Here is a 62,919-nt window from a genome sequence, read left to right as displayed (position 1 = left end):
TCTAATCTACACACTTTATTTAGATTTTGGCAATTCTCTCAGTTCCTTTCATAGCAAAAGAAAATCCAAGATCACCCGTTGCATTCAGTTGTCATGACTATAGCCTCCTTTAAGCTGGAAAATAGTTGCTTACTATTAGGTTTCATGGCATTAATATTTTTGAAGACTACAAACCATTTATTTTATGGGATATCCCTCAATTTAAGTTTGTATGATATTTTTTCATGATAGGATCCAGGTGATACATTTTTGGCAGGAATGCCACAAAAGTAACCTTGCATTTGTATTAGAGCATTATATTAGGAGGCACATGATGCCAATTTGTTCCATTACTGATGTTAACTTTGATCACTTGCTTAAGATTTATCCACCATAAAGTTTCTATTTTGCCCTTTGTAATTAATAAATATCTTGTGAAGAAATACTTTTGACACTATCCTTGTAAATATCCTGCTACTTCTCAATCTTTCACCCACTGATTATAGTATCTGCTGATTCATATTTGAATGGATTATTTTTATGATGCTTGCCAAATGGCGATTTTCTAATTCCATCATCCTTCCACATATATTATTACTTTTCCACTGTCAGGTCATCAGCAGTTTTTTAAACAGGGGAATTATATGATCTAATTTAAGTTATTAAGTGATCTCTCTGGCTTCAGTGTGAAGACTGATAGATAAGGGAAAGTAGAAGCATGGAGACTAGTTGGAAAACTATTGTAGTTCTGTGGGCAAGAAGTAACAAGAATGATTTGGACTAGACAGTGGCGGTGGAAGTGGAAATGTGCAGATGGATTTTAGATATGTAGGGCTTGCTGAAATATTGGATGTAGAAAAAAAGGGAGAATGAGGAATTTCAGTTGCTTCTCCCGCTAATGAAGCATTATAATGAATGGTTAGTTTTTATACTTGAACAAATGGATAAAAGATTTGAATTTATTTGGAAGACAAGCCATTGAATTTACTTAACCCTCATTGAAACATTCTAGTTGCAATTTTTTCATGAGGAGTTTTAAAGAGAGTATTTTGACCAGGGTAGGCCAATAAAATGCTGAAGAAAGCTTGAAGGTAAAATAAATACTCCAAACTTGGTTAGGGGTTCAGTTAAACTTTTAACTAACTTCACTATTTGTGTATGATAAATGTGATTTGAGTGCCCAGTGACTACTATATATTCATTAATTAAGAATTTGGAGCTCTGGGGCGCCTGAGTGGCTTAGTCAGTTAAGCCCATGGCTTTGGCTCAGGTCAGGATCCCAGGGTCCTGGGATGGGGCCCCAGGGCGTCGGGCTCCCTCCTCAGCAGAGGAATTTACTTCTCCCCCTTCCCCTGCTCATGTGATCTCACTCACTCTCTCTCTCTCTCTTTCAAATAAATAAATAAAATCTTAAAAAAAAAAAAAAGAATTTGGAGCTCTTTCTGAACTTACCACATGAATTGCCTATTTGGGACCTGGACTGTTGGTGTATCTTGTATCTTGGAAGAATGCATTGAATTGTGGTCTCAGGTTCTTGATTTGCCTGATTCATTGGGAAACTTAAAAGGTGTGGGTATGGATTTGTTTGTTTTAATTAAGTTACTCCAAATTACTTTTGGAAGTAGTGCATATAAAATTGGTATGTAATTTGCACATATCTTTCTTATAGGATGGTAAGCTTTTTAAGAATCTGTTTTATATTTCTATCAGAATACATAACACAGTGCTTTGTATATGGTAAGTACTTAATAAATGTGTTGAAAATATAAATTAATATCCCAGGTACATTCTGCCAACTTATAAAAATAAACCAGAGTTTGCAAATGCAAGAAAAAAACTGTTAATGAATAATTGTATTTTAATACTTTAATAAATCTTGAATTTTTAAATATTCTACTTAAATCCTAGGCATACCTTAAGTAATTTAAATGTATAATATTATTTTATGCCATACCTTAATATTTTTTTCAATTAAGTAGCTTAGAAAATGTGACGATCAATGTGTTTAATTTCTAAATACTGAACTTTAAGAATTCTTTGTTATTCTTTGTTACATACAATGAGGCTTTAGATTGCCCCCATCACAGAGATTTGCAGAGTTCCTTGTCTAAAGTTCACTAGTATCTCAGAATATGTATATTTCCATAGGAGATTATTCCATTGTCTCAGCTTGACAAAATTTGATCAAAATCAGTTCTTCTCTCTTTTCCTCTTAGAAATAATATTCTTTACCATAGGATTCAGTGATTCTATAACCCTTTCATCCCAGCCTCTGCCATTTGAAGTGGGTGGTACTAACAACCTCTGAGAGTCTTGACTCCATTGTCAGGCAGTTACTGGAAAGAGATCTTATTTTAATTGAACCAGAATCCGCTTCCTCAATTTAACTCTCCTTGGCTAGATCTTATTAAAGGAAAAATAGCTAAGCGCTACTGTTCTTCAGTGAAACTAACATCACAGAGGTTGGACTTTGTTTTCTAATGTTGCCCCCCAAATTGTAGGAATCCAATTTGCCTTTTGGTAGAAAGTCGATAGCCTTAATAAGTGTTTCTGCGAAGAATATAACACATTTGGCAGTAAATATTTTAAAACACTTAAAAAAGATTCATTGACTCTGTAATAATATAGACTTGCATAAGTTTTAAGTGATCTTGGGATACACATGCAATAAAAATTATTAAATCTAAAAAAAATTTTTTAAATATTAAACCTAAGAACAATTAAAGAAATGTTTTAAAAGATTCTTAAAAATAATTCGGAAGTGCTTATGTAATAAGTTACAAAATTCTTTTATGAATAAAAATGGTGGAGAAAAAGCAAATGTACTTGAATACTCCAAGAGACAGAAAAACGCGTGTGCTTTTCAGGCGCCCGGCTAGCTCAGTCGGTAGAGCATGGGACTCTTAATCCCAGGGTCGTGGGTTCGAGCCCCACGTTGGGCGAGTGTTTTGGAGTTGGATAGTTTTTATATTCACTTAAACATTTTGGGGTTTCTCCAAAGTATTATAACTAAGGAGAGGTCTTTACACCAAATTAATGCAAATACATTCAACATTAGCCAAATCTATGGAAAAAAGACTTCATTTTGCAAACAAAACAGGTCTCACGCTTGCGCACTTGAAAGTAAACGTTTCTCCTCCGCGACGCCTCCCCGAACCGCCACCTTAAGGGTTTAAAGTCGAGACTGGTTTTCTGTGTTACTATGCATACTTGCATAGCTGTTGGTAGAGGGCGATTTTTCCTTTTGTCAGAACAAAATGATGAGCGCCAATTTTGGCAGCTTTCCAAGAACTTTCCAACACCCTGTGTAAAAGCTGTCTTCCTTTCACGTCTATTTTACGTTTTCTTCCTCTCAATATAGGGCGTATCCTAAGGAAAGGGACGGGAGGCGGGCGAGGAATACCCCCTGGAGGAATAAAGAAGTAACACCGTGAGAAAAGTTTCTTTCTGTGGTCGGCTCTACGTAGACCGTGCATGCATCAAGTTTTCTTCCATTGTTCCTGGGACTGTACTTGGGATCCATCCATCCAATTGGGTGGAAATTGGGAGGTTAGTATTAAAGGTGAGGCTCTTTGACACAGAGGCACAAGAGAACGGAGGTGGTGAAAATTCGGAGAGGCGGGGCACCTGGGTGGCTCAGTTGGTTGGGCGACTGCCTTCGGCTCAGGTCATGATCCTGGAGTCCCTGAATCGAGTCCCGCATCGGGCTCCCTGCTCGGCAGGGAGTCTGCTTCTCCCTCTGACCCTCCCCCCTCTCATGTGCTCTCTCTCTCTCTCTCTCATTCTCTCTGTCTCAAATAAATAAAATTTAAAAATAAAAAATAAAAAAAAAATTCGGAGAGGCGATTAGGTGTTTGAGGAGGCAGGACTTCCGCCTTCCCCGCTAAGTTTGAAGTGATCTGAAAGAGAAAGCACGCCGCCCGAAGGCGGGTCCCAGGAGCTCACTGACCCCGCCAAGACGGGCACGACCCGGGCTCCCAACCCAAGCCAACCGCACCTAAAGCACCAGTGCCTATACCTCCGCATGTTATCCACCGGCTTTCCTCCTACTAAACGACCCTTTTTTCCTCTCCCTTCCTTCAACAAACAAACATGCTTTTATTTCTTTATCTTAAAACAGAACAAAACCTTTGACCTAATTTTCCCGCAGGCGGTTACCATTCTATTTCTCTGCAGTGTCTATGCTCACCATTCGTCTCCCATCCCCTTCAAAAAAGACCAAAAAACCACACCTGTAGTTGAACCCGTTTGGTTTATTATACATCGCATAGAGGGATGTGGGGTGTCTGTTATGAGGGTGTTAGAAAGAACCTATTATAGGGGCGCCTGGGTGGCTCAGTCGTTAGGCGTCTGCCTTCGGCTTGGGTCATGGTCCCAGGGTCCTGGGATCGGGCCCCGCATCGGGCTCCCCGCTCCCCGCTCCGCGGGAAGCCTGCTTCTCCCTCTCTCGCTGTGTCTCTCTGTCAAATAAATGGATGAAATCTTAAAAAAAAAAAAAAAAAAAAAAGGACCTATTATAGGATCTGGGCTTTCCTCGGGTCATTTTGCGGGGGTGGGGATCCCTAACAAGTGAGGGCCCCTTCTGGTTTCGGTGTTCTCAAAAGCAAGGGCAATTCTACCATCTCCGTAAAACTTAATAGGAAGAATACACTAAAATAGGGATAAAGCTGAGATTGGTAAAGTCACTCATTTAGCAAGATGTTTGCTGTTTCCAGTTGGACAGTGACCGATTTGTCTCAAGTGGATTTTCTGTGAGTCTGCAATGCGATCCCAGGCCTCCTGCACTTCTGACCAATTGGCTAAAAATGAGGGATTCCCATAATCCTCTCCTCCAGGTTGATAATTTCCTAGAATGGCTCACAGAACTCGGAAAAAGTTTACTTATTCCTGGTTTATTATGGCTACAACGCAGACCCGCGGCATGGAAGAGGTGCCTTCCTTACCGAGGCAAGGCTTCCATGCTGTCTTCTGGCACATGCCCCTCCCAGTGCCTGGGATGTGTTCACCATCCTGGGAGCTCTCTGAACCCTGCAGGTTAGGGATTTTTAATGGAGGCTTCAACAGGTAGGCATGATTATTAACTCAATTTCCCATCCCTCTCCTCTCCCTAGAAGACAGGGTGTTGTGTGCATGTGCAAAAGTTCTAAGCTTTTGTGGCTTGGGTCTTTCTGGTGAACAGCCCCTCATCCTGAAGTGATCCAGGAACCCATCAAGAATTGTCTCATTAGAAAAAAGACACTCCTCTATTACCCAAGAAATTCCAAGGGATTTAGGATTTCTGAGATGCTCCTAACACCCCCATCACACAGGAAATTACGAGGGTTTTAGGGAGCTCTGTGTCAGGAACCAGGGGCAGAGACCAAATATGTATTTACATCACACTTGCCTAACTTCTCTTTGTTCAAGTCATAAATGAGCCCAACCCTAACCACTGTTCTAACCAGCAACTACCCCACCATCTATTTTACCCTACACTGTTTTTCCCGAAAGTTATTTTCTAAGTTACTATGTTTCTTCACTTTCTCCACCCCTTCCAGGGGGAGATTTTTGTCTTGGCTCATTAATGTATCGCAAGCACCTAAATTAGTATCTGGCAGATGTTCAATAAATACATGCTGAACTGGTGAATTAAGTAGGGTGTATTAGTTCCCCTGGGCTGCTCTAACAAAGTACTACAAACTGGGTGGCTTAAAACAATGGAAATTTATTGTCTCACAGTTCTGGGAGCTAGAAGCTTAAAATCGAGGTGTACACTGAGTCAAGCTCTGACAGGCTCTCTTGAACATTTTATGCTTGTTTCTGGTGTCACCAGCAATCCTTGGTGTTCCCTGGCTCGCAGCTGCAGAACTCCCATTTCCGCCTTGGTTATTACCTGTTTTCTCCCTGTGTACCTGTCTCACATGGCATTCCCCTCACCTTATAAGGATACTGGCATATTAGGTTAGGGTCTACCATGATGACCTCATGTTAATTTGATTATATCTGCAAAGACTCTATTTCCAAATAAGGCCATATTCACAGGTACTGGAGGTTAGGACTTCAACGTATCTTTCTGCAGCACACAATTCAACCCCTAACAGAGGGCTCCATTCCTTAACCTCAACCAATAGGTATGTGTCACTTTATAGCTACCTACCTATAAGTCTGTATTTTAGTCAGAGATCTTTTCCATACTCTTCAGTGATGAAAAACCTCTTCATTCAACAGAATTTCAAAAAATCACGTTACTAGTGAATCCATACTCCTGACAACTAAGGGTGCACCTACTTCTGGCAATCCCACTGAGAGCTTTCAAAGTTAAGAAGTAAAGGGGCTTTGTTCTTACGGAGCTTACATCCCAGAAAAGATAAAACCTGTGTAGAGACAATTACAAGGTGAAAGTTGTAAGTGCATCAGTTATAGATATGTGCCTAGGGGGAAAATGACAACTTTGGGGGAAGGGTGCTATCGAAGAGTGACAGGTCCAAAGGATAAAAGAACCTCACTTTTCAGAATGAATATATTAGGAAACTGGATGGCAAAAGTGATCTTTCATAGTTTTAGTCACTGCTTTTAATATAGTTTTCAAGTTCTTCATGACCCAACCCTAAATTATAATTAGCAATGCTTCATCCCAACGCCAAATGTTTTAAGATTTTGTAGAGAGAATTCAGTTCACATAGACTGGAGTAACGCCAATTATTAAAATTCTACTCATCCTTCGGGAACAAGGGTGCAAGTATATAGCTTTCTTCAACTCCCTGCTCAGAATTAACTACATCCGGAGATGGGTTGAGGGATGGGGTAACCGGGTGGTGGGTGTTAAGGGGGGCACGTGATGTGATCAGTACTGGGTGTTATATACAACTCATGAATTATTGAACCCTACATCTGAAACTGATAATGTACTATATGTTGACTTATTGAATTAAAAAAAAACCCAAATATTATTTACATGGAAAAAAAAAAGTTAACTACATCAATAACAAGCAGATGGTATCCTTAAGGCTGCTACCACATTCTGTCTGTATCATCAGTTGTGTACCAGCCACTTCTGTTAATCTGAAAACCTCCTAAGGGTAATAAAGGTCCATGTCTTACTGTTGTAGCACTTACAGTGTCTGAAACTATACTATACACACAGCAGACAGTCAATAAATACTGAATGAATCTTAGTCTTGTGCTATCGTAGTAGTACATGGTGACCAAGTACAGCTAGTGTTTTTAAATGCACACACACACACACATACACACCAGTTCTTTCCTTTTTTTTTTTCCCCCTTAAATTCTTTCCTATCCTTAATGCCAGGAACCAGCTCTTTCAAGTGTTAGTTGGTGCTGGTATCTTCACACATAAAGTATATGGCAAAACTAGGAAGGACACAAAAAGGACAATCAAAAATGATTAAACTATAAGTAAGAATGGACATGGGTTATACAGTCCAGAAAATGTATCAATTCCTACTCTGTCTTCAGGAATATGAGTACATTCTTCAGGAATAGGTGTATGTACTTTCACAGGCACCTGGAAAGAATAAAACCAGCAAAATTTCAGTAAGAGGTAGTTTGTTAAAAACAAATCAAGAACAAATAAAAATTAAAATTAAACAGTGACTGAGTACACATTTCCAAGAACCCCTATCCTGAGAAGATAAAAAGTACAAAAGAGATTAAAAACATTATGAATACATGTTTATAAAGCAGTTTCATAAAAATACATAAAATGAAATATCTTCGCATAAAAATGAAGTATCTTTCCTCTTAGAAATGTAGAATTATTCATAAAGAAACTGTAAAGTTAAAAAGGAAACATTTCCATACTTTGCTTAACAAATGTCTACCTAATCTACTAAACATTCTCAGTCCAAAGGGTCAAATATATTCCTGGAAAAGTAGCATTCTAACATGGACAGATAAATACCAAAACAAAAGGATTTGAAGAAAGAGACCCATGTTAATATTTGAAATACCTGGTAATAATAACATTATTTCTTCTTTAAATGAAACAACTGCTAAAAATAATGAGACTGATGGATTCTCCAATGCGCAGGGCAGATTATGTGAACTGTGGAGGGACAACGTTATTATTCTTTTTGTAAACTAAACTATATAACAAACTTACAAAATTAAACTGCTTTACTATATTTTATTGATATAAATACCACAAATTTCATAAGCATCAGCTACTGTTTTACTACAACAGTCAAAAGAATTAAATATTAATGCAAAGAGTAACTACAGAAATGCTTTCACTTCCATAAAATCATCTCTAACAGCACCCTGTATACTTTGTACAATTTGCTTATAATTGATTACTTGATACAAAGCAAAGCTGAATTTCAATCAAATTTTATTTCTCAGTGGAAAAGGCTCTCTTCATCAGTGGTGGCTGAGCTTTCCCGACATCAAACATCATTTCCAAAGGTGGGTTATTAAGAGAACACCAATCAGGTATACGGCCTGTCTGATTATAATACTCCTTTGAGACTGAACGGCTCCCAAGTATGTCCTGCAGTGCCCCAAAAATAGCTCCTGTGTGGTAAAAAAATATTTTTATAGTTAAGATGAAAACTTTTACCAGAAAATTTTATGTACACATACAACCACTTCATTATATGACAAGAGAGAACAGGTGACATTCAGTAATGCATATTCACACTCTTCAAAGTAATTGCAGTTCTTTTATATCATATATTTTGAGTAACAGGGTAAGCCACAACTCCTATGATGAAAGTAACTTAAATGGCCTATAGCAGATTATAGTGAAAATGCTAAAAAGCATTACTGTGTCTAAAAGCAGGTGAGGTAGAGAGGGGTGGAAACTATTTTCAATCCTGTGTAAATACAGTAAATAATGCCTTTAGTTTTCTTTGCCACAACTCTAAGATTGTATGTCAATAAATAAAACAGCACTGTAAAACCCAGTAAGCATCATTATAATGCCACCCAAGTCTATGCTGAAGACTTTATAAAGACCCACATGGCAGTCTTTAAAAAATAATTTGGTAACTAAATCCATTTGCCCTAGATCAAAATTACATTTTTACCAAATTCCACAAGAAATATAATATTCATTTAAAATCTCAATACTTTTTCTAATGATCAAGATACATATTAGCTGCAGATGCATTATAAAACACGTATCAGAACATATATAAATATACACATCCATGACTGTTTTTCTCTTCAAAGCAGTGTCTCTCTCTCTCCCTATATATATGTATCTTCAAAGTAGTCTCTCTCTCTCTACATATATATAGTCTCTTTCTCTCTCTATATATAGTCTCTTTACATGTATATAGGCTATTTCCTTATTTCAATGAAACTATCATTTCTTATCAACTATCATTCAATGAACTCAGTCACAAAATAAAGTATAATTATAAAATAAAGAGATCAATTCTCACATACGGCTCACAAATTGGCTTTAGGAGGAATTAAAACAAATGTTATGAGCAATGGTAGTACCACTGGAATAAATGCACAGCTATCCATCACTGTTACGAGAAATGACTCTAATTGGATGAAGTTTACTTAAAAAATTAAAGTGCAAATGCCAAGAGAAATAGATATATGACTCTGACAATAACTTAAGGAAAAGTCAGTGTTCAAAGAAAATTATTTAATAGTTCTATTAGTTTGTTAAGTGAGCAATTTTTAAGACTGAATCATCTATTCTAATATATCCATTAATAATACCATTCAGGAACCAATTACTACATAATCATTATATCTTAAAAACTAAATTCTTACCTCCCAACCAGGCCACACAATTAGCCTTTGCAGGTGGAGTATGAATTCGGAATGTCTTGGTGCCAAGTGCTTTTTTATATTTTGGTTTTTCTACCAAATACCTTATTTCTGCAAGCAATCTGTGGAGAAATCCTGGCAACATAGATGTGCCACCTATGACTACCAAATTCTCTGCTAGTTGCTTTCTGGTGTCTATTGGGCACTGTTATTGAAGAGAAAGAAAAAAAGAAAAGAATTTATTCTTAACTGTATAAATAATGCCTGATTGGATTCAAGAAAATATACAGATTATGTATTACAAAGTACTATTACAAAAAAAAAAAAGGCACAGCAAGGTTTCTTTAACAAGAGAGTTTTTCATGTAGCAAATATAACCATGATAATACTGCCATATACTTAATATAGAACTTTAAAGATCTCAAAATCTAACAGTACAGAATTTAAAATTCCACAGAGTATATGGTAGTTATATGTGAGTATTCCCATTTTCAGGATAGAATGACTCAGTTGAGCAAAGAACATGAGAAGAAATAAAACAACTTTCTTTTTTAGTAAGGAAAGCATGTGGAAACTTAATTTTTCTAAGGTAGTAACTTCACAGTTATTATATCCAGAGCCACTTGTCAAGTGGGAAGGTAACATTCTTGGAAAAATTGTTTCTACATCAGTTTTAAAAATCAGAATGTTAAAGTCTTTCACTGATGCTATGTTTTTTCTAAGAGTCTCTGAGTGGAACTGCCAGAGGTAGACAGTATCTTCCAATGTGCTGGCATTTCACATGGAGTTCTATGATTCCATAGTCATTAAACAAAAGAAACATACTATCATACACCCTGTGGAATTTAAAATTCAGTACTACACAAACCTGCATTTAAAGAAACTACAAGCTGTACTAGGTACAAAATAAAAATCTGATATTGTTGCTACAGAAATAATACATGATAGCACTACTTATCCCTGAGTCTGACATGTTGTAAATACCCTATCTCAGTGCCAAAGTAAAACTCGGTAACTGTAAAATTTAACATAAAAGCTAAAAATTGTAACTAGTGGCTAAAATATAAATACAGGGGCGCCTGGCTAAAATATAAATACAGGGGCGCCTGGGTGGCTCAGTCGGTTAAGCGTCTGCCTTCAGCTCAGGTCATGATCTCAGGGTCCTGGGATCGAGCCCCACATCGGGCTCCTGCTCGGTGGGGAAACTGCTTCTCCCTCTCCCTCTGCCTGCCGCTCCCCCTACTTGTGCTCTGTCAAATAAATAAAATCTTTAAAAATAAATAAATAAAATATAAATATAGAATAACATTTAAAAAATTTTCTCAGGTCGCCTGGCTGACTCAGTCAGTAGAGCATAAGACTCTTGATTATGGAGTTGTGAATTCAAGCCCCACATGGGATGTAGAGATTACTTAAAAATTTTTTTTCTCGGAGCCTGGGTGGGACAGTCAGTTAAGCATCCAACTTTTCGTTTGGGCTCAGGTTGTGATATCAGGGTCGTGAGACTGGGCCTGGCATCAGGCTCCCCACTCAGCGTGGAGTCTGCTTAGAACTCTTTCCCTCTCCCTCTGCCCCTCCCCCATGCGCTCTCTCTCTCTCTCTCTCTAATAAATAAATCTTTAAAAAATTTTTTTTTCTCTAAGGGGCTATAGTCATAAATTGAAACATTTACGAAATCAAAATACCTGTATAAGGGAATCCAGTATTAAAGTGGCAACTGATTTCTCTTCATTATCTTGTTCAAAAAGAATCTCCACAACTGAATCTCTAATGAGATTAAAAACAGAGTGCTTTGTCGGCATCATATAGTATGATACAGAATATACCATTAGTTCTATTTTTTTAAGTAACAATACTATGTACTATGTTAACATAATTATTAAACACAAGGTGTTTGCATTTGTGAACGAGAGGAATAAAAGCACTTGCCTCACAGGTATTGAGGTGAGGATTCAATGAGTCAATCGAACACTGCCTGGTACAAAGGAGGCACTCCCTAAGTATTAGCTACAACTATTATTATATACAGATTAACATACATTTTGTCCAGGTATACTTCCTTAAGCCTAATAAAAAAGAGTGAAATTCTATAAAAATAAGAGTCAAGAAGCAGATCCACAGTGATACAAAAGATTTAAAAAACAATCCTCTCCCCAAGCATTTCTGTGTTTTTTAAAAGTAACATATGGCAAAGATTGTTAGTTGCCTAATAAAATATCCATTTTCCATTTTCCTGTTCATTCTCAAATTAAAAGAACCCTATTTTGAGGAAGATCTTTGTAGTGATGGAATAGCTCTATATCTTGATGGTGGTGGTGGATTACAAAAATCTGTGTGTGATAAAATTACACAGAACTATACATACACATGTCACACCGATGCCAATTTACTGGTTTTACTATTGTACTACAGTTAAGTAAGATGTAACCACTGGGAGAAACTGGGTGAAGAGTACAGGAGCCTCCCGATATTATCCATGCAATTTCCTGTGAATCTGTAATTACTTGGAAGGAAAAAAAAAAAGATAGAACTCCATTTTTAAGGTGGATACAATGCCTCTCCCGAGCTAAACCCTGTTATTTACCTGCCTCCCTTGTAGCTAGATGTGTAGCTACGTAACAATGAGAGGGAGGTAGAAACGATATGTGGGACTTCTAGAAAGTCTCCTTAAAAAGGAGTGGAAGCAGGGGCTGCTGGGTGGCACAGCTGGTTAAGTGGCCAACTCTTGGTTTCAGCTCAGGTTGTAACCTCTGAGTCATGGGATCGAGCCCCGAGTGGGGCTCTGCACTCAGCACAGGGTCTGCTTGAGATTCTCTCTCCCTCTCCTTCTGCCCCTCCCCCCTACATAGATTCAATCTCTCTCTCTCCAAATAAATAAATTAAACAAAACAAAAACAGAAAGGAAGCACTTTTTTCTTTTCCTTCCTAGGGGTTCTTACTTTAAACACAGATATAGTAGCTCCAGCAACCACCCTGGTCCCTAAGGACAAGGTTACCCCCAAAGGATGAGAGATGGAAGGATATTTACTCCCTGCTGGGAGTTGTCATAGCATCCCTGGACTATCTACCCGTGACAATTTCTTTTAAAAGAGAGACAAACTTTTTTTTTTAGGATTATTTATTTATTTGAGAGAGAGAGCACAAACAGGGGGAGGGATAGACGGAGAGGGAGAAGCAGACTCCCTGCTGAGTGGGGCGCCTGATACGGGGCTCGATCCCAGGACCCTAGGATCATGGCCTGAGCCAAAGGCAGACACTTAACTGACTGAGCCACCCAGGCGCCCCGAGAGAGAAAAACTTCTATCTTGGTGAAGCCACTACTGTCACGTTTGTGTAATTGTTGGCCAAAGTGAATCCTAAGTGATGCAATATAAACTGAATCCTAAGTGATGCAATATAAAACTATTTATATATATGCATACATAAACTCTATTTCTTAAAAATAAAATTTAGATCATACTATGCATAGAATTTTGAAACTTTCTTGAATCTTTTTCAAAACATAAAATTCTCAACCAGGAAAGTATACTGAGGCTTGCAGAATGCTCAACACTCAGTAGGCCACTTGAAGCTACGCCTGCATACCTCCATTCTTACCAGTTGAGATGAATGCTTACAGAGCATCAGTTTTCTTTTTCCAAGTCTTTTATTGTCAATAGATTTGATATTGAAATTACATAATTTTACAATTATTACTTAACCAACGAATACTAGGGTAGAAAATAAGTTGTTTTTCTATGTGAACTATGCTGAATGCTTTGAAAAGACAATTATTTTTTAAATCTTTTTTTTTTAAAGATTTTATTTATTAGAGAGAGAGAAAGCATACAGGGAGGGGTAGAGGAAGAGGGAGAGAGAATCTCAAGCAGAATCCACACTGAGCATGGAGCTCCACACAGGGCTCGATCCCAGGACCCCAAGATCATGACCTGAGCCAAAATCAAAAGTCAGATGCTCAACCAAGTGAGCCACCCAAAGATTTTGGTGCCCTGAAAATCTTTTTAATATGGGTAATACAACTGTAAAAGTCTAGAAGAAAATGTCTATAAGAATTCTGTACCAAGACTGATTCACAAATAAGTTTTCACCGCACTTAAAACAAAAACAGAAACAAAAAACTTGGAAATAATAAACCATGAATTTCCTGGTTTATGTACACTTCACTCCAAACTCTAGAAGCAGACTTACCCTTGAAGAAAAGGTTCTAGAAAAAAGTTTGGCAAATAATTACATATTTATATACTTTAATATGCTTAATGTTTAATAAATGGTTTTTTAAAATGGTCTTTTTTATTTTTTTTAAAGATTTTACTTATTTATTTGAGAGAGAGAGAATGAGAGATAGAGAGCACGAGAGGGAAGAGGGTCAGAGAGAGAAGCAGACTCCCTGCCGAGCAGGGAGCCCGATGTGGGACTCGATCCCAGGACTCCAGGATCATGACCTGAGCCGAAGGCAGTCGCTTAACCAACTGAGCCACCCAGGCGCCCTAAAATGGTCTTTTATTTTAAATGACCCTTCAGATTTACCAACAAACTACTGGTCTGAACTATGTCTATTAGGTTTCAATGGAACTAGATTTTCGGTAGGAAAAACATGTTAGCAAACAATCGTAAATTAATTGGGTTTAAAATGTGAGGCACGGGGGCACCTGGGTGGCTCAGTTGGTTAAGCAACTGCCTTCGGCTCAGGTCATGATCCTGGAGTCCCGCGATCGAGTCCCGCATCGGGCTCCCTGCTTGGCGAGGGGCCTGCTTCTCCCTCTGACCCTCCCTGCTCTCATGTACTCTCTCTCTCTCATTCTCACTCTCTCAAAATAAATAAATAAATCTTTAAAAATAAATAAATAAATAAATAAATAAATAAATAAATAAATAAATAAAATGTGAGACACGGTGGCTTTTTTATTCCCAACCTATTTTCCTACTATTATGTAACCAAAAAGCTCCATATTAATTTCCTTCAACATCTATCTTCTCTTATTTTGGGCTCCACTCAACAACCTGGAGAAAATTTAAAATAGTAATTTAATGAATATAACTTAAAAAAGAGGTAAAACAATTAAAGTTACTATCAAAAAGTATTACATTCTCACTTTTTTTGTTCTACCCTACCATCTTTAACATCTGTGTATTTATTTATTTATTTTTAAAGATTTTGTTTATTTATTTGAGAGAGAGAGAGTACATAAGAGGGGGGAAGGTCAGAGGGAGTAGCAGACTCCCTGCTGAGCAGGGAGTCGGATGCGGGACTCGATCCTGGGACTCCAGGATCATGACCTGAGCCGAAGGCAGTCACTTAACCAACTGAGCCACCCAGGCGCCCCAACATCTGTGTATTTATATTCATCCTTTTAATATCTCAACCTCTATATTATCTCAGAATCCAACAGGCTCTTCAATGTTTACATAACTCTTTTCTGTACATCTTCTGATCTAATATTTTACAAATGAAACTTTCATAAATACAAATTTTATAAAGCTTGTGTATAAACATAAATGCTATTGTTACCAATATAATTATGTAAGTCCTTAACAACTTATATTGCCTCACTGGATAGAATAATCTAATGAATAATGAAAGAGTGACTCACTAACTGGTCCTTAAGATTTAGCATATTTGGGGTGCCTGGGTGGCTCAGTCCGGTAAGTGTCTGCGTTTGGCTCAAGTTATGATCTCAGGGTCCTGGGATCGAGACCCACGTCTGTCTCCCTGCTCAGTGGGGAGTCTGCTTCTGCCCTTCCCCCTGCTCCTTCTCTCTTGTTCACTCTTTCTCTCAAATAAATAAATAAAATCTTAAAAACAAAAGATTCAGCATATTTGGAAGAATGCATTCTAACATGAAAACATTTTAAAGCAAGAGCCAGCAAACTGTGGCCTGCAAGCCAAATCCAGCCCGTTTTTGTAAATAAAGTTTTATTGGAACACAGCCATACTCATTCATTTACATACTATCTATGATTGATTTTGCACTCCAACTGTAGAGGTAAGCAGTTGCAACACAGATCATATGGCTCACAAAACCAAAGCTATTTACCACTTGGCTCTTTACAAAAAAGGTTTGCTGAACCCTGTTTTAAAGTATTATACTTTAAGGGCACTTGGGTAGTTCAGTCGGTTGAGCATCTGACTTAGATTTTGGCTCAGGTCATGATTTCCTGAGATCAGCCCCCCATCAGGCTCTGAGCTCAGCATGGAGTCTGCTTGAGATTCTTTCTCTCTTTTGCTCTGTCCCTTCCCCCAGGTCACGCATGTATGCTCTCTCTAATAAAATCTTCAAAAAAAATATTATACTTTATTCTCTACCATAGTTCTACTAATTCTGAATTAATTTTTTTTAAAAAGTTGAATAAAATTAATCGTAAATGAGGAGGCCTTATGAAAAACACATAATTGTCAAATCAGCAATATTAAAGGCTTATATATTTTTAAAGGCCAAAAATTCATTCTAGTTTTTTATTTTGCTCATAACAATTAAGGTCTACCTGATTGATCCAAGAACATGTAAAATCTTCTCTCCATCTAATGGGTAGTCAACATTTGGAGGTGGTGAGGGACGCTGAAATATAAATATCATAAGCATAAATACATAGGTTATAACCTCTGGAAAAGGAATATATATTTATTTTTAACTTACCTCAGTATTCCCATCAATATTAAATTTTGCTGCTTGGATTTTTAATCCACGTTTCAGATCACTTACAAAGCAAGTGCGCACTTATGAGAAAGAAAAGGAGACTTTGTTATGGTTTGTGATTGAATCAATCTATGTCCAGTTAAAACAATTCTATTCAAGTGAACATGATAGTTATCCATTCTTTTGGATTTTATAAACTATCCCTGGCTTTAGTTTGGTTATGACAATTTATTCACAAAGATCTTTTTCATTCATTGCAGAATCATAAGACATGTTGCATATTCATCTTTCACAAAATCACATAAAAAAAAACCACCTCTGAGGAAACTTTTTTTTTTTTAAAGATTTTATTTTAGAAAGAGAGAGCACGTGCAAGAGCAGGGGGAGGGAGACGCAGACTCCCTGCTGAGCAGGGAGCCCAATATAGGGCTCGATCCCAGGACTCTGGGATCATGACCTGAGCTGAAGGCAGATGCTTCACCAACTGAGCCACCCAGGCGCCCAGAGGAAACTATTTTTTGATATTCCCTGTATAAAGAGTACCATAATAAAAATAAATTTTAGCATCATGAAAATGTAGCATGTTTCTTTGAACCAGACTGATTTCTGTCTCTGTATCTAATCTTATGTATCTATCTATCCGATTCTTTTAAAAAAATCCGGGTTGGTCAGGGCGCCTGGGTGGCTCAGTCGTTGGGCATCTGCCTTCGGCTTGGGTCATGATCCCAGAGTCCTGGGATCGAGCCCCGCATCGGGCTCCCTGCTCGGCGGGAAGCCTGCTTCTCCCTCTCCCACTCCCCCTGCTTGTGTTCTCTCTCTTGCTGTGTCTGTCTCTGTCAAATAAATGAATAAAATCTTACAAAAATAAAAAAATAAAAAAATAAAAATCTTGGTTGGTCAGAACACAAAGCTAAATTTTGCTCTTAGCCGTAGTAACACTCCTTAGTTTAGTGTTTATTGACATGATTATTTTCTCCGTCTTGGCACAGCCCAACACTACCATTTTCCTTCTACCAGATCACCTTTTTTTTGCACTTTGAACATTTATTCTTTCAAAGATTCTTACTTTTTTTTTTTGAAGACTTTATTTGAGAGAGGGAAAGAGTGAGTTAGAGAGCATGAGCGGGGGGAGGAGCAAGGGGAGAGAGAGAAGCAGGCTCCCTGCTGAGCAGGGCGCCCAATATGGGGCTCAATCCCAGGACCCTGGGATCATGACCTGAGCCGAAGGCAGATGCTTAACTGACTGAGCCACCCAGGTGCCCTCAAAGATTATTTCCTTTGCAAAGTACCTTTTTTTTTTTTAATTTTATTTATTTGACATAGAGAGAGACAGAGAAAGAGGGAACACAAGCTGGGGGAGTAGGAGAGGGAGAAGCAGGCCTCTGGCTGAGCAGGGAGCCCGATGCGGGGCTCAATCCCAGGATGCCGGGATCATGACCTGAGCTGAAGGCAGACGCTTAACCATCTGAGTCACCCAGGTGACCCGCAAAGTACCTTTTATAATAAGTTCCTTCAAATTATTTTCACAAATAGGTAAGGAATAAAAAATTTTTAAGTAGAAACAAAACTGATGTTGAATGCAATTTAATGACTTAATTCCTTGTAAAACATGTTAAATATATATTTACATTTTATATAAAGTTCTTCTCATTCACTAGTCCAAAATATATTAAGAATCTCCAATACGCTAATATGCTAGATAGTAAGCTAAGTGTTCAGTACGCCAGATGGTAAGCTAGGTGTTCAAGCTACTGACATATTTTTTATTTTATTCAAGTCCTCATAGCTATCTTTGTCATATAAGATAAATACCGAGCCCTTAAGATCTTAGATACTTGGCAGAAGAAGCCACTGCAATAAGCATGTACAAATGACTCAGGTTTTACAATAAATGAAGAAATTTTAGGTAACTATAACATGTAAGTGAACAATAAAATGAAGAACAAGATCCATTTTGCAGCCCTGGCTCTAACTCTACCTTTGGTGTGACACTGAACAAATCACTTAAGATTATAACAGATTATCACCAGGTCTCATTTAATTCTCTTATTAATTTTACATTGACATTCTCAGTACTGAAGAATATTAAATTATATTTTAAATGCCTTTTTTTTCAGTGAATCAAACTGGGGCGCCTGGGTGGCTCGGTCAGTTAAGCGTCTGCCTTTAGCGCAGGTCAGGATCTCAGGGTCCTGGTCAGTGGTGAGTCTGCTTCTCCCTCTCCTTCTGTCCCTTCCCCTTGCTTGTGCTCTCTCTCTCTCTCTCAAATCAATCAATCTTACCAAAAAAAAAAAAAAAATCCAGAAAACTCCATTTAAAAATTATAAAAACGCACTCTAGCAAGGGAGAGGTAATATATCCTAGTAAAGTGAATCCAATATACTTTGGCCCCAAATTAGAACTTCCAAAGTCAGTAAGATGACTTTACAAATAAATATTTAAAAACTAGAGTAAAAAAAAACCTCTATACAACATAAAACCAGTGTCTTTCTGGAGCAACTTATCTGTTAATTCATACTGTACAAACTGTTAATTCCCTAGTAATCCTGTATACTCTATAATTGAGAAGTTTCTTCAATATCATAAATAATGCAAAAGCTCCCATAAATCTAAAGAAAAATAAAAATTTTATTTACATTATTCCATAGCCTATCCTGTATATTAAATGTTTTTAGATTATATTATGTACTTAATATTATTTTGTACATCTGTAAATATTTCTAGAAACACATGCCTTTTAAACTAATACTTAAGGATAAAAAGGACAAAAATGGGAATTTAGTTTACCTTTAATGTCCTCTAAAACACCTTCTGGAATTGAACCTGAAACAGAAATTTTATTTAGAACAACAGAAGTTCAATAATAAGCAGAAACAGTCTGCTAAATTGCACTCACATTACCACTTTCTATTTCAGCAAAATTTTTAAAAATGTAAGTATTGTAACTTTTTAAAAGCCAAACAAAAAAGTTACCTTTGTTTCTAGCAAGAAACTTCATCATTCAAAGTCAGTACACACACACACAGGAATATTACTCAGCCATCAAAAAGAATGAAATCTTGCCATTTGCAACGACATGGATGGAGCTAGTGTATTATAAGTGAAATAAGTCAGTCAGAGAAAGACAAATACCATATGATTTCACTTATATGTGGAATTTAGGAAACAAAACATATGAACATAGAAGAAAAGAAAAAGAAAAAAAGAGAGTAAGCAAACCGTAAGAGACTTCTTTTTTTTTTTTAAGATTTTTATTTATTTATTTGACAGACAGAGAGATAGTGAGAGCAGGAACACAGGCAGGGGGAGTGGGAGAGGGAGAAGCAGGCTCCCCGCCAAGCAGGGAGCCCGATGCAGGGCTCGATCCCAGGACCCTGGGATCATGACCCGAGCCGAAGGCAGATGCTTAACCAACTGAGCCACCCAGGCGCCCCCCCCCCCCCCAGGAGACTCTTAACGACAGAAAACAAACTGGTGGGTGGGGGGATGGGTTAAATGGGTTATGGGTATTAAGAAGGGCATTTGTTCTGATGAGCCCTGGGTGTTATATGTAAGTGATGAATGACTAAATTCTACTAATGAATCACTAAATTCTACTCCTAAAACCAGTATTATACTACATGTTAATTAACTAGAATTTAAATAATTTGGAGAAAAAAAACGGAGAACGTACCTATTCAAAGAAATCTATACAATACAGGGAGCCTTTAGAAAGTGGACATTTGGATATATTACCATTGTGATGTGATTCTGTTGCTAAAAGTCTAGTTATCCAAGTCAGACTCAGAAACATTTTCTAACCTAAATTTAAAATCTTCTAAACTCAGACTTTTTAACTCATGATTAAATATGTAAAAATATTCTGATTTATAAAAACAAATTATTTACATCAAGGAAGACAGAAATTTATAGCTTAAAATGGAATCATGATTTCATAAGGGTACTCATGCACTTCTTCCATCAGAACCTACATACCTTGTTAGCTATATCTTTTAAGGTATGACAGCCACTGAAACAAAGTATTACTATAAATTAAACTTAAAAGCCACACCTTCAAAATGTTAAGCCATATCCTTTAAGAAAATAATAAATAATATTAATCACATTGCTTTTTTGAGGAGCAAAAAACTTTTAGCATTAGTAAGTACAACTTTAGAATTATTATTTATCATTATCTCATCCTTTCCAAATTCCTACTTTTGTGTTTCATAATATAGCAATAATAGTATGCATATAATTTATAAATAAACATATATACGTATTGAGGGTACATGCTCCAAAGTTTTTTACTGATGTAGCTAGTATGTGATCAAAAAGTTTGAAGAGTTCTATCCTTGTGTTGAAATTCACCTCACAAAAGGATAGAGATTTCCAAAAAAATTTTAATTTGGCTATAAAGAGATGAGAAAAATGTAACTAGATTATAGGAACCTATAAATTAACAATAAGTGCTAAAAACTATAGCATTTCATAACTGCTATATACTCTTTAGGGATATTCAGATGAATTCCAACATAAAACAAATTTGGTAATATGAAAAAGTTTTCTTTAGGCAACATGTAAAGCAGGCTTGAAAATAAAGGGCTTATTTTAGCTGGGGGTAGATGCTACTTTGGGAAGGGCTTCCTTAATCTTAGTGAATAATAACAACTATTTAAATCTCTCAAATAAGAAATAGAAACAAGAGGTATTCATTGTCTCTGGCTCTGAACAATCATATCTAAATTTTGGTTAATTTAGGAGAATAAGAAGCATAATATTTTTATATATAATTTATTTTTAAAACTGTACCCTTTTCAAATCAATGTACTTAGGTTAGCCTTTATAAGTTACTATAAATATACTAAAGTATATTATAAAGTATATACTAAAGTATATTTATTCTTTTTGAACTAGGTTCCAAATACTAAATGAAAAAAGCTCATTCAGAGTTCATTTAAGGATACCCAAGTATACATAAAATGTGCACTCAGTTACAAATGTATTTGCATTTCTGATCCTCCTAAGCATGTTATTCAGCAAACAATGATATGATTTAATTCCACAATTAGTAGGACTACAAGGCTATCACAGACTCAGATTTGGGGAATTATGTGAGAGAAAGATTACAGAGTCCATGGTGGTTGGTTAAAAAACAGTGTCCAAGAATGTACAGTTCAGAATTTTAAGGATAAGTTATAATCAGTTTTAAAGAAGATCTTCATTAAAAATATCTTGGGATGCTACACAAACCCATTATCTTTGGACACTTTTTATAAATTAACTGTCTTCATGACATACTGAAAAAGTAACAAAGTTTATCTTAAAAAGAAAAATTATAATCTAATCTATAGCATAGAGAATGCTATTATCTTAACTACTAAAAGAAAAATTGGAAAACAATATACACAAGGATAAATGTCCTAAAAACCTGTCTTTCTCTTTCCAACATTTATTCAGTGCCCAGGTAGTATACTAAGTGCTACTGATTGAAAAACAACTAAGACAGGGATCCTCAAAAGTCTACGAAGGGAAAAGGTGAATTAACAGGCAAGTGAGGATGTGTCATATGTGCTATAATAAATACTACTGAGGACTTAACAGAGAGGGGAGAAATTTATTCTCCTCAGGGGAAATGAGGAAGGCTTTGTAATAAAATGACATTCCAGCTGAGTCATGCAGAGGGATCAAAAACCCAACATCCCAGGCAAAGAAAGAGAATAAATAAACGCTCAGGGTTGTGGGAGGACTAGTGGAGCCTAGAAGACTATATGAAATTTACTGTAGCTGAAGTAAGGTACACAGGGTTAGGTTGAGTAGTTTAGGGCTAAGAGGCAGAAAAAAAAGTCAGATTGGGAAGAAACATGTGTATCAAGCAAATAATTTGGATTTTAAGCTGTGGAGCCAGCAAAAATCCTTAAGCCGTGTAATCAGACTTGTATTAAGTTATTTCTGGCAACAGTATGAAATACTGAATCGGTCCAAAGAGTCTCCTATAATAATCCAAGCAAGAAATAATGAGGGTCAGTTTACGACGTCTTTGTTTTCAGATGTACAGTAGTATAGATGATAGAGAAAAAGAGATGAAATTTAAGAGATTTCTGAGGGAGAACTGAAAGGACTTTTAACTCCAGTTTTCTAAAATGGGAGATAAGGAAGATACCATCTTTATCTGAGAATGATTTGTTGAAATGAATTTGGAAGAAGAGATAATGTATTCACTTTTTGAAAGTCTTAAGTATGAGGTACCTAAACATGCCTAGTTTACATCTAAAAATCAGTTGGAGATAGGAATATCAAGAAGGGTCAGGCCCAATGATACATTTGACAATCAACTGCATATTGACGTAGCTGAAGTTATAAAAATAGATGAGATCATGGGCGCCTGGGTGGCTCAGTTGGTTAAGCGACTGCCTTCGGCTCAGGTCATGATCCTGGAGTCCTGGGATCGAGGCCCACGTCGGGCTCCCTGCTCGGCGGGGAGTTTGCTTCTCCCTCTGACCCTCTTCCCTCTTGTGCTCTCTATCTCTCATTCTATCTCTCTCAAATAAATAAATAAAATCTTTAAAAAAAAAAAAAAAGATGAGATCACTTTTAAAAAGCCAGTGGAAGAAAAAATGAAAACCAGATGCCTAGGAGAATCTCAGTAGAGAAAGCAAGAGCAGAGGAAACCAAGGAACATCACATAATAATAGAACATCATAAAAGGAACAGAGTCCTGAAAGCAAAGAGAAAACATCGAAAGTATATGATAATCCACAATGTCAGAAGTTCTAAAAAGGATGACCAAAATTAAACTACTGGATTTGGTAATTAAGAGGTCAATAATGACCTTATAATTGGAGCAATGACATCAGTGATGTGAGGGAGAAGAGAGTATACAATGAGGTAGAAAACAAATGAGTCAAAGAACAACAAGGGAATGTAAACCACTTTAAACAGTTTAAAATACTTTTACCCATCACAGAGGGAAGGCTCTGTTCTTTAGCAGCACCTGTGTCAACAGTACACTGCTCCAGTAGCTGAGTTTCCAACTCCCTGAAATTAAAAAATAGTTGTTACTGGAACTAAAATATTGTACTTGATATCCTTCTCTTAATATTTTACTACATAATAGGTTATAATGCTTTAAACAAAAGTGGTTTTATCCTGGGGCGCCTGGGTGGCTCAGCTGTTAGGCATCTGCCTTCAGCTCAGGTCATGGTCCCAGGGTCCTGGGATTGAGCCCCGCATCCGGCTCCCTGCTCCTCGGGAGGCCTGCTTCTCCCTCTCCCACTCCCCCTGCTTGTGTTCCCTCTCTTGCTGTGTCTCTGTCAAAAAAATAAAATCTTAAAAAAAAAAAAAAGTGGTTTTATCTTAAAAGATGAATACATTCAAGGCTAATAGAAAATGGACTAAATAACATTAAACATCCATATTACCCTTTACTGATCACTGTCAAAAAATTAACATGTTTTTGTGGTACAGGTGGAGCAAATGTGATAAATCCCAAGACACTTACTTGTGAAGAGCTTTTCCTCCTAGGGGGAGTGCTCCCCAACAATTTAGTACTGGGATTCCTTCATATATCTATAGGGCAGTTAAGGATACAACTATGTTAGGAAATAAAACATGGCTTCCTTGATACTTTCCTCACCTTCTGCAGTATTAAGTCAACTTTGGTAACAAATTCTTCATATTTTTAAAAGAGTTACAGAAAAATCAGTCTTTTTTCATATTCTTCTTCAAAGAAAAAGGTTAAACAGGGCGCCTGGGTGCCTCAGTTGGTCGAGCGACTGACTTTGGCTCAGGTCATGATCCCGGAGTACTGGGATCGAGTCCCGCATTGGGCTCCCTGCTCGGCAGGGAGTCTGCTTCTCCCTCTGACCCTACCCCCTCTTGTGCTCTCTCTCTCTCAAATAAATAAAATTAAAAAAGAAAAGAAAAGAAAAAGGTTAAACACACACAAACACACACACAGAATTCGTTAGTTACAACAAGGGTGTCTAATAAAGTAGCTACTTGAAATGCGGCCAGTCTGAATTGAGCTGTGCTATAAGAACAAACTTGATACCAAATTTAGAGGACTTAATACACACATACAAAAAACTCTATAAAACATCTCATTATAGGGCGCCTGGGTGGCTCAGTTGGTTAAGCGACTGCCTTCGGCTCAGGTCATGATCCTGGAGTCCCTGGATCGAGTCCCGCATCGGGCTCCCTGCTCAGCGGGGAGTCTGCTTCTCCCTCTGACCCTCCCCCCATCTCATGTGCTTTCTCTCTCATTCTCTCTGTCTCTCAAATAAATAAATAAAATCTTTAAAAAAAAAAAAAACCATCTCATTATAATTTTTATATAGTTTCTATGTTGAAATGATAATATTTTGAATATATTGGGTTAAATAAAATATAGTAACTTCATTTTTCACTTGCACTTTTAAAAATGTAGCTCTTAGAAAAATTTTATTTTTTTAATTTTTTTATTATTATTTTTTTAAAGATTTTATTTATTTGACAGAGAGACACAGCGAGAGAGGGATCACAAGCAGGGGGAGTGGGAGAGGGAGAAGTAGGCTCCTGGCTGAGCAGGGAGCCCGATGCAGGACTTGATCCCAGGACCCTGGGATCATGACCTGAGCCGAAGGCAGACGCTTAACGACTGAGCCACCCAGGCGCCCCAGAAAAATTTTAAATTACATATATGTCTCACATTGTATTCCTATTAGACAGAGCTGAGAGGAGTGAACACTACTATACTGTGGATTTGTTACCTTATTTTCCATATTGTTTTTCCTGACGTATATAAGTACAATATTTATAAAAAAGGAAAGAGTATATTGGTAAGAACATTGGCTTTGGAAACAAACATGGGTTATACATCTTGGCTACATGTTTATATGACCTTGGGTCACCATCTACCCAACTTTCAATCTTCTGATTTATATAACAAGGAGAATAATACCTACGTTGTAGGATTGTTATGAGGTTTTGGTTTTTTTTTTTAAGATTTATTTATTTATTTGAAGGGTGGAGGGGAAGAGGGAGCGAGAATCTTAAGTGGACTCTGAGCACAGAGCCCAAGGTGGGGCTCAATCTCACGATCCTGAGATCACAACCTGAGCCGAAACCAAGAGTCAGATGCTCAGCTGACTGCACCACCCAGGTGCCCCACTGTTATGAGACTTAACACAAAATACTTCATATATATTTTTAAAAGACTTTATTTATTTATTTAGGGGGGGAGCACACCAGCAGGGGGAGAGGGAGAGGGAAAAGCAGGCTCTCTGTTGAGCAGGGAGCCCGACGTGGGGTCCAATCACAGGACCCTGGGAGACCTGAGCCGAAGGCAGACACCCAACTGACTGAGGCACCCAGGTGCCCCAGAGAATACTTTATATTTTAAAAACTATTACCTAATTTAGTTCTTTAGGAGCTAATGATTCTCGATTTCACTCCCCCAAGTATTTCTGCTAATACACACATATGTAGATCTCAAAACTTCCTGAGTCATGCACTTATATACTTCAAAGTCCTTTTCAATGGAGCAATATCCACTGTTAACAATTCTTTTTTTTAAAAAGATTTTATTTATTTATTTATTTGACAGAGAGAGAGAGAGAGAGAGAGAGAGAGAGAGAGAGAGAGAGAACGCGCATAAGCAGGGGGAGTAGGAGAGAAGGAGGCTCCCCGCTGAGCAGGGAGCCTGATGTGGGACTCCATGACCTGAGCTGAAGGCAGAAGACACTTAACCATCTGAGCCACCCAGGCGCCTTCACTATTAACATTTCTAAGAGCCTTTACCTATACTCGGCTTACATGCTTCTAATGACAAGGAATGCATCAGTGTATAGTCACTAATTCCATTTTGGGACAGCTTGAATTACTAGGAAGTTCTTCCCAGTGGTGAATGATATAAAACTAGAGCACTGTTAAGCAAGTATTACATGCCAGGTCATATGCTAAATACTTTACATACATTGTCTCACTCAAGTCACACAATATCCCCTCCATGAGGTGGAATTATTATAATTCCCATTTCACAGATGAGAGAACTGAGGCCCAAAGAGATTACTTGACTAACATCATACAACTAGTAAGAAGCATTGCCAAGAATTACCACTTATGTGTGTATTTGATTCTAAAACCAAAATCATAAACCCTATACCCTACTGTGCCTCCAATGACAGCCTCTGGAAATAGAGAGAAAAAGAAAAAAAATGTACTTACTTTTCCACAGCAAGCCCTTCAGCTATTTGAAAGCAGATTTAGTGTTTTAATTTTTCTTGATTTAACTTTCTCATTTCAGTTTCTCCAATTACTCTTTGTATGATCTTTTCTTAGAACTTGACTAAGGTAGTCAAGTACTATGACACAAGCTAATTCGCTAATGCTCCTCTTAAAAACTGAACATAATATTCATGAGGTCTGACCTCTGAAGTACATACCAGGACCAAGTCATAATGGTAATTTCTACAAAATTTAAGTCTCACAATCCTGTGAATTTTTTCCACGTGTGAATTTATATTTGTATATGGTAACCCCAAATAGTTTCATTCCATGAAAACCACTTATAAGCCTAATTATGTTAAAATAGAGTAAAAACTGAAAAATTAGCTGCTTGACAAAAAAAAGATACAGGTAACACCAGGCTCTCCCTATATCCGCAATCCAGGACCATAGCAGAGTTTATCCCAAGTGTCAGAAGAGCCATTAGATGACTTGGAGCAAGCAGGACAGATGGAACCTAGAAAACAACAAAGCCAAAATAACAATAACAACAACAAAACCAGGAGTAGTTGAAGGTGTTTCCCATATATTTCAAATACACTTGAAAAATTCACAGCAACATTACATTTATGATACCTTTCAACCATTTTATGGTGCCAAAATCTAGTTTGTTGATTTATCTGAATTTACACAATCATGGAAATATACCATAATAAGAACACTTTAAATTCTCTAAGTTGTTTTATTCCAAAATGACAATTATGAAACTTTTTTTACAATTTTTGTTCTCTCTCTTTAAAAGATTTTATTTATTTGAAAGAGAAAGAGAGAGCACAAGCAAGCGGAACAGCAGGCTGAAGGAGAGGGAGAAGCAGGTTTCCCGCGGAGGAGGGAGCCCGATGCAGGGCTTGACCCCAGGACCCTGGGACCATGACCTGAGCCGAAGACAGACGCTTAACTGACTGAGCCACCCAGGTGCCCCTGTTCTCTCTCTTTTGGAGGGAAAAATGAAAAGGATAAAAGAAGAGGTACAGAAACATAAATTCGAAAAAAGATGCTTAAATTAAAAAAAATAGATGTCTTTGCCATCAAAATGAAAATTAAGAAAAAGATTCTTGATTGTCTTTATTCACAAAGTTTGTAATATGAACTCTATTTTTACAAAACATAATATAGCAGTTAAAATTAAATTGAAGAGCTATAAAAATCTTAACTCTGTGTGACATTTTTCAGCGAGAATTTGCCAGATCAGGTGATACCCCAAATATCAGATAAATATTCAATCAAAATATGAAAGTCCTTATAAACAAATTCTAAAATATAATGGCCATATTTCCCTTACCTAAAGGTTGTGTGAGAGGGCAGGGCGGGGGATAGTTCTAAGTAAAGACATTGAAAAAGGCATGGAGGTCGCACCTGGGTGGCTCAGTCAGTTAAATGTCTGACTTCAGCTCAGGTTATGATCTCAGAGTCCTGGGATCAAACCCTACAATGGGGCTCCCCACTCGGCGGGGAGTCTTCTTGTCCCTCTGCCCCTCCCCTTGCTCATGCTCGCTTGCTCTCTCTTTCAAATACATAAATAAAATCTCAAAAATAAATAAATAAATAAATAAATAAATAAATAAATAAAGCCTAAAATGAAGGAACTGAAGAAGTTAGAACAGTCAGCATAACTAAACAACAGAAATTAGAAAGACCTGGGGGAAAAAACACATTATAAACTCCACAGCAAAGAATCTATCTTTTAATTCCAAAAAGGTCCTCAAACAAAAAAAACCTATGTTAAATAAATAACAGAAATATCAGTAAGAAATTGTCAGTTACCTAAGTATTGGGTGAAAGGCTGATTGCACATGAAATAACCATACAAAGAAAATAAATGGTCAATTTAAAATGGCTTGAGTTTACACTCATCTGGTTTCTCAAAGGCACTGTGTAAAATATATATAAGGAAGGAAATTAAACGAGGACCTTTTAGTTTCAGTTTTAGTACCTATAAAAAACAACATAAAAAGGAGGTACCTCAAAATACTTGAAAAGAACCCGGGTGAGTGTCTCTCTGAAGTGGGAAGGACACAGCACTGACTCGATAACCACAACCCGGCGGTCTCTAGGGTTCACCAACAGGTGCCTGGAAAGTGATGGTTTGTACTCAGGAAAGTAAAGGAAAGTTGGTATTTATTTTGGCACATAATGCAATTTTGTTAAGAAAGGAGAAACTCTACTACCTTAGCTCAAGCTGTTTTATGACAAAAAGATACATTTATTTTATTACCCAGGAAACGTTACATTCCTGAACTCTTATTAAGTGCTATGTACTGTGTCCGTATCTTTCCATCTGTTACTTCATTTATCTCAGTAAACAAAAGCCACAGCCTAGTACAAATACACACTTGAGTCATTAAAAAGATTTTCTTCTTTTTTTAGGTTACAAAAGTAATATATGTTCATAAAACTCCAAATATAACAGAAGTTTATAACTTGGAAAGTACAAATACCTTACACTTCTACTAGCCCGAAACTACCATTTAGAGCAGTTTATATATTGTCATTATAGTCCATGCATATGAATGTATTTTAACAGAACTGTTTATTCCACAGATGTTCTGAAACTTGCTTTTATCAATTATCAATATATCTAAGACACCTTTTGTATGACTACAAACAGATTCAGAACTCTTTTAATGGCTGTAAAGTGTTTCACTATATGGATATATAATAATTTAATTATCCAATGCCCTTTATTAATGAACATTTAATTTGTTTTCAGCATCTCCTTATGCTTGCCAGTTATCCAGTCTTCAAATACATTTTGGAAAAGGTTGAAAATAAGCAAGTAAAAATGCAGTGCAGGTCAACTTTTTTTTTACGATGTAACACAACCAAATATTACTATGACTGGCATCAGGAAAATCTAATCACAAAAGCTCGGGGGGGGAAAAACAAACACAACTGCATCTTACCTGAAATACAGTATGTGGATGAATTCCTTTAGGTAGGAATACAATTCTTCTGTATTGATATTATATTGAACAACTTTGATAGGCTATAAAAAATTAAAATTACTTATTAATTTAAAATAACAAAATCATCTTAAATTTAAACATGCTTATTTACTGTACTAATGCATTTTCTGGTAATAAATCACGAGTGATTTTTATTGGGAATAAATGCAAACATTAAACATAAATAAATCACTTAAATTAGGAATCTTTTTTTTTTTTAATTTATTTATTTGGCAGAGAGAGAGCACAAGCAGGGGGAGCAGCAGAAGGAGAGGGAGAAGCAAGCTCCCTGCCGAGCAAGGAGCCTGATGCGGGACTCGGTCCCAGGACCCTGAGATCATGACCTGAGCCAAAGGCAGATGCTTAACAACTGAGCCACCCAGGTGTCCCAAATGAGGAATCTTTAAGAATGGGCCTAAGAGGGGCGCCTGGGTGGCTCAGTTGGTTAAGCGACTGCCTTCGGCTCAGGTCATGATCCTGGAGTCCCGGGATCGAGTCCCACCTCGGGCTCCCTGCTCAGCGGGGAGTCTGCTTCTCCCTCTGACCCTCTTCCCTCTCGTGCTCTCTATCTCTCATTCTCTCTCTCTCTCAAATAAATAAATAAAATCTTTAAAAAAAAAAAAAAGAATGGGCCTAAGATAACAACTTTTTGGTTTGTGGGGATAAAAGTATGTGTCCACAAGTAGAAAGCTATGCTCATTTGCATTTTTCCTCCATCTAGACATACCATTTTGGCAGGACTGATCAAAACCACTGATTAAAAAGTATCAAAAGCTTCCTCAAACACTCCAGAGTTGGTCCAGTCCCTGTAAGTCACACCTAAAGCAATTAACACTTTCCCTTTTGTAAGATCACCCCACTTAATTACTTGTAAAATGTCTACCTTCCCATTAGACTACATACTCTAAGGTGCAAGAACTGTTCCTAGTTTGCTTATGATATACCCTCCTTCAAATGACACAGTACCAGGCACAAAGTACATGCTCACAAATGTGTGGTGAAAAACAGCACTGAACAGTATATGCAAACACTACCAAACCATGAGTGCTAAGTCAACACCAACAGAGAACAAGAGCTTTACTTATGATCCTCAGAAAGCTCTAAGTACTCTGATGCATCAATGGCAGACCTCTTTTCATTTACTTTTAGTGGAAAGACCATTAGCTCAGCTAATTTCATGATTTTATGTAGCTTAAAGAAAGTTCCAAACCATGTATGGCTGATTATAGATTAATCTTCAAATATATATTTGTCTTTTCAGGATGAATATAAAAGCTGAAAGCACTAAGAAAAATATCAATGAGAATATTACAGTTCTAAGTCCAGTCAGGAATCTATCTAGAAATTTATCAAGTATCACATTAACCTCAATTATTATAAAGCAAAAGAACACGAAAAGTGAACAGAGAGGAACTTCTATCACATTTTGAATACACACCACAAGTACCTACTACATTTCTAGCTTATCCAAGGATTTGTGGGGAAAAAAAATTGTATACATCTATCTTTCTTTCATTCGTTCATTCATTCATTCATATAGGCTTCATTCATTCATACAGACTCCCTGACCAGCATTCATTCATTCATTCATATAGGCTCCCTGACCAGCACTGAGCCCAACATGGGGCTTGAACTCATGACGCTAAAAAAAAGACCTGAGTTGAGATCAAGAGCCAGCCACTCAACCAACTGAGCCACCCAGGTGCCCCCCCAAAATTTAATTTTTTTAAGTTTTTATTTAAGTAATCTCTAACCCCAACATGGGGCTCGAACTCACAATCCTGAGATCAAAAGCTGCAATGTTCTTCCGACTGTGCCAGCCAGGCGCCCCTGGAAAATTTTGAAATCAATAAAGTGATTCCCTAATCAAGCATACATTAAAAAGATTTGTGAATCAATGTATCTCTTTTTATCTTAAAGATGCATCCCATTACCAAATATAAACTGATGTACTAATCTATTTTGCTACAATATGTACTTCTATAAAACCAAATATATTTCCATTGCTAAATAAGGGAATACTATCTACATAATATGAAATTTATATTAGTTCATGTTAGACAAGAGGAGCTGAAATGATAGCAGAGTTATAACTTTCATCAAGAAGAAGAAAGTCGGGGCACCTGGGTGGCTCAGTCAGTTAAGCGGCTGCCTTCAGCTCAAGTCATGATCCCGTCCTGGGATGAAGCCCCACGTCGGGCACCATGCTCAGTGGGGGAGCCTGCTTCTCCCTCTCCCTCTGCCTGCATGTCTGCCTACTTGTGCTCTCTCTCTCTGTCAAATAAATAAAATCTTTAAAAAAAAAAAGTGGCCACACACATAGGCATCCTTTAAGATCTATTTTTCAAAAGCTTAAATGAGGGGCCCTGGGTGGCTCAGTCCATTAAGGGTCTGCTTTGGCTCAGGTGACGATCCCAGGGTCCTGGGATAGAGCCCTGTGCAGGGCTCCCTGCTCAGCAGGGAGGCTGCCCCTCCCCCTGCTTATGCGTGCGAGCTCTCTCTTTCTTGCTCTCACACACACACACACACGCTCTCTCTCAAATAAATAAAATCTTCAAAAGCTGGGGCGCCTGGGTGGCTCAGATGGTTGAGCGTCTGCCTTCGGCTCAGGTCATGATTCCAGGGTCCTGGGATTGAGCCCCACGTCGGGCTCCTGACTCAGCGGGAAGCCTGCTTCTCCTTCTTCCTCTGTCTCTCTCCCTGCTCATGCTCTCTCTCTCTCTCTCTCTCTCTGTATCTCTGTGTCTCAAATGAATAAATAAAATCTTAAAAAAAAAAATCTTCAAAAGCTTAAATGATCCTCTGTAGCAGGGGCTCCCTTCCCAAAGCAGACCCTTTCATGACTCTTTTTTGGGCTGCATTTGCTCTTGGTTCCACCTTAACAATAGCCCCACTGGCTCAGAACTGACTGCCATCTGCATTGGCTCAGCACCCACTGACCAACATTTTCAATCCATTATTCCATTTTATTTTTAATATCCCTGAGAGAGCCTCCAGCCACTCTCAGTTGCAAGCCAAAGCTATCCTAATTTTTTTTCTGAGGAATCAGTTATTACTTTTGCTAGTGCTGTAATTACAAAATTACGTGGGTTTTATAAGGTCTGCCCCACCATAAACCTACTTTTATTTGTGATGGAAAGGAGGTTTTTCAGGGGGGCGCCTGGGTGGCTCAGTCATTAAGTGTCTGCCTTCGGCTCAGGTCATGATCCCAGGGTTGTGGGATCGAGCCCCGCATCAGGCTCCCTGCTTGGCGGGAGGCCTGCTTCTCCCTCTCCCACTTCCCCTGCTTGTGTTCCCTCTCTTGCTGTGTCTCTCTCTGTCAGATAAATAAATAAAATCTTTAAAAAAAAAAAAAAAAGGAGGTTTTTCAGGAATGCAAATATTAAGTTATGGCAGAAGCATCTGTATTTGATTTTAACATGTGAATTTTATGGCATGCAAAATTATTCTTCCTATTGCTCTACAATTCCTGGTCGGTCAAATTAGCTTTGGTAGGAAACTTAAAATGAAATAAAGATTTAAAAATATTTTCTTGGGGGCGCCTGGGTGGCTCAGTCATTAAGCGTCTGCCTTGGCTCGGGTCATGATCTCAGGGTCCTGGGATCGAGTCCCGCATCGGGCTCCCTGCTCGGCGGGAGGCCTGCTTCTCCCTCTCCCACTCCCCCTGCTTGTGTTCCTGCTCTCGCTCTCTCTCTCTCTCTCTGTCAAATAAATAAATAAAATCTTTAAAAAAAAAAAATATTTTCTTGGAATACAGTCATAAGTTATATATTTAGCACTGTTCTAATCAATCTTACTTGAAGTCACATTAAAAAGTATTTTATAGTACAGCATTTGTTTTACTAAATTGTTAAAAAAGTAAATACCTTAGGCAGACCAGCTTTTTTAATCACACTAGGAATTATGCATCTTGGACCAGTTTCTCCAGCAAATCCACACCTGAAAATAAACAGAAAATTGAAACATTCAATTTACTGTAACATTCTTTCTATGTATTTGTCACAGAAACACGTTTTTCTGCATTTGTTTCAAAGCAGTGGTCACAAAAACATATGGAAACATCTCTGATGTATTCAAAGGGACAAAGAAACTAAGAAAAAGTTAATGCCATCTATATTCATAATTGTGTATTACAGGTAAAACATTGTTTCAAATTAGTGATATCGAAATAAACCAGTATATTATTTCAGACCAGTATGTACTTTTTTCAGTTTTTTTTTTTTTTTAAAGATTTTATGTATTTATTCATTAGAGAGAGAAAGAGCACACAAGCAGGGGGAGCGGCAGGCAGAGGGAGAAGCAGGCTCCCTGTTGAGCAAGGAGCCCAATGCGGAACTCGATCTCAGGACCCTGGGATCATGACCTGAGCTGAAGGCAGACGCTTACCTGACTGAGCCACCCAGGTGTTTCTGTTTTAAATTATACCTGAATTTTAGGCAACACATCTCTACAACCCTGGATTATCTGACTATGTTATAGGACTTCACTTATATAATTCATGAGTTACTCATAATTTCATCACTCTAATATTAATTTCCATATTTACGTGTTTCCTTTTGGTCTTTTTACACTATGCGTATCTGACATAATCACGATGTTCAAATGTCATGAACTTCATACAATAAGCTTCTGCCCATATTATTATAGTCTTCATTGTTATTTTAAAAATCGCATAATATTTCATCCTTAAAACAATGGTTCTCCTGGGGTGCGTGGGTGGCTCATGAGCCCAGGGTCCTGGGATTGAGCCCCGCATCCGGATCCCTGCTCTGCAGGACGCCCGCTTCTCCCTCTCCCACTCCCTCTGCTTGTGTTCCCTCTCTCACTGTGTCTGTCAAATAAATAAATAAAATCTTAAAAAAACAAGTATTTAGGTATTTGCATGTATGTTTCATGTTAGTAAAACAAAACCTTTCTAAAAATTCTGCTACAAATGATCACCATATAAGTTTAGTCTTAACATGATCTCTTATCCCGCCTAGTTTCCATTACTGCTCTTCTATTCCCAAATGGCTCTTTCCATCTTCTACTAGTTACATCTCCATGTTTACTTGCACCAATGCTCCTCAAATTCCCCAGGATGCAGCCCACTGGTTGACTTCAATTCCTTTCTTTTACTTCATAAATTCATCTTATTACCCTCCTCTTGATTTGTCAATAATCATCTTCCTGTATAGTAACTTTCTGCTCATTTCCTCATAGTCAGAGTAATTATCTTTGAGTGTCAGCCTCAAGGTATTTACTATGCTATTGAAATAAACATTTAAAATAAGAAAACATAAATAAGGGAGGATCTTGCATAGAACAGTAAGAGAATGTCATGGACCAAGAACTGTGTTTTATCCAATTCTGGAGCACCTGCGGTCCCAACACTTAAATAGGCGGTTTTGACAACTTATTCAACAAATAATTATTAAATACCTACTATATACTAGGCAGTGTTCAGATATATATAAAGATTTTCAGATGTTTCTATTTCAAATATCTATACAAGAGGCATTCTGTTATTGTCCTCTTGAGCCCAGTACAAGGGCTCACAACCTCAAGTCCAAGGACCAGGGTGATCGTCCGCTAACCTCTGAGACCGTGGTTAAATATTTTAAGGTTTGTGTATCTGTGGCTTTCTTTCGGTCGTCAAAGGGATCTATGCCATCCAAAAGATTGAAAGCCACTAGTGTTTACAAGCTGCCTCTTAAAACATGTCAAATTTCCTAATTTAAGAGTTCGGGCAGGGAGCAACAAAGGATCTCGAGTCTTCCTACAGGGCTTCACCTCTTTGTTTATGTGTTCCGTCTCTCTAATTGGACTTCCTACTCTTGTGGAGCAACGGCCCTGTCTTACATTTGAATCTCCGGTACCAACAGAGGCTCCGTTCAATAAATGTTTACGTTACAGTTCTCGGTGGCTACCTTCCTAAGCAAATAAGCCCAGGACAAGGTCTAAACCACTGCTGTCATCCCCTGCATGGATCACACCAAAGGGTCCGTTCAATCTGGGGTGACAATCGGGCGGCGGCGAAAACCATTCTCCCGAAGCCTCCTGGACCTCTCCAGGAGTCAGAACCAGATCCTCGGGACTCGTATAGCCCATGTTGAAAATAAATAATAAGGGCCGTAATTTGCGGAGGTGCTGGAGAAAAAATGGAGATGTGGCAAACTGCCCCGTGAGCCTGGGAAGAGGACCCGGGCCGGGCCTCGACCACCGCCCTCCCCTCAGGACGACCGCAGTCAGCGCCGTCGCCACTCACTTGGTAAAAGCCTCTCCCAGGTCTATCACGACTGCCGTTTTCTCCCCGCCGCTCCCTAGGCCTTCATACAGCGGCATGGTAATAAAGACCACCGTAAGAAGGTGAGCTCCGGTGCAGGCCCCACAAGTTTCTGCTCTCAGAGGGGCGGAGCCGGGGCGACGGCGCGTGGGCGTGGCGACGGCGGGGGCCTCGAGTGGCCGCGGCACGCCGGGCCCGGGCTGTTCCCGGCTGTGCCTCACTCCACGTCGGATTCAAATCCTTGCAGGCGTCTTCGTATCCGGTACTAAGGGAGAAGAGACACGGGCGGCCGCGGATCGGGGTGCGGGGCGGGCTAAAGGGCAGAAGCGATCAGGCGCGCCGGGCGCCCCGACTGGGGCGGAGCCAACCGGGTCCTTCCCGCTGGTCACGCCCTCACATAGCGCCGGGGGCGGAGGCTTCCACTGCGGGGTTGCTCGTAGTCTCTGGTCTTCAGGTGGAGGCCAGTGAACACAGATAAAAGTCTCAAAACGGTTTTGTGTAGTCTTGGGGCGAAATTTGTTGTGCCAGGTGTTTTGCCTATCATTTATGCTTCACAGGAAATACTGACAATAAGTGTTATTTTCTTACCTGTGCGAACTGAAGCTCGGAGAGTTTAAATAACTTTTTTGGGGGGTCATTCCAGTGAAAGTTTTAATTTTAATCCAAAAGGAAGCAGTGAAAGTGGTATTTGCGAATCTTTGGAGGAACAGACGGGGTGGTTTAAGGAAGGAACATTGATCCAGGGGTTTCTGTTTACTCTAAAACTGAGAACCTGTGTAATCCGAGAAAAGTTAGTAAATCTTTCTGTGCCAGTATGGGCACACAATCGGGATTATATAACATGGACTGTTTACAAGTTTATCATTTCACTGCTCTACTTTTCTTCTGCTGAAGTTGCCCATGGATACGGGAGTTTGTGGGATAATTCGCTACCTGGTCTCTATAACTATAGGAAGAGGACTGACTTGTTCCTCCCCAGTATGTCTTCCTTACTTGTGTGGATAAGGTCTTTCCATAATAGAGTTAAGGCTGTACAATGCAAGAAGTTAGAGAATGTAATTCACTGTAGAGTTTATTCATCAGTGATCTTCCTGAAAGCAAATTGCCGGAAGTAAGAGGATGAAGTTGGAATTGTGATGAGGAACGAAGCTTTAAAAAGAGTGGAAAAGGATGAAGCATTTGGCTTAACAGGGTTAGAGTAAATAGGACCCTTCACTCAGGTTCCAATTCTGTTTCTTCTGCCACCTTCTGTCAAGTTTCTACCACTTCTGCTTATCCATTTTCTGTAAACGTCACTGCTACTTCACAAGGTATTTGTGAGGATCAATTGAAATTATAGTTATGGAACAATTTTGAAACTAGTAAGGTTTATCACCCATCCTGTGTTTTCCATGACTGTTCACCAACTGTCTTAATTTCCTAGGGATGCCATAACAGAGTACTATAAACTGGGTGGCTTAAAACAGGAGAAATTTATTCTCAGAGTTCTGGAAGCTGGAAGTCCTGGATTAAGACCATGGCAAAGTCATGCTCTCTCTGAAAGTTCTTGGACAGGATCCTTCCTTGCCTCTTACTAGCTTCTGATGGTTGCCAACAGTCCTTGGTGTTCCTTGGTTCCTAGGTGTATCACAACAACCTCTGTCTCTGTGGCCTTCTGGACTTCTTCCCTGCATTTCTGTGTCTTCATGTAGCGGGCTCTTCCCCGTGTTTTCATATCATTTTCCTTCTGTGCATCTCTTATAGGATGTGTCCGAATTTCCCTCTTAGAGGAATACCAGTCATTGGATTAAGGCCCTAATCCTAACCCAATTTAACTTGGTTATATCTGCAAAGACCCTAATTCCAAATAAGGTTTCCAGTTGACAAGAATTTGGGGGGAGATACTATTCAGCCCAGCACACCAGCTAAATGTTAGTGATCTCCATGGTTCTGCCCTTACACCTCTTCTTACTGTATACCATTTTCCTTTGACAGTCTCCTCCACTCCCGTACAGACAGCTAGACTCATGTTCGTTGAGTTCTTTTTGCTCGCTCTTTGCCCTCACGATAACTTTGTGTGGTAAGTATTATTATCTCCATTTTACAAATGAGGATATTGAGGACTGAAGAGGTTAAATACTGTGCCCACGCCCTCTCAGCTGGAGGGGCAGAGCAGGGATTCAGACTCAGTCTGACTCCAGAGCCAAAACTACACTGCATAATTATAAAGTCGTTACGCATTAATTCAAATAATTATAATTTATCATAGAATTGTGCAATCTTAGTATATGAAGTAACCTAAGAAGTTTTCAAACCTAAAGTCCAACCTAATACAAGACTTTCCTGTCCATCTGTGATGAGAGTTTTCTCCCCAGATGTTTACACTGGTGAACAGAGGCCTCATAACTCGTTGGGATCTACAAGGGACTGAACATGCATTTGGAAATACAACTAGGAGTTTAAAAAAGAGCAAAATGCTATTAGGATAATCATTTTAAAGAAATCCAACTCGGGGTGCCTGGGTGGCACAGTTGGTTATGCGTTCGACTCTTGGTTTCATCTCAGGTCCTGGTCTCAGGATCTTGAGATCAAGCCCTGCCTCAGGCTCCATGCTCAGCATGGAGTTTGCTTAAGACTCCCTCTCCCTCTGCCCCACCTCTAAAATAAAAATAAATGAATAAGCCTTTAAAAATAAAGAAAGAAGATGAACTTTTCCAGCAGCTTGGTATAATGGACCAGAGTTGAGTCCTAGCTCTGTTAGCTGACTGACCTTGGGAAACTCCATTAACCTCTGGTCCTCAGTTTCCTCATTTGTAAAATGAAGAAGATGTACAAGCAATAATAATCAAAACTAGGTTGAACTGGGATCTGTATCCCTTGAGCCCACATTCCATAGTCTCCCCTGCTCTCCCTGCTTCTTTTCCCTAAGCCCAGCATTCCTGTTCTTCTGACCATTCCTCATTTTTGTAGTTTTCAGGCCACTTATGAGCCCATTTACCCACTTCTGGAATTTTCCCATTTTGTTAATGTGCCCCATAAATTATACAACACTCAAGATATGTCTGAAGAGTTCAAAGCATAACAGGGCTCAACTGTCTTTCTCCAGCTGCTGTGCTTTATTATTTTGTAACAGTGGGTTTCTGTGTTTTATTTCCAGTCATGCCATACTGTTGATTCAGTTGTCTCTCACCTTGGAAATAAAAACCTAATGTGTACTGAAATTTGGAGCTTTATACCTCTTTATGTTAAATTTGATTTGGCTAGTTTGGGTCCATCTTTCCATATCATTAAAAAACAAAAATCCAGGTCTTTTTGAATCAAGAGTCTGGCATCAAACATATTAAATAGAGTGCCACCCCCAAGCTTGAGAAGCATGCTTTCAAGTTTTTCACTCCTTTACTTACTGATGGCATATTATATGCTAGATCCAGAAACTACAAGAATAGGAAGGAATGGTCTCTAATCACAGATTATACTGGGGAGATGGATATATAAAGTAGTTAACTATGAGTCTGGAAATATATAGAAAGTATTAAAGGAGAATGGAGGAAGGGAACCAATCAATTGCCTATGGAATGGTTGGAACTGCTGCAGGGAGGTATCCATTCATCCATTCTTGAATTCAAGCTGATGCTCTGTTAGGTACTGGAAGTACAAACATAAAACAAAATTCCTAGCTTCAGGAGCTTATAGTCACATTTACTGACAAACTTTTTAAAACTATTGGTAAAAGCTAATGCTTGGATGATCATGGTGCTTTAAAGGCAGAGACCAAGGAACTACTTGAAAATTTTCAGGGAAGGTGGGACACACTACATGAACTCTCTAGAAGCCTAGAGGCAGTTTTCCAGTTGAGCTACAGAAAGGGCATTGCAGGTTGAGACAACTGCATGTGGCAAGAGTTTATAAGAAATTTGCTAAGGCTAGAGGGGTAGCTGTCAATTGGCAAGATGTGGTGGGTCCAAATCATTAAGCCCCTTACTGATATGCGGGAGAGTTTGGACCTTATGCCATAATTATTAGTCACCATTCAAAATATGTTAAGCAAGGGAAAGACAATATATTTGTGTTCAATTTGATCAATTTGTGTTCACTTCTTCCCCCACCCCACCCCCGCCCGGAGGGGCGGGGGAGGGGCAGATGGAGAGAGAATCCTCAAGCCAACTTCCTGCTGAGCGGGGAGCCTGATGATGCAGGGCTAGATCCCAGGACCCCGAGATCATGACCTGAGCCAAAATCATGAATCGGATCCTCAACCAATTGAGCCCCCAGGTGACCCTGTGTTCGCTTCTTTTAAACTGGCATAGACCAGGGTGAAATGGAGGGGATTGAAATTGGTGGTGAGAAACCAATTTGCAAGCTATTGCGAGTCCATGAGAGAAATGACGACCATTAATTAGCAAATAATATATATATGCAACAAATTACCTTTAAAATGTTCCCCATGTGGGAGAATACAGAATTTGTATTTAATAACAATAAAATTGCAATAAGGCATTGATTACAATTCAGAGCTGTTTTTTCAGAACTGTGTTTGAAAACATGGTCAGAATGGCTTTATAGTTCCAATTGCATTAGTGCCTCAAAATAAATTAGTTTTTTCTAATGTACAAGACTTAATAGAATTGCAACTGTCATAAGGCAGCTTTATTTTTCAATTCTTTCTGCAGGTTATGTCACCAAAATGGAGATAATAACTAGCTCTTGAACCCATATTGATAAACTGTTCACTCTTAGTCATAAAAGTCCTCTTCAAAGCTAACAATTACTTACTTCAGGAATAATTTTGGGTCCAGAGTGGCTGGGAAGGTGACCTAATCTTAGGTTTTTGAATGCACTGTAACAGTTCTTCAGTTTTCTTTTTTTTTTTTTTTAAGATTTTATTTATTTATTTGACAGAGAGAGACAGCGAGAGAGGGAACACAAGCAGGGGGAGTGGGAGAGGGAGAAGCAGGCTTCCCGTGGAGCAGGGAGCCCAATGTGGGGCTCGATCCCAGGACCCTGAGATCACGACCTGAGCCGAAGGCAGTCGCTCAACCAACTGAGCCACCCAGGCGCCCCCAAGAAGTTTTCATTAGAACCAATGACTCAAGTAGTTGCCTTTATAGCTAGAAATCTGGAAGTCTCCTAGCCCCTTCTCATTCAATCTTTTCCTATCCTAATCATTTGCAAAGTTCTATAGTATAGTATAAACCTTTTAGCTTTTCTATTCCTACTTTGTAATCAGGATTATAACAATACCTGCTTAATTGGTCTGTCTGCCCTCTCCACAGCCCATTGTCTGTACTGCAGGAAGAGTAAGCACTCTAAAGTGCAAATACAGGGAGGTGCCTGAATGGCTCAGTTGGTTAAGGGTCTGCCTTCAGCTCAGGTCACGATCCCAGGGTCCTGGGACCGAGCTCAGCGGGGAGCCTGTTTCTCCCTCTCCCTCTGCCCCTCCCCCCAATCTTTCTCCCCCACACTTTCTCTCTCTCTCTCTCTCTCTCTCTCAAATAAATAAATAAAATCTTTACAGAAATAAAATGCAGATACAATCATAACACTCTGCTTCAAATCTTTCAATGACATTCTGCAGTTTTCAGATAAAGCAGTAGCTATATCAACCTACCAGTAGTTTCCCAAATATATCCTGCTGCTTCACACTTCCCATATTGTGCCTAGAAGGCCTTCCTTGTCTAGCATCTTCGTTCTTTGTCTTTCCAAAACTTTGCTGAACTATCGCCTCCTCTGAAAAGCTCTTCCTGACCCCTGGTCTCTCAGTCTATTTAGATCTTCTTTATCTGGGCCTCCATGGCATTCTGTGCACATTGTAGCACATGAAAATATTTTTGTGTTTAGCTTGAAGTTGTATCCCTAGTGCCTAACAGAGCGTCTGGCAGGTAGTAGGTTCTGAATAAATAATCAATAAGTAACTAACACTTGTTACTGTAATCTCTTATTTACTGTGCCTTTACCCTGAGAGCAGGGATTTTGTAGACCAGCGCCTAGTTAGAACTGAGTATGGAGTAGGCTCTGGCAGTTTGGGGGATTTTGTTTGTTTGTTTGTTTGTTTAGAGAGGGAGAGAAAGACAGGGTGGAGGGAGGGGCAGAGGGAGAGAGAGAATCTGGAGCAGACTCCGTGCTAAGTGCAGAGCCCAACACAGGGCTTGATTCCAGGACCCTGAGATCATGACCTGAGCCAAAATCAAGAGTCGGACACTTAACTGACTGAGCCACCCAGGCATCCCAACTTTGGTAGTTTTTTGAATGGATGACAATGGTATGGAAAGATGGCCAGCTAACCTGCTCCCAGCTCACATTGTAGCCAGTTGGCAAGGCACATATGAAATTGCTTTAGACTTTGTATGTAGCTATCCATCTGTGTGATTAACCACATAGTCCTTTTGAAGCTGACCTCTCAACGAATATTTCATGCCACGTTTCATGAATGTTCATGACACATTGTAATAAAACTTCAAAAAATGAACCAGAGCTCACAATGAGCTGGAATTATGGTGTGTGTCCTCTTTTGGGAAAGAGAAGTAGTTCACTAGAGAATAGTATCAGGAACCGTTTTAAGGTCAGACCATATTTGGGCTGATTTATCACACTCTTCATTTTTGCAGAGCTACATAATGAAAATTTATTGCTAACTATAAGGTATGGCAAGATCTTGAGCTATCAATCACAGAATCCATTACTCACAGAATATTTAAACTTATAAAGGCAGAGAACATGGACTAAAATATTTAATAAAGATTTTAATATACCATACATTAAGCATAAATATATGTGTTTGTTGAACTAGCATCCTATTTCATTAATATTCTACTATAAATTATTTCATGCTGCGCCTACACATGGTAGAACAAAAATGGAAGTTTTCTGGTTTCTTCATATTCTTACCTCAAGCCAGGGTCAGGGTTGGAATAGAGCCTAATTTGGAGTTTTTTGTATTGCTGCTAAAATGAGAAAATGAAGCTTTTTTTAAAGTATTTTTTTCTGTTAGTTTCAAACAGAAAAGTTTAACGTTAATTTAAAAACTACTGGTAGGTTGATATAGCTACTGTTTTATCTGAAAAGTTAAAGTTAATTCTATCTGAGAAGATAGAATACATAGGAATGGCTGGATATAGACCTGATTTGAAAAAAAAATAGGTTTACAATACAATGACTTAAGAGTGTCTTTTGTGGGGTGCCTGGGTGGCTCAGTCGGTTAAGCGTCTGCCTTCGGCTCAGGTCATGATCCCAGGGTCCTGGGATCGAGCCCCACGTCGGGCTCCCTGCTCAGCGGGAAGCCTGCTTCTCCCTCCCCCACTCCCCCTGCTTGTGTTCCCTCTCTCGCTGTGTCTCTCTCTGTCAAATAAATAAATAAAATCTTTAAAAAAAAAAAAAAAGAGTGTCTATTTGTTACAGTTATACTACTCTAAGTATTTGTTTACATTCACGGCAGTGATGGAAGGAACTTTATTCCTTAGGTAGCTGATCCATGCATAATAGCATTATGGTTTTGTTGAGGCATCAGTAAGAAATAATAATGCTGATGAAAAAAGCTATTTGGGGGGAATTTTGATAAGTTATACATTTTTATTATAGAAAATTCCTCTTTTATTAACAATAGCTATGATTTTTTGATTATCCACTCCATGCAGGCACAGTGCTAAATCCATTATCTCATTTTATCCTCACAAATCCTCATTAGTCAACAAATGAAAAATAATTCTTGCTCAGAGAGGTGAAGTAACTTGTATACGTTCATACCACTTGTATGCGATAAAACCTGGAATTGCTTTTTCTATTGCCCCCACTGCATTTTGAGAAAGATGACAGCCAAATTATAAATGTGGACATCAGGCACGCCTAAAGGGAAAAAAATCCAGAGCCAAAACATTTAAAGAAATGTGACAAGATGCCTCTAAAATTAAACAGTGCATTGAAGGGTGTGATTTGTTCAGCTACAGAGAAACTATTCCCAGACAGTCTAGATGATGTCTCTAATCAATATGCTAGGCGAGCGAAAGATATTCCATTTTTTGAAAAAGCTCCCACACATTTTAGCTGAAAATAGTTAGTCATTTCATAACCAAAGGGGGAGAGTAATCCTTTAACGTCCATATGGCATACGTTTTGTGAGCTTATTTTTGCATTCCCTTCAGTTTGTTAAGCCCCAGCCCGACAGGCTCCCTTGGCAATGAGAAGAAACACTACCATGTGTGTTCCACGAGGACACGCGCAAAGCGCCTCTTTTCCAGGTCCTTATCTGACAGAGCTCGTTTTGCCATCTGGGCTTATTGCTTGAAGTTATAAATTCAAATACCAGGAACAATGACTGGAAATTTTATATGCAGCATGTATTGTTAAAATATTCGAAATGCCATTGTGGTATGGTGGTTATGTTATTAACAAAAGAATTCTCTTGTAGAGTTGCAGGATACAATATTTACGGATAAAATTATATGATGCCTGAGATTTGCTACAAAGTAATATGAGGAGGGGCAGATTTAATTTGTGGATGGGGCAGATAAGCCATGGGTTGATAGTTTTGGGGCCTGTGTAATGGCTATTTGGGTTTCTTTTTCACACTACTTTATCTACTTTTGCATATTAAAACATAAAAGTTTTTGTAAAAACCCTAAACAATACAAGATTAAATCACCTCTTGGGATATGTATTCATTTTATGATAGTTCTTACCTTCAAGGACACCATTTAGGCTGTACATACAGTTCTCCAAGTATGTTCTGAGAGGGTGGCTGCTTGTCCATGGGCATCAGTGCATATGGACAATATTTACATCAGGATCACATTTTTATTCTCATTTTGGCATTTGATACTTCGATGTAATTTTTCTCATTGGGTGTCCCCCAAAATAGCATCATTCTTCTCACTATTTCCTGGGAGGTTTATTGTGGTGGTCATCATTGTCATTGTCATTATTTTGTGGTACTGTGGTTTTATAGTGGCAACAATTTGGGAGCATGTGAGTACATTTTTTGTGGCGTGTGGCAGGCATATGTCTTGTCAAAGTTGTCTATGGTTTAGAAATATTTATGATGCACTGGTCTAGTGATTGGGTCTAATTATAATGTCTTTGTCCTCACTAATCACCGAGAAATCACTTTATACTTCACCAAAAAAATTGGCAAAGCCTAGCTTCACACCCCTAGAGAAAATGATATACCAGACTGTCTAAAGTTGTCAGTAGGCATATTGATAACACAGAGAGAAAATTGTCGGTCTATACTCTGTCATTCAAGGGCAAAGGTAGAAGCAAAAGCAAAGTGGCATGTCAACTATTCTTAAATTAAAAAAAGTCAAACCAAAACAAACAAACAAAGCAAAAGTGACATATATCCATCAACTGGTGAATAGATAAACAAAGTGTGGTATAGTGATATAGTGGAGTATATTCAGCAATAAAAAGGAATAAACCACCGATACATGCTACAACATGGATGAACCTAATAGTCATTACACTGAGTGAAAGAAAATAGTCATTACCCCACCACTCCTCTTGTTCACTCTCTCTCTTCTCTCAAATAAATAAGTAAAGTCTTTAAAAAAAAAAAAGGAAAAGAAATACATCTGCATGACTTTCTTCTTTTTTTTTTTAAGATTTTATTTATTTATTTTACAGGGAGAGACACGGCGAGAGTGGGAACACAAGCAGGGGAGTGGGAGAGGGAGAAGCAGGCTCCCCACCGAGCAGGGAGCTGGACGCGGGGCTCGATACCAGGACCCTGGGATCATGACCTGAGATGAAGGCAGACGCTTAACGACTGAGCCACCCAGGCGCCCCTGTATGATTTATTTTATATGAAATATCCAGAAAAGATGAAAATATAGAGATAAAAAAATAGATTAGTTATTTCCCAGGGCTGAAGTGGGACCAGGGATTAATTGTAAATGAGCATTAGGGATTTTATTGGGGTGATAAAGATATTCTAAAACTGGACTCTGGTGATGATTGCATAATTTGATAAACTTAATAAATTTACTAGAAATCATGTAAGTGTATACTTAAAACTGGTGAATTTTAGGGTATGTAAATTATACCTCTACTGAGGACTTGGTTTTCACTGTACATTTGACATTGCTGAACATGAGCGATGTGGTAAGTTATCAAAGCTGTTGAATGGGATGGCCTCTGGAGAAGGCTTGCTTGTCACCTCTTACAACATTACAAATGCCTGTTCTCCATCTGATTTGGAACTCCAGCACCAAGAAGTTTTGTACCAGAGATTGTGGGTGGGTGGTGAATGTCTCTTAGAAATAACATCTGCCCCTGGGTGGCTCAGTCTGTTAAGCGTCTGCCTTCTCTTTAGGTCATGATCTCAGGGTCCTGGGATCAAGCTCCACTTGGGGCTCCCTGCTCAGCCAGGAGTCTGCTTCTCCTTCTCCCTCTCCACCCCCACCACCCCTCTTGTTCACTCTCTCTTCTCTCAAATAAATAAATAATGTCTTTAAAAAAAAAAAGGAAAAGAAATACATCTGCATGGCTTTCTACTTATCACAGGGGAAAAGTCTTCCCTTTTTTCATCCAAAACTAATCCCTCCAGTTGGACTCTGGACTTCATTCCCTACTCCTCCTGGGGGTGTCTTGTTTCCTCAATTACCTACCTAGTTTTCTTTCCCATCAGCTTCTTTCCAAAAAGGCTAAGTCTTCCCTCAACCTATCTTTTCCTCTAGCAACTACCCTATCTCTTTCCTTTCCTTCTCAACTAACCTTATAGAAAGACTCATCTGTTTTTGTTTCATCTTCCTTAGTTTCCATCAATCCATAACCCACTATAATCTTGATTTTGCCACTTGACCAAAATTGCTCATGCCTGACACATCAGTAATTTCATTGGTTCCTGAATCCAATGGACACATCTCAGTTTTAACCTATATGACCTCTCTGTACGTTTTCAAACTCTTTGACTCTTCTCACTTGAAACTTTCTTTTCCCTTTAGCTTCTACAATGATACCCTGTTTTGGTTTATAATATTTTATGAATATTTCTCTGGAGTCTTCCACTACTCTATCTCTTAATATATATTATCCATCATTTTGTCCTTGGCTAACTTCTCTTCTCACCTCTACACACTTCCCCTTGAGTTATCTCATCCTCTTCCATGGTTTCATGGGCCATGTTATATTCATGGCCATCCACCCACTCCCTGACAATCTATTCCTCCAGCTCGGATCTATTCCCTGAGTTTAAAACCTACATTATCCAACTCCCTACTGACTGATTCTTTGTAGTGGTCTCGCAACTGTCTTAAATTCAGTATGTCCAAATCTTAACTACTTACAATTCATTGAAAAGTGGCCCTATGGCCCACATTTCTTATCATTCTGAAAGACCTCCTTCCAGGAGCCCAAGCCAGAAACCTAAATAGTCATTCTCAACTCCTCCTTCCCTTTTACTTCCCATATTGAACCAGTCATGAAGTCCTGTGATTTCTTTTCTTGTATATCTCAGGTCTGTTACCTCCTCTCTCTCCTTGCTACTACATTAGGTCACACCTTCATCACCTTTCTCTTTCACTGTCTAACTTTGCTTGTATTATAACACATCATGGTAGCCACAGAAGGATTCTGTGGGTTCTGTGCACTGTCACTTGGGACTTTCTGATCAGTAAATCCCTAAGAGGGAAATTTAGTGAATTCTGTCTTTGCAGAGTTCAGGGGTCGGATAGATGCAGGACTTGGAGAAAGCGTCAAAGATGGCTTTAGCTAAGTTGCCCCATTGGCAGTGTAGCTCCTAGCAGAAGTATAGCGGCTATCCACATCAGTCATCAGCAGCAGTGTCTTAGGCACAAGAACAGGGAGAGTTCATTTAAGGACAAGAGTAACATGTACCCTAATGAGACCCAGCACTCTATCACCTTGCAAAGAGAGTATCACCTGGCAAGAATGAAGTGCTTATTGATCTTGTTCTTCTGGTAGTAGCCTCATCTCAAAGAAATTAAAGTAGCTTGGTCAGAATGATGGCACCATGGATAGTAGTTTGAATTTCTTGGGGCATTTGGACTGCCACATCAACCCAGTGGCCACAGACAACTTCAGCCTGAGTCCTTGAGTGCTCTGGGTCTCTTTCAGAATGGACAAGGTCTTCAGGGCCTAGAGGGATTGCCCTGGAAAGGAGTAAAAAAAAAATCTCAGACTCCTTGGTGGACAAGGCAAAGAGATCTCCTCCAGGGAAGTAACCTCTGTCCCTTGAGCAGCTTGAATACCAGTATCACTCCTGTCTTAGGCCTCCAGCGTCCTGGTCATCACTGCCAAAGGCTTCTGTAAACTGCCCCAGCCCCCAGAGTCCTTCCCAGAGCCTCAGGGCCCAACCAAAGGCCCAGTGTCCTCATCTGCCATTTGGTGTGTTCTCTAAAAATCCAAATCACTCATCATTTCTTTCCTACGTTATTGGAACTGCTTCTACACTAATTTTTCTGCCTTAAATATTGTCCTGTCCCTTCACATTTCTCACTTCATTTTATTTCTTCACAGTGCTGCCCAAGAGATCTTTCTAAACCATGACCCTGATCATATCTTCTTCCTGCTTAAAACCCATAACCATTAAGATGAATTCCAGATTAGTTAGTATAGCAGACAAAATCCCTGAGGACCTGATCCCTGCTCATCTCTCCCTGGCTTTGTCTTCCCCCATTCCAGTCTTAGAACTATGCCAACCATGCTGAACGATGAGCAACCATGTTGTGTTTTTTCAGTTTGCTACTATGTCTTTGTACACTGCCCCCTCTCCCTATCTGGACTGCCTTCAACCTTCAGGATTTAGTCCAGACATTCCCTTCGCTGGGAAGTCTTCCCTGGCCCTTTCTTTGGGTTCCTTTAGTCTTCGGTACCAACCTCTTATTACATTGTCTTGTAATTTTCCCTTTTTCTTGTTGATCTACCTTTGGATTGCAAAACCTTTGGGTCTGAGGATAGTGTTTTAACTTTGTATTCCCAGACTTAAACATACAAAGTATTCATATTCACTAAATGGATTTTTTAAAAATGAATCGATGCATAGAATAATGAAGGAAGGAAGGATATGACGAATGAATAAAATAGAGCCTGTAAGTTTTTCCCTTGACTTTTAACAGAGCAGAAAGACAAGCCAACTTACTTTCAGAGGAGAGGTCCAGACTTGTTGCTCTAAATGACTACTGCATAGTACATAAAATGTCTACAGAGAAGGAAATTACGTGAAGGTTTAACCTAGTAAACTCAAAGAGAGCAAGTTCCCTTGATCGTTTATTTGTTCTGACCTTTAATGTGACTTTATTGTTTATAAAAACAATCAGCATCTAGTTTCAGACTTCCTAGACATAAATACTTTGATTTGGGAATTATTACTTCCTCTTGCATATGAGAAAAGGAAATCAGTAAGAAAACAAACAAGAAATGGGTCATTTCAGGGGCGCCTGGCTACCTTAGTCGGTGGAGCATGTAACTCTTGATCTCCAGGGTCATAAGTTTGAGCCCCACGTTGGACGTAGAGATTACTTAAAGATAAATTAATCAATTAATTAAAAAAAAGAAGTGGATTATTTCAATGGGTATCCTGTTGAATTCAATATCTATCTTTCTTTCTTTCTTTCTTTCTTTCTTTCTTTCTTTCTTTCTTTCTTTCTTTCTTTTTCTTTCATGCTACCCACTTCTTCTTGGCTGCATTCTTTTGCATTTACCCATCAATGTACACCACTGTGCAAATATATCATTGAGCATACCATCCTGGGGTAGCACTTCTTTCCAATTCTATCAGTTAATTATGACTCAGTGTTTGTTTCTAGTTTGGTAAACAGGACATGAAAAAATGTCAAACTAAAGTTGGCAGATGTTTTGCTTTTGAGATAAAAAACAACTCCCCCCACCCAAGTATAATTTGATTTTTCTGGAAAACTTCAAACATGTTTTGTAGTTTTAAACAATATTCAAGCATTTTAAATACATATATCTTATTAAGTTTTTTCCTTGGCGAAACATTCATATTGTATAGAAGTATTTCAATTAAAATGTGCCCTCTCCCCATACACACACACACACGTTATTTTACACAAATGTGATCATTGGTCCTAAAAGTTTTTTTTTTCACTTAACATACTTTTGATGTCTAAGCCTGTACATATAATCTCACCTCTCTTTAATAGCTATAGTTTTAACAGTTTTCCATGGATGTATTTTTTTTTTTAAGAAGAGTCCTTTTGGTGAACTTTAGGTTATTTTTAGTTTTCCACTATTATCCAAAGCTACAGTGAACATCCTTGAAAAAATATATGTAATCTTTGGTACTTGGGCAAGTGTATCTATAAGATCAATTTTTAGAAATGGAATTGCTAGGTCAAAGGATATAAATATACGTATATATCCTTTATATATATATATATTTAAAGATTTTATTTATTTAACAGAGAGAGACACAGCAAGAGAGGGAACACAAGCAGGGGGAGTAGGAGAGGGAGAAGCAGGCTTCCCGCGGAGCAGGGAGCCTGATGCAGGGCTCAATCCCAGGAACCTGGGACCATGACCTGAGCCAAAGGCAGATGCTTAACAACGGAGCCACCCAGGCTTCCCTGCATTACTATTTTAATGTAACTTTCTGTAACTATAAGTGGGGCTAAATACCTCTTCATGTGGTTATTTTAGATTGCCTACTTATGTTCTTCATCCATTATTCCATAGAGTTGATTGCCTTCTTATTAGTGGCAACACCAGAGTTCCTGCATAGGAAAAGCTTAAGATAAGCAACCTTGCTGGAAAGGTTAAAGCTAAGGACCTTGCCTTGAAATTGTGATTGTACAGGGGCGCCTGGGTGGCTCAGTTGGTTAAGCAACTGCCTTCGGCTCAGGTCATGATCCCAGGGTCCTGGGATCGAGCCCTGAATCGAGCCCTGAATCGAGCCCTGAATCGAGCCCTGAATCGAGCCCTGAATCGAGCCCTGAATCGAGCCCTGAATCGAGCTCCCCGCTCAGCGGGAAGCCAGCTTCTCCCTCTCCCACTCCCCCTGCTTGTGTTCCCTCTCTCTGTCTCTCTCCCTCTCTGTCAATTAAATAAATAAAATCTTTAAAAAAAAATTGTGATTGCATAGTACTTTACCTAAGGTTTCGAAAAAGTCAATTGTCCTTATCAAAGAATGTAGGGCAAGTAATGGAAATAGCCTCCCCATCTCCCAGTCCCTCCTTGATTTCATCACAGCTTTTATTTTTATAAGAGCTCTTTGTTTATTAAATAAATAAGTATTTTATACTATGTTTGTTGGGAATATTTTTCCTGGTTCTTTCAACTCTATTTAGAGTAATGTTTACCCTTTAGAATTTAATTTTTTTTTAAAGGGTATTTTTTTTCAAAGATTTTATTTATTTATTTGAGAGAGAGAGAATGAGCGACAGAGAGCATGAGAGGGAGGAGAGTCAGAGGGAGAAGCAGACTCCCTGCCGAGCAGGGAGCCCAATGCGGGACTTGATCCTGGGACTCCAGGATTATGACCTGAGCCGAAGGCAGTCGCTTAACCAACTGAGCCCACCCAGGCACCCTAGAATTTAAATTTTTTATATGAAATATTTTATCATTTATTTATGGCTTCTGAAATAACTGTCATATTTAGAAAATACTTCCAAGATGCAAGACTATAAAAAAGTTTACCCATTTTTTTCTGGTACATTTATGTTGTCATATATTTATGTTTAAATTTCTGATCTACCTGGGATATATTTTTGGCAAGAAAGAATACAGAGATCCAGCTTTAAAAAAATAATTTGCTGTTTGTCTCATATAGTTATGATTTTAAAAAATGTTACTTCTAAAACTCAGTCACAATCTAGAGGAAAATAAACACATGGGCTTCATTTTCTTGTAATTCTAAGAACTTGTTCCTATTGCTTTACAATATTTCAATGAAGATACTCTTTTCCCTGTGTTTATTCTGGTTCAGAATACATCTTAATGCAAATTAAATGCTGTTAAAATAAAGTGATCTCAGGAGAGAACAAAATATAAATGGCTAGATAAATACATACAATTAATTCGACATAAAGTTGACTTTATTGTCATCAATACAAGACAATTCTTTGAGAGTAATTTCTATTATTTTTTATGTGCCACTCAGCAAACTTGCCCCGAAGAATATATTATCTAACTGTTAAGGATATTTAGGTGATTTCTTATTGTTCTCTGTTTAAAAATTTAAAACAATGTTTATTAAAGCATACTATTCTTTTTTTTTTAAGATTTTATTTATTTATTTGGCAGAGAGACAGATAGGGAGAGCAGGAACACAAGCAGGGGGAATGGGAGAGGGAGAAGCAGGCTTCCTGCTGAGCAGGGAGCCCAACACGGGGCTCCATCCCAGGACATGACCTGAGCCAAAGGCAGATGCTTAACAACTGAGCCACCCAAGTGCCCCAAAAGCATACTATTCTTAAAGGCAGAGAATATGTTTTATTCAACATCATACTGGTACAGAATAAATAATTTTTGAATAAGTAGATGCATGTCAAACTGTGGAGTGTATAAAAGGTATATTGGTGATCATTAAAATTTGAGATTAAGACTTTTTAAAAAGGGAAGTAGATTTCATCCTGTGAATGGGGATTTTCTTCTATAGGTTTCTTTTCTTGTATTAAGGAAGAAAAAAGAAACCTAAGTCATATTCATGTCCAGAGTTTAAATACTGAGCATATTGTAATTCCAAATATATCAGGAGTCAAAACATAATATTGTATTTTGATACAAAAGAACTCAACTGGAAAAATATTCTCATTTATTAAAAGGATCACAAGTAAAATAGATTAGCCAAGCCAGCATAAAGGTCTGAGACCTGATCACCTGAAGTTTCTTTTTATTTATTTATTTATTTATTTATTTATTTATTTTATTTATTTATTTAATTTATTTATTAAAGATTTTGTTTATTTATTTGACAGAGAGAGACACAGTGAGAGAGGGAACACAAGTAAGGGGAGTGGGAGAGGGAGAAGCAGGCTTCCCGCTGAGCAGGGAGCCCGATGCGGGACTAGATCCCAGGACCCTGGGATCATGACCTGAGTCAAAGGCAGACGCTTAATGACTGAGCCACCCAGGCGCCACCTCACCTGAAGCCTCTGAGTGTGACATTAGATATTCCCCACAGAACGAGGCCCTACAATTTTACCCAACTCCCTGGCGCCCCTCTCCAGCTGGAAAGATGGGGCAAATCCATGACTTGGTTTAGGATGCTTTATTCATACCACTTGCATTTTAAGCTGCATCCAACCAGGGGAAAGCATGACTTGGTGATCTTCTATTCTGGGACTTGGAGCAGGAAGTTGGTTGATGGATGTCATTTTTATATTTCCTTTATCATCCCCTCACACCATAAATGGAATTTCTTTTTTCTCTTTTTTTAAGTGCATGAATTTAGTAAGGGCTTGATTTAGTTTGATCGTGCCGATGGGCTTGGGAAACTACAACAGGCTGTAATTTTTTTGTATGTCAGCCTATAGAAGTCATTCTGAACAAAAACAACCTTAGCTTTGGCAAAATGTAGGCAGTAATTAAGGTGAAGATGGGAGCTTTTTTCTTAAATGATTAAAAGAGTTTCTGTGATTTTCCTTACCATTGCAGCACTGGACTGGGAGAACAATGTGGTGAGATTTCCAAGCTCTGAGTTCCTGGAAAGAAAAAAACAAAAGTTTCTCAAGGACATTAAAAAAAATCATTCTCATTAAGTGCCAACAATTATTTATATACTGACATATATTTGTTGATTGTTATATACCTATGTAAAATATGTATTTTTCTTTATTTAAAAAATGTCTTTTCTTACCATTCCCTCTCTATTATACAATAAAAAGTTATTCTTCTGTTGGTAATTATCACCCCATGTATATTATATATACATTATATATAATATAATATCATTATATTTTTATTTTCAATTACAAAATTAATACATGCTTTCTTTTCTTTTTTTTTTAAAGGTTTTATTTATTTATTTGAGAGAGTGAGAGAGAGAGAACATGAGTGGGAGGAGGGGCAGAGGGAGAAGGAGAAGCAGACTCCTCACTGAGCAGGGAGCCCAATGTGGGGCTCAAACCCAGGACCCTGAGAGCGTGACCTGAGCCAAAGGCAGATGCTTAATCGCCTGAGCCATCCAGGCACCCCAATACATGCTTTCAATAAAATATTCAAGCAATACAGAAATGCACAAAGTAAAATTTTAAATCCTTCTTTTCTCCACCCACTCTATTCCTTAGAAGTAGTCATTGATAAGTAGTCTGGTGTCTTTCAGGTATTTTTCTGGGTGTAAAACATTTTTTTCAGGACCCAGTTTGTATTGTGGAGAAGCAACAACATTACTTTTTGGGGAGATACCTTTTTTTTTTAAAGATTTTATTTATTTATTTGAGAGACAGAGAATGAGAGATAGAGAGCACGAGAGGGAAGAGGGTCAGAGGGAGAAGCAGACTCCCTGCTCAGCAGGGAGCCCGATGCGGGACTCGATCCCGGGACTCCAGGATCATGACCTGAGCCGAAGGCAGTCGCTTAACCAATTGAGCCACCCAGGCGCCCCTTGGGGAGATACTTTTTATTTTGAATTCCAAACTTGTAAGAAAGTTGCAAGAATAGTACAAAACCTTTTCATCACTGAGATTCTCCAATTATTAGCATTTTACCACTTTCATTATTTTCTTTTTGATTTTCTTTCTGTGTGTATACATACATATTATTTTTTCTGAACCATTTGAAAGTAAGTTGACTCATGCTCCCTTTCCCCTAAATACTTCAGTGTGTATTTCCTAAGGACATTCTCTTCCATAACCATAGTGCAAATATCAAAATCAGGAAATTAACATTGATAAAATATACTATCATGCACTCCATAGCCTTTTAAAAACATTTTTAAATTTTTTTAAAGATTTTATTTATTTATTTGACAGAGAGAGACACAGCGAGAGAGGGAACACAAGCAGGGGGAGTGGGGGAGGGAGAAGCTGGCTTCCCGCTGAGCAGGGAGCCTGATGCGGGGCTCCATCCCAGGACCCTGGGATCATGACCTGAGCTGAAGGCAGACGCTCAACCGACTGAGCCACCCAGGCGCCCCCACGCCATAGCCTTTATTCTATTTCTCCCATTGTCCCACGAGTATCACTTTTTAAATGTATTATATTTTTCAAAAAAGAATATATCAACAGATATGTGCCTTGAAATTTTTGTAGAGATGTTCAAATGAATGAGCTGGTTGACTAACCAGAGATGATTAAGGTACTTCTACCTTACCTCCACACTCCCCTCCACCACCACAAACACACACATGTTCTTCTCCTCCTCCTTTTCCGACTGAGAAAATACCACTCTATTGTCATATCATCAAAGCCATCTATTTGATGTTTTTACCAACCCAACTGCCATTATGTGCCCTTAGTTTTGCTTCGTTTGTGTGCCCTTAGCCTTTCTGCACAAGGCTGCTTTGTAGCATTTCCCATTATACCATCATTGTTCAGATTTCTACCTGGTAGTTATACAGTTTTAAGCTCATGGAAATCAGGGGCCCTCCAGTACCAGTCTAGAACTCAGAACAGAAAGCATCTTCAACAAATGCTGGTTTAATTCTAGAAGTCTTTTCTTCTCCTGGATGGGTGCCAACAAAATGAATGAGATACTAATTGCCTTCTTGTAAGCTGCATTCTTTTTTTATTTGATCTGAAGTGTGTCATATTGAAGAAAGGGAAAAAAATGTTATAACATAAGCACCTACCTGAATTGAAAACTACAAAACATTGCTGACAGAAAGAGCACTTAAATAAATGCAAAGGGATTCTGTATTCATGTATTGGAAGACTTAATATTAAGATTAAGACTTAATACTATCCAAAGCTAACTACAGATTCAACACACTCTCATCCACATTTCAACAGTGTTTTTTGTTTGTTTGTTTGCTTTGTTTTTTGCAGAAATGGAAAAGATAGTCCTGAAATCCATATAGAATTGCAAGGGGCCCTGAATAAACAAAATAATTCTGAAAAAGAACAAGGTTGGAGTATTCCTGATTTCAAAACTTATTACAAAGCTACAATAATCAAAACAGTGGTATATTGGCATAAGAGCAGACATACAGACAAGTGGGATAGAAATGACTGGTTGGAAATAAACCCATTCATGGGGTGCCTGTGCAGCTCAGTCAGCCTTCAGCTCGGGTCATGATCTCTGGGTGCTGGGATCAAGCCACAAATCCAGCTCTCCACTCAACAGCGAGCCTGCTTCTTCCTCTCCCTCTGTATTCTCTCTCGCTTTTGCTTTCTCTCAAATAAATAAAAATCTTAAAAAAAAAACCCATTCATGTATGGCCAATTAATTTTTTTAAGTTGTTGTAAAATACACGTCACATAAATTGTATTTTGTTAGCCATTTTTAAGTGTACAGTTCAGTGACACTAAGTCATTCACATTGTGCAACCATCACCATATCTTCAGAACTCTTTTCATCTGACAGATTTGAAACTCTGTACCCATTAAATAGTAATATGCCAATTGATTTTTGACAAAGGTGCCAAGTCTGTTCAATGGGGAAAGAACAGACTCTTCAATAAATCGTTCTGGGATAAGTGGATTTCTACATGGGAAAGAATGAGGTTAGGCCATCCTACCTCACACCATAAACAAAAATTAACTCAAGATGGATCAACAACCTAAATATAAATATAAAGGCAAAACCCATAAAACTGTTAGAAGACTACATAGAGGTAAATCTTTATAATCTTGGATTTGGCAATGGATTCTTAATATGACACAAAAGCACAAGTAACAACAAAAAATCAGATGAATTGGACTTCATCAAAATTAAAAACTTCCGGGGCGCCTGGGTGGCTCAGTTGGTTAAGCGACGGCCTTCGGCTCAGGTCATGATCCCAGGGTCCTGGGATTGAGCCCCACATCGGGCTCCCTGCTCCTCGGGGAGCCTGCTTCTCCCTCTGCCTCTCCCCCTGCTTGTTCTCTCTCTCTCTCTCTCTGTCAAATAAATAATAAAAATATTTAAAAAAAATTAAAAACTTCACTCCCCCTGTTTGTTCTCTCTCTCTCTCTAATAAATAAATAAAAATATTAAAAAAATTAAAAACTTCCATGCATCAAAAGATATTATCAAGAAAATGAAAAGACAACCTCAGAATGTGAGAAAATATTTGCAAATCACCTATCTAATGAGAGCTTAAGATCCAGAAGATATACAGAACTCCTAAAACTTAACAAAATGAGGAACAACCTAAGTTAAAATTGGACAAAGGGGGCCTCCGGATGGCTCAGTCAGTGGAGCGTGTGACTCTTGACCTCAGGGTTGTGAATTCAAGCCCCATGTTGGGTGAAGAGATTACTTAAAAATTTTTTTAAAAAAAATCTTAAAAAAAAAATAAAATTGGGCAAAGGAATTGAATAGACATTTCTCCAAAGAAGGTTTACAAATGACAAGTAAACGCATGAAAAGTTGTCAGCAGCATCAGTCATTAGGGAAATGTAAATCAAAACTACAACGAGATGCCACTCCACACCTACTACAATGGTTATAGTTTTTAAAAACTGGAAAATAAAAAGTACTGTTGAGGATTTGGAAAAATTGGAACCATCATGCATTGCTAGTGGGAATATAAAATGTTGCAGCCTCTGTGAAAAACAGTTTGGCAGTTCCTTGAAAAGTTAAACACAGAATTATCATCTGACCCAGAAATTCCACTCCTAGGTATATACTCAAAAGAATTGAAAAGTGTGACTCAAACAAATACTTGTATGCCATTGTTTATTGCAGCATCATTCACAGTAGCCAAAAGGTGGAAATTACCCATGTGTCTATCAAGAGATGAATGGGTAAACAAAATGTGATACTTACATACAATGGAAATTTATTCAGCCATAAAAAGAAATTAAGTTCTGATACATGAGAACATGCTTAGTGAAGGAAGCCAGTCACAAAAGGACAAACACTGTATGATTCCACTTACAGGAGATACCTAGAATAGGCAAATTCATAGAGGCCGAAAGTACCTTAGAGGTCACGTGGGAGAATGAGGAGTTACTGCTTATAATGTTTATAGAGTTTCTGTTGGGGGTGATAAAAAAGAAAAAACAAAAACAGTAGTGGTGGTTGCACAACTATTAATGCCATTGATTTTTATGCTTAAAATGGTTAAAATGGCATATTTTATGTTACATATATTTTATCACAGCAAGAAAGAAACTATTTGAACCCTCCTCAGTCTGAGCCCCATATGGTTATTAGAGGCTAGTTACTTCCTAGAGAGAGTGAGGGGGTAGACATAAATACATAAATTCAGAACGAAGATGAGGAAGAATGTCTTTATAAAGTTTGGAATCTCAACCTCTAGTTTGCACCGGATTTACCGGAACTCGATGCTTTGTCCTTACCCATAGAGATTCTTATTCCTTAAGTCTGAGATGGGCTGGAACACTGATATTATTAATAAGCTCCCCCGAGGTGAGTAGGAGGCAAAAACTGCAAAGAATTTGGCTCCGGCTACTGCCTGCAGAGAACCTGACTACAAGAGTCCATCAGATCTTTGCCCTTTTAACGCCAAGTTTAGGTTCCTGTTCTCAGTCTCTCCTGGCTCACAGTCAGGGCTCCGGATTTCCGTCTGCACCCCAGCCTGGGGACCAATCAGAGGGTCAGTGTTCCACTGACTCAGCACCAGCTCACAGTGACTCAGCACCCGGTCTCAGCTGTTCCTCCAGATCTGATCTTGTCTTCCCAGCTCCAACCTTGCTCCCATTTTCTATCCCAGTTTTGATAATTGGGTCTTTGTTTTGTCCCCAAACCCCTGTCCTTTCCTCACTAGTTTTGTCAGGGGAGACGGTCCCTGAATCTTGGTCTCAGGACAAAGGTTTTCCTGTCTTGGCTCAGTTGTTTTTTTTTTTTAAGATTTTATTTATTTATTTGAGAGAGCTAGAATGAGAGAGAGAGCACATGAGAGGGGGGAGGGTCAGAGGGAGAAGCAGACTCCCTGCTGAGCAGGGAGCCCGATGTGGGACTCGATCCCGGGACTCCAGGATAATGACCTGAGCCGAAGGCAGTCGCGTAACCAACTGAGCCACCCAGGCGCCCAGGTTTGTTTTGTTTTAAATGTTTGAAAGCACTCACTTTCAAACTCTCTGTAAACTACCCCCCCCCGCCCCTTCCCCCCCACCCCGGTCTATTCCCCAATCCCTCCCCATTCCCAATCCCTCCAATATGCATGCTTCCCATTTAAATTCCTTTTCTTCTCCACTTGATCTCCAGGGGTTTGGTGCCATCCTTAAAGTCCCCACTTCTTACTCCATGTACCTCTCCATGAATATTCCATCCTGCAGCTCTACCCCAGCAAGCTGCAGTCCAGCTGTGGAGGCGTGTCTGCCAATGCAGTGGCACCTGGCCCCAGCCTTCTTCTCCATGACTTCTCGGGATTCCCTGGTCCTGGGCCCTGCGCAGATGCCTGTTGGAATACGTCATTCCCTCCGCTGTTTCCCGCTGCCCACTGCGGCGGCGAAGGGAAAGGGAACAGTTTACGGGCCTCTTCAATGTTTTGGGTGCTGCACTAGCCACTTGGTAGATGGCATTGAATGTAATAGATCCTTTTAACTTCTTTGGGGGCGGGGATGAGAGTATATATGGCGCAGAGAGGTAAGGTAACTTGGCGAAGGTGAACGCAGCTGGCTGACGGAAAGACTAGGAAGTGAAGCGTGCCGGGTTCATCATGCGGGGCTGGACCACCGTGGGGGTGGGGTACAGGTGGGAGTGGCGGGGCAGGCTTCAAGTCTTCAGGTCTCCACTGCTCCCTTTCTCTCTCAGCTCACCCTCCCATGCCAGGCAGTGATGGACGGCACCAGGCACTTCTCCCAGTTTGTTGAGTATTTGCAGTGAGTCCCAGTGCCAGCATGAAGGATTTTTCCTATTCTTTTTATGGTCTTGTTTATTGCTAATTCCTTCTGTGGATGAAAAAATTAAAAGTATGCCTTTTAGGTGGCATATTTATAGTAACTAAATTCCTAAAAACACTGACGTATCTAAAAAATGCTGGGAGTATATAGTGATAACCTGCAATCTATAACTATTGACCAGCACATTTTTTTTTTAGACCTTCACCAAATTACACCTGCTTTGATCTCATTGTCAACAGAAACCCACTTCTCACCTGCTCGATATATGTGTAGAGCAAGAAAGGAACCCCAAAATTGAATTCCTCAGTTGTCCTATTAAGGGGCATACACCCTGGAAGGTGTACCCTGAAGGTAACTGGCTCATTGCCAAAATGCCCAAGGCATAGCTGAACTTTTTGAAATTTTCTGTAGGGAAAGGAGCCTCTCTAGAATTCTGATGATCCTTTTAACTATTCACATTTGTCTAGCCCTATACAAATTTTTCCTGGATTGCTTTATGGAGAGGGCCAATGCAATTTCCATTCAAGCAGAATTTAAAGACCTATATGTAACTATTTAAGGAAGTAAGTTTCAGTTCCAAACATAATTTAGTCAATTTTTATTATTAAAACTCAAATCATTCTAGATACCTGGGAATGATTTTTAATTTCTTCTTTTTTTTTAAAGAGTTTATTTATTTATTTGAGAGAGAGAGAGAATGAGATAGAGAGCACGAGAGGGAAGAGGGTCAGAGGGAGAAGCAGACTCCCTGCCGAGCAGCGAGCCCGATGTGGGACTCGATCCCGGGACTCCAGGATCATGACCTGAGCCAAAGGCAGTCGCTTAACTAACTGAGCCACCCAGGCGCCCAACTTTTAATTTCTTCTTTTGCTCTCCCAAGTCCAGGCAGTTACCATAGTCAGCCGCCCCTTCCCTTTCTCCAACCACTTGCTCAGAATGCTTCCTTCTTGCCTTGTAAGTAGGACCAATTTCCTTGGCTTGGCATTCACAGCAGCTACAATCTGCTACCACTTCCTGCTCCAGCCTTATTTCCCATGACTCTCCTCTACAAATTACGGTGTCAGGACAAGCATGTTCTCACTCTTATGTCAAGTTCATTCCAATCCCCCAGCCTGAATGCCCCACTCTTGTAACCCTGAGTCCTAATTTTCCTGTCGAGCTAGCTCAAGTCCCACTCTGTGGAAAATTTCCCGATCAGGTTAGCACACAGTTCTCTCTGCTTTCTCGTTTTCTCCTTTATCACATAAATCATATAATACTCTACTTAGCACAGTGATCCTGAAACCTAATAAGTGTTCAGCGGAGTGGATAAGAGGATGGGTTCTGGAACCAGACCACCTGGTGTCCCAGGCATCCCAGCTGGTATCCCAGCTCAGCTGCTTGCTTGCCGTGTGTCCTTTTGACAACTTACTTAACCTCCTTGAACTTCAATTTCCTCATCTGTGAAATAAGGGCAATAACTGCACCTCATAGGGTTGTTATATATGAAGTTATTTATCCTTTTATGCAGATACTCTATCTTTTTTACCTAATGTTTGCTTTTTGAAGGTAAGTATTGGCTACTTATGCTGTTCATCCCAACTACCTAGCAGTGTTCTGGTTCAGGTACAAAGATATACTATGGAGGAATACCTGAGTGAGAAAAGCACCATCTTGCAATGTAAGTTGTAGGATAACGCAGGTGGAAAAAAGCCCAGAAGGAGAGAAAACAATGCTTGGCCCTGGAGTACAGGTGGGAAATGGGGGGCAGGGGGAAATGTCAGCAACACTCCTGGAGGAAAGAAATTTTCAGATCCTGGGGCACCTGAGTGGCTCAGATGGTTAAGCGTCTGCCTTCGGCTCAGGTCATGATCCCGGAGTCCTGGGATCGAGCCCCGCATCGGGCTCCCTGCTAGGCAGGGAGCCTGTTTCTCCCTCTGCCTCTGCCTCTCTCTCTAGCTCTCTGACTCTCATGAATAAATAAATAAAACATTAAAAAAAATTTTCAGATCCTTAGAAATAAGGGGAGATGAGAGGATTTTGGCCAGTGGATTGGAGGCCCAGTTCATTTCCTTTGGAAAAGGAGTGCCTTTGGCCACCTGGGGGGTTCCTCTGATTCTAGAGTGCTGGAGAAGCTAGTGCAGCACTCAGAGCCTAGGAAGTAGGACTGATGGCTTGCTCAGTGGTTGGCTTGGGGCTCAAGGGAGCAAAGGAGAGGAGACTACTGTTTTCTTTTTGGGATGCCCAGTCCTGCTCACCAGTTTTGGAAAGGAGACAAAATTTCCATCTGGTAGTGCAGACTGTGAATTTGACTGGTGTGTTCCTTGGGCTGAAGCACTTTGGCTGCTGTACCATGCAGCATAGTGATGGTGTTAGTGATTTTAGCCGTGTGTGTGTGTGTGTGTGTGTGTGTGTGTGTGTGTGTGTGTGTGTGTGACTGGATTGATGGGGGGTTGTATGTGACAGGCTGTGTGTTTGTGGAGGGCATTCAGGCTGGGGAATGGTATGAGTGGGGAGGAATACAGGTTGGGAGGTTCACGCTAGGGTAGGTGATGACTCAGGCTACAGAATGGCTCCAGCTGGGAAGATGCATCCTGGGGAGATTCAGCCAGGGGAAGATAGACTGAGGGTTACGAATTGGGAATGTACAGGCTGGGTGAGGTTGTGTTAGTTTTCTAGGGCTGTGTAACAAATTACCACAAATTTACATCTGTTCATTAGTTCTCAGTTCTGTAGGTCTGAAGTCCAGGCTCAGGGTGGCTGAGTTCTCCACTCAGGCTATCAGAAAGCTAAAATCAAGATGTCAGCTGGGCTGTGTTCCTTTTCGGAGCTCATATTCTCTTTCAGGCTCCATAATTGTTGAGAAGATTCTGTTCCTTGTGGTTGTAGAACTGAGACTCCCATTTTCTCTTCTTTTTTTTTTAAATATTTATTTGAGAGAGAGAGAGCGTGAGAGAGAGAGAGAGAGAGTGTGAGCAGGGGGGATGGGGAGGGGGAGAGGGAGAAGCAGACTCCCTGCCGAGCAGGGAGCCTGACGCAGGACTCGATCCCAAGACCCTGGGATCATGACCCGAGCCTAAGGCAGACGCCCAACCAACTGAACCACCCAGGCACCCCAAGACCCCCGTTTTCTTGCTGGCTGTTGGCAGGGGCCACTCTCAGCAACCAGAGGGCACCTTAGTTCCTTGCCACATGGCCCCCTCCATCTGTCCTGTCATGCTGACTTCCCCGTCTTAACTTCTTGACCCAGATTTAAAGGGCTCATGTGATTAGATGGGGCCCACCCGATTTTAAAGTCGTCT

At 39.2% G+C, this 62,919-nt stretch overlaps 1 protein-coding gene, 1 long non-coding RNA gene and 1 other non-coding gene across 3 annotated transcripts in view; 1 reads left to right on the top strand and 2 right to left on the bottom strand.

Moving 5' to 3' along the window:
* The first annotated feature begins 2,848 nt into the window (after window positions 1–2,848).
* TRNAK-CUU (transfer RNA lysine (anticodon CUU)) lies at window positions 2,849–2,921 on the top strand. The gene has a single exon. It is a non-coding gene; the product is annotated as a tRNA-Lys (tRNA).
* A 2,742-nt stretch (window positions 2,922–5,663) lies between these two features.
* ACTR10 (actin related protein 10) lies at window positions 5,664–35,956 on the bottom strand. Its single transcript, XM_073895275.1, has 14 exons — window positions 35,781–35,956; window positions 33,400–33,472; window positions 29,492–29,574; window positions 28,551–28,659; window positions 26,938–27,045; window positions 23,824–23,891; window positions 23,281–23,360; window positions 19,131–19,166; window positions 16,344–16,423; window positions 16,192–16,265; window positions 11,394–11,475; window positions 9,712–9,913; window positions 7,929–8,490; window positions 5,664–7,483 (listed from the first exon to the last, which is right to left on the bottom strand). Exons 1-13 carry the CDS (start codon window positions 35,855–35,857, stop codon window positions 8,309–8,311), a joined length of 1,254 nt encoding a protein of 417 aa, XP_073751376.1. The 5' UTR covers window positions 35,858–35,956; the 3' UTR covers window positions 5,664–7,483; window positions 7,929–8,308.
* A 23,601-nt stretch (window positions 35,957–59,557) lies between these two features.
* LOC141373167 (uncharacterized) overlaps window positions 59,558–62,919 on the bottom strand; it is a 10,921-nt gene continuing 7,559 nt past the window's right edge. Inside the window, exon 3 of the long non-coding RNA XR_012378869.1 lies at window positions 59,558–59,686. This is a non-coding gene — a long non-coding RNA (uncharacterized lncRNA). The remainder of the gene's footprint in view (window positions 59,687–62,919) is intronic.

This window comes from Callorhinus ursinus, unplaced genomic scaffold (assembly GCF_003265705.2).
Source record: "Callorhinus ursinus isolate GAN/ISIS: 27379988/994484 unplaced genomic scaffold, GSC_fseal_2.0 scaffold8, whole genome shotgun sequence".
Classification (NCBI taxonomy): Eukaryota; Metazoa; Chordata; class Mammalia; order Carnivora; family Otariidae; genus Callorhinus; species Callorhinus ursinus.
This window is presented reverse-complemented; position numbering and strand designations above follow the sequence as displayed.

Coding starts and splice junctions, on each gene's coding strand:
- ACTR10 (XM_073895275.1), bottom strand. CDS start 35,857: ATGCCGCTGTATGAAGGCCTAGGGAGCGGCGGGGAGAAAACGGCAGTC. Junction 16,424..19,130: donor TGTTTTAGAGGACATTAAAG/GTAAACTAAATT, acceptor CTTTCTCATAAG/TGCGCACTTGCTTTGTAAGT. Junction 11,476..16,191: donor CATGTTCTTGGATCAATCAG/GTAGACCTTAAT, acceptor TAATCTCATTAG/AGATTCAGTTGTGGAGATTC.